Here is a 72,089-nt window from a genome sequence, read left to right as displayed (position 1 = left end):
TCATAAGTTTCACCAAAGTTTGACCTATAACCTATGATTCTGAATACAAACTAAGGTATTTTCAGTTCATATTCTTAAAATTTGACTCGATCCAAGGAAGTGGCAAGTTAAACCAACAAAAACGGAGTGGTAATGAAGAAACTACGACTAAAACAAGATTGGGTATCCGAAGCTAGTTTAGCTACGAAAATATTTGGAGAAAAAGTAAATTAATCATATCTTTTCTAATTAATATGATATTTTATATATATAATTACTTATGATTTGATTTTATATATTTCAGGACCACCCGTAAACAACACGAGAAGATTAATCATAAGACCTCATGATTGTACGCAACACGTCATTTGACAACACGATACTTTATGTACGCAACACGTCATTTGACAACATGGTACCATGGGTCGAGATTAATTCTGATCAATACGAATACGATGGGGTCTTTATTTATTTTATTTAAACAACTAATTGTGGACCACTAACATCGGACTGCTAACTACGGACTAAGAAAATATTAAAATTATTAAAAGTATATATATATATGTAACGATTACTTAAAAAAAAATATGTTGATATATTATATATATGGTTAGGTTCGTGATATCTATCGGAGACCAAGTCGAATTAAATACCTTCAAGGCAAAAGTGAGTTTCATTTGCTCCATTTTTAATTGCTTTTGCAATATATATTTTTGGGCTGAGAATACATGCGCTACTTTTATAAATGTTTACGAAATAGACACAAGTACTTAAAAATATATTCTACGTTGAGTTGTACCACTGGCATACTTCTCTGTAGCTTGGTAACTACTATTTACATGGGTATTGTAAACGCGAATCCTGTTGATAGATCTATCGGGCCTGACAACCCCAACCGGACTGGACGACCAGTATTCAACGGTTGCACAGTACTTCGTTTCGGTGACTACACTTGGTACAGTGTAGTGAGATTTCATAATAAAGGGAATATGCGACGTTGATTAAATGTTAAGTATGGTTACCAAGTGCTCAACCACTTAGAATACTTTACATACACTTGCGAGTGTATTATGTTTATGATTATGAAATCTTGTGGTCTATTAACATATTGAAATGATTGTTATGATAAACCTATGAACTCACCAACCTTTTGGTTGACACTTTAAAGCATGTTTATTCTCAGGTACGAATTAAGTCTTTCGCTGTGCATTTGCTCAATATAAGGACATTACTTGGAGTCGATCATCGCAATGGGACCAAATGTTGATGACTTCGTCCAGGTGGATTAGGACGGGTCCTTTCAAATAATGGGCAAGGCCGTGAACGAGTCTTCAACATTAATTCCGCAGAAGCGCAGGAAGACCCGGTGCTTGTTACGGGCACGTATCTTATTGATGATAAATCTGCTTATGTTTTATTTGATTCGGGTGCGGATAGAAGCTATATGAGTAGAGATTTTTGTGTCAAATTAAATTGTCCATTAATGCCTTTGGATAATAAATTTTTACTCGAATTAGCAAACGGTAAACTAATTACAGCAGATAAAGTATGTCGGGATAGAGAAATTAAATTAGTTGAAGAAACATTTAAAATTGATTTAATACCAGTCGAGTTAGGGAGTTTTGATGTAATAATTGGCATGGACTGGTTGAAAAAGGTGAGAGCAGAAGCCGTTTGTTACAAAAATGCGATTCGCATTGTGCGTGAAAAAGGAAAACCTTTAATGGTGTACGGAGAAAAGAATAACGCGAAATTAAATCTTATTAGTAGTATGAAGGCGAAAAAACTAATAAGAAAAGGTTGTTACGACATTCTAGCACACATTGAGGAAGTTAAACCTGAAGAAAAGAACATCAGTGATGTTCCCGTCGCAAAAGAATTTCTCGATGTATTTCCGAAAGAATTACCGGGATCACCCCCACATCGATCCGTTGAATTTTAAATAGACCTTGTAACAGGAGCTGCACCAATAGCTCGTGCTCTATACAGACTCGCACCCAGCGAAATGAAAGAATTACAAAGTCAGTTACAGGAACTTTTAGAGTGTGGTTTCATTCGACCAAGCACATCACCATGGGGAGCTCCTGTTTTGTTTGTCAAGAAGAAGGATGGTACATTTAGGTTGTGTATCGACTACCGAGAGTTGAACAAACTTACCATCAAGAACCGCTACCCACTACCGAGAATCGACGACTTATTTGATCAACTACAAGGCTCGTCGGTTTATTCGAAGATTGATTTATGTTCTGGGTATCATCAAATGCGGGTGAAGGAGGATGATATTCCAAAGACTGCTTTTAGGATGCGTTACGGTCATTACGAGTTTATGGTTATGTCGTTTGGGTTGACTAACACACCAGCTGTGTTCATGGACCTCATGAACCGAGTGTGTGGACCATACCTTGACAAGTTTGTCATTGTTTTCATCGATGACATACTTATTTACTCAAAGAATGACCAAGAGCACGAAGAACATTTGAGAAAAGTGCTAGAGTTGTTAAGGAAAGAAAAACTGTACGCTAAGTTTTCAAAGTGTGGATTTTGGTTGGAAGAAGTTCAATTCCTCAGTCACATAGTGAACAAAGAAGGTATTCAGGTGGATCCAGCAAAGATTGAAACCGTTGAAAAGTGGGAACCCCGAAAACTCCGAAGCATATACGCCAATTTTTAGGACTAGCTGGTTACTACAGAAGGTTCATCCAAGACTTTTCCAGAATAGCAAAACCCTTGACTGCATTAACGCATAAAGGGAGGAAATTTGAATGGAAGGATGAACAAGATAAAGCGTTTCAATTGTTAAAGAAAAAGTTAACTACTACACCTATATTGTCATTACCTGAAGGGAATGATGATTTTGTGATATATTGTGATGCCTCAAAGTAAGGTCTCGGTTGTGTATTAATGCAACGAACGAAGGTAATTGCTTATGCGTCTAGACAATTGAAGATTCACGAGCAGAATTATACGACGCATGATTTGGAATTACGCGCGGTTGTTTTTGCATTAAAGACTTGGAGGCACTACTTATATGGGGTCAAAAGTATTATATATACCGACCACAAAAGTCTTCAACACATATTTAATCAGAAACAACTGAACATGAGGCAGCGCAGGTGGATTGAATTGTTGAATGATTACGACTTTGAGATTCGTTACCACCCGGGGAAGGCAAGGGTGGTAGCCGACGCCTTGAGCAGAAAGGACAGAGAACCCATTCGAGTAAAAGCTATGAATATAATGATTCGCACTAACCTTACTACTCAAATAAAGGAGGCGCAACAAGGAGTTTTAAAAGAGGGAAATTTAAAGGATGAAATACCCAAAGGATCGGAGAAGCATCTTAATATTCGGGAAGACGGAGCCCATTATAGGGCTGAAAGGATTTGTGTACCAAAATTTGGAGATATGAGAGAAATGGTACTTAGATAAGCTCATAAAACCGGATACTCAATACATCCTGGAACGGGGAAGATGTACAAGGATCTCAAGAAACATTTTTGGTGGCCGGGTATGAAAGCCGATGTTGCTAAATACGTAGGAGAATGTTTGACGTATTCTAAGGTCAAAGCGGAGCATCAGAAACCATCAGGTCTACTTCAACAACCCGAAATCCCGGAATGGAAATGGGAAAACATTACTATGGATTTCATCACTAAATTGCCAAGGACTACAAGTGGTTTTGATACTATTTGGGTAATAGTTGATCGTCTCACCAAATCAGCACACTTCCTGCCAATAAGAGAAGATGACAAGATGGAGAAGTTAGCACGACTGTATTTGAAGGAAGTCGTCTCCAGACATGGAATACCAATCTCTATTATCTCTGATAGGGATGGCAGATTTATTTCAAGATTCTGGCAGACATTACAGCAAGCATTAGGAACTCGTCTAGACATGAGTACTGCTTATCATCCAAAAACTGATGGGCAGAGCGAAAGGATGATACAAACGCTAGAAGACATGCTACGAGCATGTGTTATTGATTTCGAAAACAGTTGGGATCGACACCTTCCGTTAGCAGAATTTTTCTACAACAACAGCTACCATTCAAGCATTGAGATGGCGCCGTTTGAAGCACTTTATGGTAGAAAGTGCTGGTCTCCGATTTGTTGGAGTGAAGTGTGTAGTGACCCGAACTTTTCTGAACCTTTCTATGATTATATGTTTAATGAAAACTATATTTACATGATTAAATGTTTCCAACATGTTAAGCAATCAAACTTGTTAAGACTTGGTTAATTGAAACGGAAATTTTGTAAACGTCTGATTACCCAGTTTGACCAATGATTCACGAATGCTATAAGTTGTATATGACATGATGATACATAAATAAATAAATATATATATGTTTAACATGATATAATGATCATCAAGTATATCATTAAAAATAGTAACAATAAGTTATATACTTAAAAAGGAGACTATTGACGTATGAAACTCGAAACGATACATATAACGATTATCGTTATAACCACGTCTTACTAAATATATATGAAGCATATTAATACATTGTTATATTATATATAACATGATAATATGATAATTAAATATATCATTAAGTGTATTAACAATGAACTACATAAGTAAAAACAAGACTACTAACTTAAGGATTTCGAAACGAGACATATATGTAACGATTATCGTTGTAACGACATTTAACTGTATATATATCATAATAAGATATATTATATATCATAATATCATGATAATATAACAATTTAACATCTCATTTGTTATAATAAACAATGGGTTAACAACATTCAACAAGATCGTTAACCTAAAGGTTTCAAAACAACATTTACATGTAATGACTAACGATGACTTAACGACTCAGTTAAAATGTATATACATGTAGTGTTTTAATATGTATTCATACACTTTTGAAAGACTTCAAGACACTTATCAAAATACTTCTACTTAACAAAAATGCTTGCAGTTACATCCTCGTTCAGTTTCATCAACAATTCTACTCGTATGCACCCGTATTCGTACTCGTACAATACACAGCTTTTAGATGTATGTACTATTGGTATATACACTCCAATGATCAGCTCTTAGCAGCCCATGTGAGTCACCTAACACATGTGGGAACCATCATTTGGCAACTAGCATGAAATATCTCATAAAATTACAAAAATATGAGTAATCATTCATGACTTATTTACATGAAAACAAAATTACATATCCTTTATATCTAATCCATACACCAACGACCAAAAACACCTACAAACACTTTAATTCTTCAATTTTCTTCATCTAATTGATCTCTCTCAAGTTCTATCTTCAAGTTCTAAGTGTTCTTCATAAATTCCAAAAGTTCTAGTTTCATAAAATCAAGAATACTTCCAAGATTGCAAGTTTACTTCCAAGTTTTCTAAATCCATTCCAAGTAATCATCCAAGATCAAGAAACCTTTGTTACTTACAGTAGGTTATCTTTCTAATACAAGGTAATAATCATATTCAAACTTTAATTCAATTTCTATAACTATAACAATCTTATTTCGAGTGGAAATCTTACTTGAAATTGTTTTCGTGTCATGATTCTGCTTCAAGAACTTTCAAGCCATCCAAGGATCCTTTGAAGCTAGATCTATTTTTCTCATTTCCATTAGGTTTATCCAAGGAACTTGAGGTAGTAATGATATTCATAACATCATTCGATTCATATATATAAAGCTATCTTATTCGAAGGTTTAAACTTGTAATCACTAGAACATAGTTTAGTTAATTCTAAACTTGTTCGCAAATAAAAGTTAATCCTTCTAACTTGACTTTTAAAATTAACTAAACACATGTTCTATATCTATATGATATGCTAACTTAATGATTTAAAACCTGGAAACACGAAAAATACCGTAAAACCGGATTTACGCCGTCGTAGTAACACCGCGGGCTGTTTTGGGTTAGTTAATTAAAAACTATGATAAACTTTGATTTAAAAGTTGTTATTCTGGGAAAATGATTTTTATTATGAACATGAAACTATATCCAAAAATTATGGTTAAACTCAAAGTGGAAGTATGTTTTCTAAAATGGTCATCTAGACGTCGTTCTTTCAACTGAAATGACTACCTTTACAAAAACGACTTGTAACTTATTTTTCCGACTATAAACCTATACTTTTTCTGTTTAGATTCATAAAATAGAGTTCAATATGAAACCATAGCAATTTGATTCACTCAAAACGGATTTAAAATGAAGAAGTTATGGGTAAAAAAAGATTGGATAATTTTTCTCATTTTAGCTACGTGAAAATTGGTAACAAATCTATTCCAACCATGACTTAATCAACTTGTATTGTATATTATGTAATCTTGAGATACCATAGACACGTATACAATGTTTCGACCTATCATGTCGACACATCTATATATATTTCGGAACAACCATAGACACTCTATATGTGAATGTTGGAGTTAGCTATACAGGGTTGAGGTTGATTCCAAAATATATATAGTTTGAGTTGTGATCAATACTGAGATACGTATACACTGGGTCGTGGATTGATTCAAGATAATATTTATCGATTTATTTCTGTACATCTAACTGTGGACAACTAGTTGTAGGTTACTAACGAGGACAGCTGACTTAATAAACTTAAAACATCAAAATATATTAAAAGTGTTGTAAATATATTTTGAACATACTTTGATATATATGTATATATTGTTATAGGTTCGTGAATCAACCAGTGGCCAAGTCTTACTTCCCGACGAAGTAAAAATCTGTGAAAGTGAGTTATAGTCCTACTTTTAAAATCTAATATTTTTGGGATGAGAATACATGCAGGTTTTATAAATGATTTAAAAAATAGACACAAGTACGTGAAACTACATTCTATGGTTGAATTATCAAAATCTAATATGCCCCTTTTTATTAAGTCTGGTAATCTAAGAATTAGGGAACAGACACCCTAATTGGCGCGAATCCTAAAGATAGATCTATTGGGCCTAACAAACCCCATTCAAAGTACCGGATGCTTTAGTACTTCGAAATTTATATCATATCCGAAGGGTGTCCCGGAATGATAGGGATATTCTTATATATATGCATCTTGTTAATGTCGGTTACCAGGTGTTCACCATATGAATGATTTTTATCTCTATGTATGGGATGTGTATTGAAATATGAAATCTTGTGGTCTATTGTTACGATTTGATATATATAGGTTAAACCTATAACTCACCAACATTTTTGTTGACGTTTAAAGCATGTTTATTCTCAGGTGAATACTAAGAGCTTCCGCTATTGCATACTAAAATAAGGACAATATTTGGAGTCCATGTTTGTATGATATTGTGTAAAAACTGCATTCAAGAAACTGATTTCGATGTAACATATTTGTATTGTAAACCATTATGTAATGGTCGTGTGTAAACAGGATATTTTAGATTATCATTATTTGATAATCTACGTAAAGCTTTTTAACCCTTTATTTATGAAATAAAGGTTATGGTTTGTTTTAAAAATGAATGCAGTCGTTGAAAAACGTCTCATATAGAGGTCAAAACCTCGCAACGAAATCAATTAATATGGAACGTTTTTAATCAATAAGAACGGGACATTTCAGTTGGTATCCGAGCGTTGGTCTTAGAGAACCAGAATTTTGCATTAGTGTGTCTTATCGAGTTTGTTAGGATGCATTAGTGAGTCTGGACTTCGACCGTGTTTACTTGAAAAATGATTGCTTAACAAATTTTGTTGGAAACTATATATTTTTAACATGTGAATATTATGTGATATATTAATCTCTTAACGTGTTTGATATTATGTGATAGATGTCTACCTCTAGAACAAGTCCCATTGACTCACCTAATAATAATGAAGAGTCAAATGTAAATTGGAATGATTCATGGACTGATTCACAAGTTCCCGAAGAGGAACCGGAAGAAGAGTCGGAACCGGAAGAAGAATCGGAACCGGAAGAAGAATCGGAACCGGAAGAAGAAATAGAACCAGTGGGAGAAATAATAAAACGGTTAAGTAGAAGAAAATCCTCAACCAACCGACCAAAGTTAATTATGGTCAATGGTGTTTCCGCCAAGGAAGCAAAGTATTGGGAGGATTACCAATTCTCCGATGAATCGGATCCCGACAAGGATTCCGATGATGTTATAGAAATTACCCCAACACAATTTAATAAGGCAAAAGAGAACAATAAGAGAAAGGGCATAAAAATAGAGAAATTTGATTCCAAACCCGATGAACTTTATATGTATCGTCAACACCCGTATTTCTTAAGTTGTGACAATAACCCGGGAACCTCTAAACCACCAGGTTTTTCTAAACCAATGTGGAAAACGACGGCTCGTATTAGGGGAACATCATATATCCCTAGAAACTTGGCAAAACGAACCAAAACCGAAGAAGAAGAAACGAGCGAGTCGGAATAAGATAGTTGTATTCGTGTGGTGTAATATATGTAATATAGTGTGCTTATGCTTTATGATATATGTAAAAATTGCTTGTATTAATAAGTAATTTTTTTTATGAATCTAACTCTTGTCTATTTTACAGTTTAAAAACACAAAATGGATAGACAACCCAGTATTTTAAGAGACCTACCCGGAGACATGATTGATGAAATCTTGTCTAGAGTCGGTCAGAATTCCTCGGCACAACTATTTAAGGAGAAATCAGTTTGTAAGACATTCGAAGAACGTTCCAAGAATGTCTTGGTTTATAAGAGACTTTCGTTTGAAAGATGGGGGATATCACATTGGGAAACCCATAAGTTACGTTGTGTTTACTTTGACGCATATATTGCGGGGAACCCAAATGCTATTTTACGCAACGGGTTAAGAAATTATTTTGACTCAATGTATCCGAATATAGGACTTCATGATTTAGAAAAAGTGGCTAACATGCAACATAAAGAAGCATGCTATGCTTACGGGTTAATAATGTTCGCTTCTCACCAAAGTGAGAAAAAGAACATCGGGCTACAACTATTAAACAAAACGTTCCCACAAGTAACGGAGCCGGTAATTGGGGTAAGAAATGAGGTTTTTAGGTTATTACGAGACTGTTGGTCATTACGTAACCCTCGTCCCTTTGACGACGTTACAACACGCTGTCTTATCAACGGTCATAACGGTTATGTTCCACAAGACCAAGGATGGGAAGTAGTCCTAGTAAAACCAGAATGCATGACTTGTTTCTGGACGTATGAATTACGTGTCTTTATTGCCTTTGCTGAATGACTTGTGTACTAGCTAGAATTATCTTCATAACTATCTTGTATCAAAGTTATTGTGTGCTATATTTCATGCTTTATGTAAAATAAGCGGTATTGTAAGTTTGTAAAATATTGTATAAAAGTTTGAACGCGAAATATTATTATAATCAGTTTTTCATATAGAATTGTAGTAGTTGAATTGTATATTAGCTACTAAGTATGAACTTAACGGGTAGGTACTACCCGAATTTAAACTTATAAAACGCTAATATGAAGAAAAAGCTTTTATAAATGAGTTCATATTATGCTACGAAATACTATTAACTACTCTTAATATTCTGTATGATTAACTTGTTCCATTTGACTATTTTGAAGGAAATGGCACCGACTACTCGACACACCGTGAATATGAATGAAGAGGAATTCCGTACTTTTCTAGCTTCAAACATAGCCGCAGTACAGGTTGCGCTACATACCAACAATAACCTTAGATCTAACAGTACAGGAAATCTTGTAGGATGCACCTACAAAGAATTCACTACCTGCAAACCTTTGGAATTTGATGGAACCGAAGGACCGATCGGATTGAAACGGTGGACTGAGAAGGTCGAATCGGAGTTTGCCATAAGTAAGTGTACTGAAGAGGACAAAGTGAAGTACGCTACGCATACCTTCACAGGTTCTGCGTTAACATGGTGGAATACCTATCTAGAGCAAGTGGGACAAGATGATGCGTACGCACTACCGTGGTCAGCATTCAAGCACTTGATGAACGAGAAGTACCGTCCCAGAACCGAGGTCAATAAGCTCAAGATAGAACTTAGAGGGTTACGAACCCAAGGATTTGATATTACCACGTACGAAAGACGATTCACAGAATTGTGCCTATTGTGTCCGGGAGCGTTCGAAGATGAGGAAGAGAAGATCGACGTGTTTGTGAAAGGATTACTGGAAAGAATCCAAGAAGATATAAGTTCACACGAGCCCACCTCCATACAACAGGCATGTAGAATGGCTCACAAACTAGTGAACCAGATTGAGGAAAGAATTAAAGAACAGACGGCTGAAGAGGCCAATGTGAAGCAAGTCAAAAGAAAGTGGGAGGAAAACGGTGATAAGAATCACCAATACAACAACAACAGCAATTACAATAATAATCGCAACAATTATCCCAACAATCGCAACATCAATCGCAACTACAACAAACGGCCCAACAACAACAACAACAACAACAACAACAGCAACTACAACAATCATCCCAACAACAATAACAACCGCAACAACAACAACAATCAGAAGCAGCTATGCCAAAGGTGTGAAAAGTATCACTCGGGGTTCTGCACCAAATTTTGCAACAAGTGTAAAAGAAATGGTCATATCGCGGCGAAGTGTGAGGTCTACGGACCAGGGGTTAACAGAACGAAAGGAACAAATGGTGTCGGAACGAGTAATGGCGGAGCAAGTAGTGTCGGAGCAAGTTATGCCAATGTAGTTTGTTATAAATGTGGAAAACCGGGCGACATTATTAGAAATTGCCCGAACCAGGAGAACACGAATGGACAAGGCCGCGGAAGAGTTTTCAATATTAATGCGGCAGAGGCACAGGAAGACCCGGAGCTTGTTACGGGTACGTTTCTTATTGACAATAAATCTGCTTACGTTTTATTTGATTCGGGTGCGGATAGAAGCTATATGAGTAGAGATTTTTGTGCTAAATTAAGTTGTCCATTGACGCCGTTGGATAGTAAATTTTTACTCGAATTAGCAAACGGTAAATTAATTTCAGCAGATAATATATGCCGGAATCGAGAAATTAAACTGGGTAGCGAAATATTTAAGATTGATTTGATACCAGTAGAGTTAGGGAGTTTTGATGTAATAGTTGGCATGGACTGGCTGAAGAAGGTGAAAGCAGAGATCGTATGTTATAAAAATGCAATTCGCATTGTACGAGAAGAAGGAGAACCCTTAATGGTGAACGGAGAAAAGAGCAACGCAAAGTTAAATCTTATTAGTAACCTGAAAGCACAAAAACTAATAAGAAAAGGTTGCTATGCTGTTCTAGCACACGTCGAGAAAGTACAAACTGAAGAAAAGAGTATCAATGATGTTCCCGTCGCAAAAGAATTTCCCGATGTATTTCCGAAAGAATTACCGGGATTACCCCCACATCGATCCGTTGAATATCAAATAGATTTTGTACCAGGAGCTGCACCAATAGCTCGTGCTCCTTACAGACTAGCACCCAGCGAGATGAAAGAACTGCAAAGCCAATTACAAGAACTTTTAGAGCGTGGTTTCATTCGACCAAGCACATCACCGTGGGGAGCTCCTGTTTTGTTTGTCAAGAAGAAGGATGGTACATTTAGGTTGTGTATTGACTACAGAGAGTTAAACAAACTTACCATCAAAAACCGTTATCCACTGTCGAGAATTGACGACTTATTTGATCAACTACAAGGCTTGTCGGTTTATTCGAAGATCGATTTACGTTCTGGATATCATCAAATGCGAGTAAAGGAGGATGATATTCCAAAAACTGCTTTTAGGACGCGTTATGGTCATTACGAGTTTATGGTTATGCCGTTTGGATTGACTAACGCACCAGCTGTGTTCATGGACCTTATGAACCGAGTGTGTGGGCCATATCTTGACAAAGTTTGTTATTGTTTTCATCGATGACATACTTATTTACTCAAAGAATGATCAAGAGCACGAAGAACATTTGAGAAAAGTGCTAGAAGTATTGAGGAAAGAAAAACTGTACGCTAAGTTTTCAAAGTCTGCATTTTGGTTGGAAGAAGTTCAATTCCTCGGTCACATAGTGAACAAAGAAGGTATCCAGGTGGACCCGGCAAAGATCGAAACCGTTGAAAAGTGGGAAACCCCAAAAACTCCGAAGCATATACGTCAATTTTTAGGATTGGCTGGTTACTACAGAAGATTCATCCAAGATTTCTCCAAAATAGCAAAACCCTTGACTGCATTAACGCATAAAGGGAAGAAATTTGAATGGAAGGATGAACAAGAGAAGGCGTTTCAATTATTGAGGAAAAAGCTAACTACGGCACCTATATTGTCATTGCCAGAAGGGAATGATGATTTTGTGATTTATTGTGACGCATCAACGCAAGGTCTCGGTTGTGTATTAATGCAACGGACGAAGGTGATTGCTTATGCGTCTAGACAATTGAAGATTCACGAGCAAAATTATACGATGCATGATTTGGAATTAGGCGCTGTTGTTTTTGCATTAAAGACTTGGAGGCACTACTTATATGGGGTCAAAAGTATTATATATACCGACCACAAAAGTCTTCAACACATATTTAATCAAAAACAACTGAATATGAGGCAGCGTAGGTGGATTGAATTGTTGAATGATTACGACTTTGAGATTCGTTACCACCCGGGGAAGGCAAATGTGGTAGCTGACGCCTTGAGCAGGAAGGACAGAGAACCCATTCGAGTAAAATCTATGAATATAATGATTCACAATAACCTTACTACTCAAATAAAGGAGGAGCAACAAGGAGTTTTAAAAGAGGGAAATTTAAAGGATGAAATACCCAAAGGATCGGAGAAGCATCTTAATATTTGGGAAGACGGAACCCGGTATAGGGCTGAAAGGATTTGGGTACCAAAATTTGGAGATATGAGAGAAATGGTACTTAGAGAAGCTCATAAAACCAGATACTCAATACATCCTGGAACGGGGAAGATGTACAAGGATCTCAAGAGACATTTTTGGTGGCCGGGTATGAAAGCCGATGTTGCTAAATACGTAGGAGAATGTTTAACGTGTTCTAAGGTCAAAGCTGAGCATCAGAAACCATCAAGTCTACTTCAACAACCCAAAATTCCGGAATGGAAATGGGAAAACATTACCATGGATTTCATCACTAAATTGCCAAGGACTGCAAGTGGTTTTGATACTATTTGGGTAATAGTTGATCGTCTCACCAAATCAGCACACTTCCTGCCAATAAGAGAAGATGACAAGATGGAGAAGTTAGCACGACTGTATTTGAAGGAAGTCATCTCCATACATGGAATACCAATCTCTATTATCTCTGATAGGGATGGCAGATTTATTTCAAGATTCTGGCAGACATTACAGCAAGCATTGGGAACTCGTCTAGACATGAGTACTGCCTATCATCCACAAACTGATGGGCAGAGCGAAAGGACGATACAAATGCTTGAAGACATGCTACGAGCTTGTGTTATTGATTTCGGAAACAGTTGGGATCGACATCTACCGTTAGCAGAATTTTCCTACAACAACAGCTACCATTCAAGCATTGAGATGGCGCCGTTTGAAGCACTTTATGGTAGAAAGTGCAGGTCTCCGATTTGTTGGAGTGAAGTGGGGGATAGACAGATTACGGGTCCGGAGATAATACAAGAAACTACCGAGAAAATCATCCAAATTCAACAAAGATTGAAAACCGCCCAGAGTCGACAAAAGAGCTACGCGAACAGTAAAAGAAAAGATATAGAGTTTGAAATTGGAGAAATGGTCATGCTTAAGGTTTCACCTTGGAAAGGCGTTGTTCGATTTGGTAAACGGGGGAAACTAAATCCAAGGTACATTGGACCATTCAAGATTATAGATCGTGTCGGAACAGTAGCTTACCAACTGGAGCTACCTCAACAACTCGCGGCAGTACATTACACTTTCCACGTCTCAAATTTGAAGAAATGTTTTGCTAAAGAAGATCTCACTGTTCCGTTGGACGAAATCCAAATCAATGAAAAACTTCAATTCATTGAAGAACCCGTCGAAATAATGGATCGTGAGGTTAAGAGACTTAAACAAAACAAGATACCGATTGTTAAGGTTCGATGGAATGCTCGTAGAGGACCCGAGTTCACCTGGGAACGAGAAGATCAGATGAAGAAGAAGTACCCGCACTTATTTCCAGAAGATGAGCCAACACCTCCAATCGCTTAAAATTTCGGGACGAAATTTATTTAACGGGTAGGTACTGTAGTGACCCGAACTTTTCCGAACCTTTCTATGATTATATGTTTAATGAAAACTATATTTACATGATTAAATGTTTCCAACATGTTAAGCAATCAAACTTTTTAAGACTTGATTAATTGAAACGGAAATTTTGTAAACGTCTGATTACCCAGTTTGACCAATGATTCACGAACGCTATAAGTTGTATATGACATGATGATACATAAATGAATAAATATATATGTTTAACATGATATAATGATCATCAAGTATCTCATTAAAAATAGTAACAATAAGTTATATACTTAAAAAGGAGACTATTGACGTATGAAACTCGAAACGATACATATAACGATTATCGTTATAACCACGTCTTACTAAATATATATGAAGCATATTAATACATTGTTATATTATATATAACATGATAATATGATAATTAAATATATCATTAAGTGTATTAACAATGAACTACATAAGTAAAAACAAGACTACTAACTTAAGGATTTCGAAACGAGACATATATGTAACGATTATCGTTGTAACGACATTTAACTGTATATATATCATACTAAGATACATTATATATCATAATATCATGATAATATAACAATTTAACATCTCATTTGTTATAATAAACAATGGGTTAACAACATTCAACAAGATCGTTAACCTAAAGGTTTCAAAACAACATTTACATGTAACGACTAACGATGACTTAACGACTCAGTTAAAATGTATATACATGTAGTGTTTTAATATGTATTCATACACTTTTGAAAGACTTCAAGACACTTATCAAAATACTTCTACTTAACAAAAATGCTTACAGTTACATCCTCGTTCAGTTTCATCAACAATTCTACTCGTATGCACCCGTATTCGTACTCGTACAATACACAGCTTTTAGATGTATGTACTATTGGTATATACACTCCAATGATCAGCTCTTAGTAGCCCATGTGAGTCACCTAACACATGTGGGAACCATCATTTGGCAACTAGCATGAAATATCTCATAAAATTACAAAAATATGAGTAATCATTCATGACTTATTTACATGAAAACAAAATTACATATCCTTTATATCTAATCCATACACCAACGACCAAAAACACCTACAAACACTTTAATTCTTCAATTTTATTCATCTAATTGATCTCTCTCAAGTTCTATCTTCAAGTTCTAAGTGTTCTTCATAAATTCCAAAAGTTCTAGTTTCATAAAATCAAGAATACTTCCAAGATTGCAAGTTTACTTCCAAGTTTTCTAAATCCATTCCAAGTAATCATCCAAGATCAAGAAACCTTTGTTACTTACAGTAGGTTATCTTTCTAATACAAGGTAATAATCATATTCAAACTTTAATTCAATTTCTATAACTATAACAATCTTATTTCGAGTGGAAATCTTACTTGAAATTGTTTTCGTGTCATGATTCTGCCTCAAGAACTTTCAAGCCATCCAAGGATCCTTTGAATCTAGATCTATTTTTCTCATTTTCAGTAGGTTTATCCAAGGAACTTGAGGTAGTAATGATATTCATAACATCATTCGATTCATACATATAAAGCTATCTTATTCGAAGGTTTAAACTTGTAATCACTAGAACATAGTTTAGTTAATTCTAAACTTGTTCGCAAATAAAAGTTAATCCTTCTAACTTGACTTTTAAAATTAACTAAACACATGTTCTATATCTATATGATATGCTAACTTAATGATTTAAAACCTGGAAACACGAAAAATACCGTAAAACCAGATTTACGCCGTCGTAGTAACACCGCGGGCTGTTTTGGGTTAGTTAATTAAAAACTATGATAAACTTTGATTTAAAAGTTGTTATTCTGGGAAAATGATTTTTATTATGAACATGAAACTATATCCAAAAATTATGGTTAAACTCAAAGTGGAAGTATGTTTTCTAAAATGGTCATCTAGACGTCGTTCTTTCGACTGAAATGACTACCTTTACAAAAACGACTTGTAACTTATTTTTCTAACTATAAACCTATAATTTTTCTGTTTAGATTCATAAAATAGAGTTCAATATGAAACCATAGCAATTTGATTCACTCAAAACGGATTTAAAATGAAGAAGTTATGGGTAAAACAAGATTGGATAATTTTTTTCATTTTAGCTACGTGAAAATTGGTAACAAATCTATTCCAACCATAACTTAATCAACTTGTATTGTATATTATGTAATCTTGAGATACCATAGACACGTATACAATGTTTCGACCTATCATGTCGACACATCTATATATATTTCGGAACAACCATAGACACTCTATATGTGAATGTTGGAGTTAGCTATACAGGGTTGAGGTTGATTCCAAAATATATATAGTTTGAGTTGTGATCAATACTGAGATACGTATACACTGGGTCGTGGATTGATTCAAGATAATATTTATCGATTTATTTCTGTACATCTAACTATGGATAACTAGTTGTAGGTTACTAACGAGGACAACTGACTTAATAAACTTAAAACATCAAAATATATTAAAAGTGTTGTAAATATATTTTGAACATACTTTGATATATATGTATATATTGTTATAGGTTCGTGAATCAACCAGTGGCCAAGTCTTACTTCCCGACGAAGTAAAAATCTGTGAAAGTGAGTTATAGTCCCACTTTTAAAATCTAATATTTTTGGGATGAGAATACATGCAGGTTTTATAAATGATTTACAAAATAGACACAAGTACGTGAAACTACATTCTATGGTTGAATTATCAAAATCGAATATGCCCTTTTTTATTAAGTCTGGTAATCTAAGAATTAGGGAACAGACACCCTAATTGACGCGAATCCTAAAGATAGATATATTGGGCCTAACAAACCCCATCCAAAGTACCGGATGCTTTAGTACTTCGAAATTTATATCATATCCGAAGGGTGTCCCGGAATGATAGGGATATTCTTATATATATGCATCTTGTTAATGTCGGTTACTAGGTGTTCACCATATGAATGATTTTTATCTCTATGTATGGGATGTGTATTGAAATATGAAATCTTGTGGTCTATTGTTACGATTTGATATATATAGGTTAAACCTATAACTCACCAACATTTTTGTTGACGTTTAAAGCATGTTTATTCTCAGGTGAATACTAAGAGCTTCCGCTGTTGCATACTAAAATAAGGACAAGATTTGGAGTCCATGTTTGTATGATATTGTGTAAAAACTGCATTCAAGAATCTGATTTCGATGTAACATATTTGTATTGTAAACCATTATGTAATGGTCGTGTGTAAACAGGATATTTTAGATTATCATTATTTGATAATCTACGTAAAGCTTTTTAAACCTTTATTTATGAAATAAAGGTTATGGTTTGTTTTAAAAATGAATGCAGTCTTTGAAAAACGTCTCATATAGAGGTCAAAACCTCGCAACGAAATTAATTAATATGGAACGTTTTTAATCAATAAGAACGGGACATTTCAAAGTGGGGGATAGACAGATTACGGGCCCGAAGATAATACAAGAAACTACCGAGAAGATCATCCAAATTCAACAACGGTTGAAAACCGCCCAAAGTCGACAAAAAAGCTACGCTGACATTAAAAGAAAAGATATAGAATTTGAAATTGAAATTGGAGAGACGGTCATGCTTAAAGTTGCACCTTGGAAAGGCGTTGTTCGATTTCGTAAACGAGGGAAATTAAATCCAAGATATATTGGACCATTCAAGATTATTGATCTTGTCGGACCAGTAGCTTACCGACTTGAGTTACCTTAACAACTCGTGGATGTACATAACACTTTCCACGTCTTGAATTTGAAGAAATGTTTTGCTAAAGAAGATCTCACTATTCCGTTAGACAAAATCCAAATCAACGAAAAACTTCAATTCATCGAAGAACCCGTCGAAATAATGGATCGTGAGGTTAAAAGACTTAAGCAAAACAAGATACCAATTATTAAGGTTCGATGGAATGCTCGTAGAGGACCTGAGTTCACCTGAGAACGAGAAGATCATATGAAGAAGAAATACCCGCACTTATTTCCAGAAGATACGTCAACACCTCCAACTGCTTAAAATTTCGGGACGAAATTTATTTAACGGGTAGGTACTGTAGTGACCCGAACTTTTCCATGTTTATATATATTAAATGAAATTGATATTTACATGATTAAGTGTTTCCAACATGTTAAGCAATCAAACTTGTTAAGACTTGATTAATTGAAATCGGTTTTATATAGACAATTGACCACCCAAGTTGACCGTTGATTCACGAACGTTAAAACTTGTAAAAACTATATGATGACATATATATAGTTATATATATAGTTAACATGATATTATGATACTTAAGTATCTCATTAGGTATTTTAACAATGAGTTATATTCATAAAAATGAGACTATTGAATTAAGAAACTCGAAAACGATATATATAACGATTATCGTTATAACAACGTCTTACTAATTACATATGAATCATTTTAAGATATTGTTAAACTATATATAAACATGATTAATGATAAGTAAACATGTCACTAAGTGTATTAATAATGAACTACATATGTAAAAAATAAGACTACTAACTTAATGATTTCGAAACGAGACATATATGTAACGATTATCGTTGTAACGACATTTAAATGTATATATATCATATTAAGATATATTAATACATCATAATATCATGATAATGTAATAATTTAACATCTCATTAGACATAATAAACAATGAGTTAACAACATTTAACAAGATCGTTAACTTAAGGGTTTCAAAACAACATTTACATGTAACGACTAACGATGACTTAACGACTCTGTTAAAATGTATTTACATGTAGTATATTTAAATGTATTTAAACACTTTTAAAAGACTTCAAGACACTTATCAAAGTACTTCTACTTAACAAAAATGCTTACAATTACATCCTCATTCATTTTCATCAATAATTCTACTCGTATGTACTCGTATTTGTACTCGTACAATACACAGCTTCTAAATGTATTTACTATTGGTATATACACTCCAATGATCAGCTCTTAGCAGCCCTTGTGAGTCACCTAACTATGTGGGAACCATCATTTAACATCTAGCATGAAATATCTCACAAAATTACAAACTAATGGAGCCTATATGGAAGCACCAAATTCACGTGAACTAGCATACTCACAAACACATTCACTTTGCAATTTTCTTGAATCAAATTACTCTCTCTCAAGTGTTCTTCCTTTGTTCTAAGTGTTCTTCATTATCTTCAACAAAATCTAGCTCAATCTAGTTCATAAATCCATACATAAACCAAGATACAAAACAACTACTCAAGAACACACCAACAACACTTCCAAGTTTGCTAGCTTACTTCCAATCTTGCAAATCCACTTTGAGTGATCATCCAACCTCAAGAAATCTTTCTTAGTTACAGTAAGATATCTCTCTAATACAAGGTAGTACTCATATTCAAACTTTTATTCAATTTCTATAACTATAACAATCTTATTTCGAGTGGAAATCTTACTTGAACTTGTTTTCGTGTCATGATTTTGCTTCAAGAACTTTCAAGCCATCCAAGGATCCTTTGAATCTAGATCTATTTTTCTCATTTTCAGTAGTTTTATCCATAAAACCTAAGGTAGTAATGATGTTCATAACATCATTCGATTCATATATATAAAACTACCTTATTCAAAGATTTAAACTTGTAATCACTAGAACATAGTTTAGTTAATTCTAAACTTGTTCGCAAACAAAAGTTAATCCTTCTAACTTGACTTTTAAAATCAATTAAACACATGTTTTATATCTATATGATATGCTAACTTAATGATTTACAACTAAAAACACGAAAAACACCGTAAAACCGGATATACGCCGTCGTAGCAACACCGCGGGCTGTTTTGGGTTAGTTAATTAAAAACTATGATAAACTTTGATTTAAAAGTTGTTCTTCTGGGAAAATTATTTTTCTTATGAACATGAAACTATATCCAAAAATCATGATTAAACTCAAAGTGGAAGTATGTTTTCCAAAATGGTCATCTAGACGTCGTTCTTTCGACTGAAATGACTACCTTTACAAAAATGACTTGTAACCTGTATTTCCGACTATAAACTTATACTTTTTCTGTTTAGATTCATTCACTTAAGTTAAATATGAAACCATAGCAACTTGAATCACTCAAAACGGATTTAAAACGAAGAAGTTATAAGTAAAACAAGATTGGATAATTTTGCTTGTTGTAGCTACGTGAAAATTGGTAACAAATCTATATTAATCATATCCTAGCTAACTCATATTGTATTATACATATATTCTAATATATTATGTAATCTTGGGATACCATAGACACGTATGCAAATGTTTTGACATATCATATCGACCCATGTATATATATTACTTGGAACAATCATAGACACTCTATATGCAATAATGTTTGAGTTAGCTATACAGGGTTGAGGTTGATTCCAAATATATATATACTTTGAGTTGTGATCTAGCCTGAGATGTGTATACACTGGGTCATGGATTGATTCAAGATAATATTTATCGATTTATTTCTGTACATCTAACTGTGGATAACTAGTTGTAGGTTACTAACGAGGACAGCTGACTTAATAAACTTAAAACAGTAAAACGTATTAAAAATGTTGTAAATATATTTTGAACATACTTTGATATATATGTACATATTTATTATAGGTACGTGAATCGACCCGTGGCCAAGTCTTATTTTTTGACGAAGTGAAAATCTATGAAAGTGAGTTATAGTCCCATTTTTACTATCTAATATTTTTGGGATGAGAATACATGCAGTTTTGAAAATGATTTACAAAATAGACACAAGTATTGACACTACATTCTTTGTTGAATCGTTATACCGGATATCGCCCTTGTTGAATGTGGTAGCCTAAGAATTGGTGTTTATTATAATTGCCACCAATTGACGAAAATTCTAAAGATAAATCTATGGGCTTTGACACGCCCCAGTCAGAGAATTTGAACTGCTTTAGTACTTCGATATTTATATATGGGGATATTCTAGATGCATTTGTTAATGTCGGTGATGTGTGCGAGGTGTACTAGGAAATAGTATTATTTTTACAACGAAATACTATTAAATACGATACAATTTTACACAAGATATTTATTTATTTATAGAATGGATATACCTAAACCTTGCTACAACACTTATAGGCAGTGTACGTAATCGTACAGTAGTGTAGTTTTTAGTAAATCCGGTTCGTTCCACAGGGAAAATTTTAAACAAGCTTAACGCTATATTAGTTTTAATTTATAAAAAAACAAATATATATATAAGTAATATTATTATTATAAAAAGGGGATTTTTACCGTTTAATGACCGGTTTGTCGATTTTAAAACTTTAGTCGCAGTTAAAACCTAATGTAAAATACTAAAAATAAATACAACTTAATTTAAAGCGTAAAGTAAATAATGATAATGAAATTGCGATAAATAAAAAATGTGATAAAATAAAATTGCGATAATTAAAGAGTACGATAATTAAAAGTGCAATTAAATACAATGACAATAAATAAAAGTGCGATAATTAAAAGTGCAATTAAGTATAAAATAAAGGAAATTAAATATGAAATAAAGGAATTATGCTTATTTAAACTTCCGTAAGCATGATGTTTGACGTGTTGATTTTAGTTTATTCCCATGGGTTAATTGTTCTTTGTCCTGGATTATTCGATATGTCCATACGGATTTGTCCATAATAGTCCATCAGTCATAAATATAAAGTGCGAAAGTCTTCGTCAAATTATTCTTATTCCCGAAGTCAAATATTCCAACTAATTGGGGATTCGAATTGTAACAAGGTTTTAATACTTTGTTTAATGAATACACCAGGTTATCGACTGCGTGTAAACCAAGGTTTTACTACTTTGTTAACAATTACACCAATTACCCTTGAATGTAATCCACCCCTGTTTTAACAAGTCTATTAACTATTAATCCAGTTCCGTGTCCGGTAAAATGAACAATTATTGGTATTTATAGATATCCCGTCCACCGTACCCAGTCAAGCGTATGTGGTTATATATAAATACGTCAAATTATAAGTCTATATATTAATTTAACGAGGTATCGTTTAGTTAATATAAAACCCATTAATAGCCCATAGTCTAATTTCCACAAGTGTTGTTCTTTTGTCCAAACCCCAATTATGGTACAAAGCCCAATTACCCAATCTTAATATTTTCAGCCTAACATCATGATTACTTCGTCTTAAATAAGCATAATAATAACTTAGCTACGAGACATTAATTTAAAAATAACATTAACCGTAACTTACAGTGATTAAAAATAGTGTAGCGTTACACGGACAGAATTTTGACTTACACCCTTACAACATTCGCTAACATACCCTTATTATTAGAAATTAAAATTAAAATTAAAATTAAAATATAATATATATATATATATATATATATATATATATATATATATATATCGTATGATAGAGAGAGAAAAAGATGTGTAAATTTCGTCCAAAACTCGCGAACTTTATAGGACCAGGCCTGGATTTCAGGGCCATGCGATCGCATGGTTTTTGTGCCTCCAGGCCATGCGATCGCATGGTGGTAGGTAACAGCTCACAATTCTTTGTTTTCTTGTTTGTCGACGTTTTATATATAATATAATATATATATTAATTTTAAGAATTAATTATATATTATATTATATTCATGTGCATAGTTGACTCATAATTTTTAGTCCGTTGCGTCGAGCGTTGAGAGTTGACTTTGGTCCCGGTTCCGGATTTTCGAACGTCCTTGCGTACAATTTAATATCTTGTATTTTGTGTTTCGCTTCTTGTACTCTTGTAATTTTGAGACGTTTCTTATCAATAATTGGAACCACTTTGATTGTATTTTGTACTTTTGAGCTTTTTGGTCGTTTGCGTCTTCAATTCGTCGAATCTGTCTTTTGTCTTCACCTTTTATTATTTAAACGAATATCACTTGTAAATAGAACAATTGCAACTAAAAGCTTGTCTTTCTTGAGGGATAATGCTATAAAATATATGTTCGTTTTTAGCATTATCAGTCGGTTACCAGGTGTTCAACCATATGAATGATTTTTATGCAGATTGCATGTTATTGAAAGATGAAATCTTGTGGTCTATTATTACAATTTGATATATAGGTTAAACCTATAACTCACCAACATTTTTTGTTGACGTTTAAAGCATGTTTATTCTCATGTGATTATTAAGAGCTTCCGCTGTTGCATGCTAATATATGGACAAGAGTTGGTGTCAGCATGCTTGTATAATATTGTTTAAAACTGCATTCGAGATTTATTTTGTTGTAACATATTAATATTGTAAACCAATATGTATTGGTAGTGTGTAAGTGTGATATTTTTAGATTATCATTTCTGGATAATCTAGGTGGTGTCTTTTTAACCTTGTCGATAAAATAAAGGTTATGGTTTGTTTTAAAAACGAATGCAGTCTTTGAAAAACGTCTCATATAGAGGTCAAAACCTCGCAACAAAATCAATTAATATGGAACGTTTATATCGATATGAACGGGACATTTCACTCATGTCTAAACGTGGTCCCGAGGCTTTTTGTAAGGCACCCCAAAAATCTAGAAGTGAAACGAGAATCTCGATTCGAGACGAGGTACATTCCTTTAAGATATATTTGAACAAGTTTTTGTTTCTCAAGAAATTCGCGTCGCGAAAGATTTATCGGTTTCTGAAAACGTTCGCTAGGACTATTCACCCTCACGGCGAATACTAGTATAACGTGAAGAGTCTCTCTCTCCATTGAGAATTTAGATAAAAGGTTTCCGTATACAGAAGTACGAGTGTAATGCGAGAGAAATTTCTGCCTCGATGTGAGCATATCAAGCATATTGTAGTTCGTCGATAAAACTGTGCGAAAACGAGATAGTATACACGTGTAACATATGTTTGAAGTTGAAAGAATTTGCCATTCATTCGGAAGCATAAATATGGTTCGACAATAATCGAAGGTGTGTCCTTGGTATGGTTGTCATCAATATTCTCGGAGTTTTTGGATGTCCAACAAAAAGAATGAAGTCATGTACATGGCACATGGTGGTGATTAGGTTGATCGAGTTCAATCACCATCACGAGTCATTAGAACTTTGGTATGACTTACTATAATATAACCACGTTGATCGAGTGTCGTTATATTACACTAACTCATACCTCCATTCCCACATCACTCCATAATATCAAGTTCGTGTAATCGTGAAGATTTAAAATGAACAAAGCGTGACGACATCTCTAACGTGACTCGTATCGAATCGAAAGAAGTAGTGCAACTCTGAAGATGCATTTCCCGAGGGAAGTGTATAAATGATTGTTCACGTCAATGCAGTTCAAGTCAAACAATAATGTCTTTAGGTACGAAAAGAGTAACGAATTATGATAACGAATAGTACGTAACCGTAGTGATAAATAGTGATGATGATACTTATCTAAAGTAGTGGTGGTAACTGTACAACACTTGTGGATAGTAAGATGAGACGGGGTGAATAACAACGTGGGAGACAGAGTTCCCGAACTAGTATCACTAATGAAGTCGTCGTCCTCCTTACGCGTATGAATCTTAAGTTTACGTGTGTTACCAGAAAATGGCAGAGTACGAGTACGTATGAATGAAAATTTGGTACCATTAAGGAGTTCACCTAAGAAAGATTCAAGTATGAATGCACAAGTAGTCAAGTAAGTGCTATCTATAGCAAATGCAAGTCAGAATGCAATGGTTAACTATCCAGTTGTAGTCTAGATTCACTAATGCGTCCTAACGACTCTGTCAGACACACTAATGCACATCCTAGTTCCCTACAACCAACGCTCTGATACCATCTGTAGCGACCCGACAAAATCGTCATTGACGGCGCCGTTAACTTAGGTCCCGTTACGTGGTCATAGTCCCTATATGAGACGCGTTTGACCAAAATTATGTCGCATTCATTTGAAACGTACAAGACTTGCAAAGTTTAGTTTACCAAACGGATCGACAACAAGTTTAAGTTTACAACATATGTAAAGTATAAATGAAATAATTTGCGACATAATTAGTTTAAAATCACGGTTGCTATAAATAGCGTAAGTATGTATGCTTTAAATTTGAATCCAAAAGTGCTATCGCTAGCGTATGCATGTATGTTTGACTCCAAGCAAGTAATCAAAGTGTATGCATGTATGCTTGACTCCAAGCAAGTATGAGTGTACGCGGAAGCATGTATCAAATAGCCAATCATGAACCTCGAGTGCACGAGTATGTACTTCACAAAGTAAACGTGTGCATGAAAGTTGCTTAGTCTTGACCTAAACAAATAAGTTGTATCAATTAATCGGTTACGACACATGGTCGGTCGAAATGTGTTCAATTAGTCCTATGGCTCGTTACGACTCGATTATGTAGCATGTGAATCACGTTGTCAAGTTTCATGCAAGAATCAAGTATAAAATAAGATTAGAACGATTGCATAAGTGTTTTGTTAAGTTTGACTAAAAGTCAAACTTGGTCAAAGTCAATGAAAAAGTCAACGGGGTCGGGTCGGGTATCCGACAATTTTTCTGAGGTTTTTAATCATATATAAGCATGTTGGCCAAGTTTCATGTTGATCGGGGGTGCGTAGCATAGTTAGAATTAAATGAAAATGCGTATTTTTGGACAGCCGGTGCCCGGAGCGGCGCTCCAGAACCCTGAGCGGGGCTCAGAATGGCTGTTCAGCAAGTCTGGCAGTTTTTGAACACTCAAGCACGAATCCAACTTCAAACAACCATAACTTATGAACCGTAAATATTCAAAACACGTATCTTATATCGTTGGAAAGGTAATTTAAAGAGGAATACAACTAAACACATTTCATCAATCAAATCCATCATTAACAACAATGAAAACCTCAATAAATGATCATTATTTAACGTTTCAAGCTCAAAAATGCAAACGGTGATTCGGGAATCCAATTTACGCATACGATACGCCGTTTTGAAGGTAATGAAACATACAATACAACTAAATACTTACTAACAACATTTCATAGCATTCAATGCGTCAAAAGTTCGTTTTAAAGTTCATCAAACCCTAACCAAGATCATGAATTCAACTATTTTGCAAATGAAACTTTTCTAAATCAACCAACACATCAAATTGAAGCTAATGATGCTAGTAACACATTTAATACATGAACTTTAACATTTAAACAACATTTAATCAACCAAAATCAAGGATTAAACTAACGCATTTCAAGTGTTCATGCTAGTTACTCCAAAACAACAAATCGAGCAAACAAATCACATATTCATGTTAGAATCGAGCCATGGACACTAACTAACACCATTTCAAGTCTATAAATCGAATTAGAGAAATCTAGAGTTTTAGAAATGTTACTCAAACGAGATGAAATTGGTACCAAAATGTAGAGGATGATGAGAGGATCACGAAAATGTAATTTGTTTTGATGTTTACTTGCTAGATGGGATTTAGATGATGATTCTTTACAAAAGAAGAAGATGGAGAAAATATGGAAGTAAGAAAAAGAGAGAAATGGTGGAAGATGGAAATGAGTGGTGGGTGGTGACTTTGACCATTTGACATAGTTACCACATTGGTCAATTGGCAAAGTTGGTCCCTCGAGTTTAAAAGTGGGTGCGGGAATTTACCGAATGAATATTTAAAAAAAATAATGCTAGAGTAAACGTGAGATGTTATAATTAAATAACGGGAATATTAGGAACGTTAGTTAACGAAAGGTACGAATTTAGATAACGGAAGATATTATCTGAAAAGAAAAGACGGTGTTAAAATAAATTTAACGGAAAAATGCGGGATGTTACATGAACTTTAATCGAATGTGAAGTTAATGACGACCATGACTTGTTGAATGACCAAATTACAAAGATGGAACCCAAGTTATATTTGGCATTCCTCAATCTAGTTAATAATGGGATACGAAACAACACCTCCTATCTTAATAAGAAAGAATAAAACAATAAATTAAAGTAGGTAATCAACTTCTGAGAGGTTGATTGGCTCTCCAATTATTCAATAATTCAAATTAGTTGTCAATATTCAGCATGACAAAGTTTAAATGATAAAACCGTATATATAGATAAACCTAACTTGCTCTTTTTCTTTTTCGAACAGCGATATTGGCATCACCAGAAAGGGGCTTGACCACCTTCGCGATCACACAAACGTTAGGAGGAATCCCAATTTGCGACAATGTTAACGGTACCATCGAACCAACATCAAAATCTCGTCCCTAGGGTTGAGTTTAGAATTTAGTCTGAAAACACGACGGAAAGCAAATTGATAAAGATGATCACACCAACCAATCAATTACATGAAACCAAAAAATTAGGTTTATTTAGGTTTACATGTGAGTGCAAGAACCAAACTGAATTCTTTTCCGCACATAAGAGATGAATGTTAACTCTATACATGACCAAAACCGAGTCCATGTTTTCATGCCTCAAATCGCGACGACCTCCCTTTTTCTTATTTGGAAACAATATTTCATCATGTGATCAACAAAAAGCCAGTATAACTCCGTGAAACAACACGCGAGTCCCTAAAAAGAAATTGATAACTGTAAAATTCAAAGAAAAGAAATTATATTTAAAGCAGCATTGTCTCTGGATTCTCGATGTAGCCTTTGAATGCTTTTAGCCATTCTGCACCAATAGCACCTAAAAATAACAAAATACGCGCATAGATATTGTTAGTATCCGATACTTGATTGTTAAATGAAGTGACTAATGTGCAGGAATCAATACTTTTTAGTTGTAACAATACGTACCATCAATCACACGGTGATCACAACTCAATGTGACAGACATGTATGATGCGAAATTGAATTCTCCAACGCCTGAACCAGGAATAACTCTCCTCTCGGCTGCATATAATATATATTTTAATACGGATCATCATTAGGTTGGGTATTTACCAATAATTTGACGTGGCCATTTTGACCCATTTACTTGTGACTGGGTCGATTTGATCTGTGTTCGTACTCAAGAAAGTCAATAATAACGAATATAGCTAACATAGGAGCACATCGACAGTAGCCTAAAGTCTAATTGTAATGAATACAACATATTAAAATTTGAGAATATTACTATTTTATTTGTAAAATCAACTGAAGCAATATTTTCCCAAAAAAATTCTGAGAATTAAATAGCGTTTGCAGGCCAAACTAACTTGCTTTAGGCTGTTAAAGTGGGTAATATAAACAACCTGTTCCAACCCAAACCCTCTTGGACCCGTTACCCAACCAGCCAATCTTGCCACCTGTAGCAAAAATGTTGCCGTAAACATGATGTTAGGATGAGCTATCAATCTACTCACCAGATCCAACTGCTAGAATACCGGCCTGCGGTGGATTTATGATGGCACAAAACTGCTTGATCCCAAACGGTCCCCCTAGATTTGAAACTGTGAATGTACCTCCCTACAAAAAAAGAGAGTATGAAATACTGAATCATGGTCTCATAAAAAGATGCAAACATAAATTCAGACCTCATAATCAGCTGGTTTTAAGCTGTTCTCTCTAGCTTTCTTTGCTAAATTCTTTACATCCTCTGAGATTGTTGACAAGCCTTTCTTATCAGCATTCTGCACAGATTCAAGTTGTAACAACAATAACAATCATAGTTGGTCAATGATATACACGCATACTAGAGAAGCCAACTTCATACTGTTACTTGTAAACGAGTCGATTTGGGTTCACTTTTCTTTGACAAATCAAACAGGAAAAATAATAAAAAAGGCGAAGCAACAATTAGCTTAACGAAAAACATGTCAAATAAGTCCAGCAAATGAATCGAACGGGCCAAAAGTTACTTACAGTGAACTTTTAACACAGCAAACCCATGGAAATTTGATTATACCATTTTCATGGCGTCTATTATTATTTTTATTTTAGTATTTTTTTTTTAAAAAAAACTTTTTCCTACTTAAAGGTCGGAGGTCCTCTCGGAAGCAATCTCTTTATCCGTCGAATAAAGAGAGGGATGACTTTCTCTACTCTTGAGAGTGTTTCACTCTGGGTGGAGAAATGACTTGTCTTTATTCTCGGATAGGGGAATGATTGTCTACATCTCACCTCCCCCATACACCACTCATGTGGTATTGGGTTTTGTTGTTGTTGTTGTTTTAACACACAATACCTCCTACGTCGTTTTACTAAAAAAACACTTGACTATCAAAAGAATCTATTTTTGCAATTATAATTGTCACAGTAACTAATTATGAACAAAGGTCTAGCCAAATGTGTGCCTGATCAATCAAACCCGAAATGACCTATACAAAAATTGCTCCTTTTGACCCATCAACCAACTTGCCCATTTTTCCACCTGTAAGGTATAGTAATGGCAACTAAAAGATAAAATGACTAACCCTTATGACTGGGACAAAGAGTCCATTATCAGTCTGCACAGCCACATTGATGTGCACTTCATGAAACCTATGATATCAACCATTGGACACATTATAATGATGACAAGTTACTGCGTAATTGTAATATCCAACAAGCAGAAAAATATAACATCCAACTTTCATACACTTACTGGCGAATATAATCATTAGTCCATGAACTATTACATTGGGGAACTTTACGAAGGGCCAATGCCGCAGCCTGAAAAGAAAATCAAAACATAGTCCGTTGATACCAAAAACTTATCATATGCTTTGTGGTATAAAAGGCTTCAACCAGAAATCGCAACGAAATGTACTAAATTAAATAATATTGCAAAATAGCAAGGAAACCAAGATATGGGATCTTAAAACACCAAGGACGCATATTTACGTCAGTAATTTTGTATATAATATAAGACATATATGTCTTACAGAAAGAAAGTACTAATTATAATTCATGCCACTAATATATCTAGTCAAAAAGTCATTGAAACACCATCTATATGAGCATCTGTTTCTGTTTGAGACTAAGAAAAAAAAAAAAAAAAAAAAAAAAAAGCAAAGTACAAATAGAAATGATACCTTGATCACAAGATCATTAATGGATATCTTCTTCCCACCTGAAGCTTCTTGTAGTAAATTGAGATCCGCACGCAATCTAAAGAAAACATCATTAGATCATCTTGAGAGGCTGATTAGTGTTGAACTCATATAAATGCAAGTTATATTCAACACTCACTTTGTAAGTTTGTCAACACATGTATCTACAGTTAGATAATAATGAGGAATGGTTTGCTTCGACAGCAACAAGCGTGAAGCTGTGACCTGTTACGGTTACACGATCAATTATTTCAAGATTTCCATCAATCCAAAAACTTAGCATATGTAGCATATAGCTTCTGATGCAAGATATCAAAGTTACCAAGTAATTTTATAAAGATGTAAGTACTATATTACAAAGGAACATTGATGAAGATGGTAACCTTTCTTATCTGAGAATTTGGAATATCAGTGTAATTTATAGCAGAAACTGTTGCTTGATCAGTCTTGGATGGTGCAGCTGAAAGTTCTTTCTTACCAGAAGCTACAAAAATAGGAGAAGGTGTGCAGGTGAGTTACAGCAAAACAACTAAGCAACCAAAAGAAACAGGATATACGTCATATTAAAGACGCGGATTTTTAGATTTTTTTAAAGGAAAGTTGGACTAAAGTGTTTCAGGTCAAATGGACCTGTGGTTACCAAATCTCTTCCGACCCGCTACCCCACCAAACCTGCCCGCATGCAACCCTGCCCATCTTGCTACCTAGAGTGACATGCTATATTGTACAGCACAAAGAGTTGAGTAACACTGAGAAATACCCAAGTATTCTTCAATGTCCGCCTTCACAATGCTTCCTTCAGGACCTGTACCTTTGATACTTGAAAGAGAGACCTAATTAAAGAAAACAGCCATAAAAAGAAGAGAGAATAAGAATTTCTTAAGCCCATTTAGTTAAAAATATGGATGCAATATAGTTGTACTAAAATATATTAGAATTAATACATTGTTATCTTCAGCCAACTTTCTTGCAAGAGGACTAGCAAAAACGCGATCTGTTGGTGGAGCTGTACTTGGCTTTGCAGCCTTTGGTTCTGGTGCGGTGCTTGGCTTCTCGACTACTTCTTCCTTGGCAGGAGTAGATGGTTGAGAATCTTGTGGGGTTGCACCATCTGATGACTGGGGTTTGTAATCTTTGAATTTTTCAATATCATCCTTCTCTTCAACAGTTATCGCAATCACCTGCCAAAATTAAATAATCCGTTCCTCTTACAGTTTGATCGTTTAAAAGACACTCGACATCAAAGAAAGTTATACCTTTAAAGAAATTAATTGGTAAGTTAACGGACATTGGTATAAGCTAGATGTGACCCAATACCTATAGATAGCATGGTTTTCCATCGACTCTAACAAGCCAACTAGGTTAAGAAAACATCTCTAATTATATACTAAAAACGGCCAACAGGTTCCAACAGGTTAAAAGTCACCTGAAGTGTTTTCAGAAGCATAAACTCCTTATTAGTTTTTCTAAGATGTTTATAATAATATTTTGCACAATATTGGCTAGTAAAAATTAGATCAGGAATTTCCCACTAAGCAGAAAGGGAGGTCAGGAGTTCTGATCCATGGAGCATCAAAAAATCCCTCATGGCCACGGAAGTTCATTGTGCACAACTTCGGACCTAGTGTCAACATATATAACATACCTCTAGAGTACTTACTTTGGTATATCAATCAACTGTGTGGTATTTAATTCACTTTTAAATGAAAGAAAATAGCACACACGTTGTATTCAACTTAGAAACCATATAACATATATGAGAAGCAATGATTACCTCGCCAACTTTGATTTCTTTCGCTCCATCGCCATGTATAATCTTAGCTAGATACCCTTCCTCCATACATTCCATTTCTACAGTGGCTTTATCCTGTAATTAAAGGACGCCTATGTTAGCAGTAAACCTGGCAGCAAATCCAAATGTAAAGACAATGGAAACTTACAGTCTCGACTTCACAAAGTACTTCACCAGGTGCAACTTGGTCTCCTTCTTTCTTTAACCAGCGCGCTATGTTTCCCTGGATAACAATCAAGCAAAAATAAAACAGGGAACCAAGTAATATAATATAGGAAACACATTGAACTATCATTGAGCTGATAACATGACTAACCTCGGTCATTGTAGGTGAAAGGGAAGGCATCCCTAACTCTTGGTGCGGGGGAAGACCTGCAATGTAAAATGTAGCGCACCAGTTATTATTTTTATTTAGGTAAGATTGTCCTGGATTGACTAGTATAAGTTAACTATTCAAGGCTCACCAACTTCACATAACGCAGTCACTTGAACGAAAAAATAATAATGATAATAATAAAATACAAAAAACAAAAAACAATGCCAGCAATGAGAGAACTTGGACATTAATGACTGACATATTACTAATTACAAGACACGTGATTAGTAGATATTAATGTTACATAAGATACCTGATGTTGAAAAGCTTCTCTTAAGTTGCACATCAGAGCTGTTAAACATAATCTTATAATCAGAAGATGAACACGGAACATTGGCTATTGCAATGCTGTTAAAGTATCATGAAAAATTACCAAGAAATTCCTCTACTAACCACCATTCCATTAAATGAGGTTACTTCCGCTTTAGCAAAACCATTTGATACCTTCGAACATAAGACAACAATGAGTATTTACAGATGAGCTTTATATTCAATCAGCTTATTAATTGAACAAGAAACCAAATCTATGGAGCTGGACATACCTTTGTTGGATTGACTGCCCTATAACCTCGAGTTAACATGGGAGTACTTGTCATGGATCCACTGCAAGACTTGCATCTACAAATATTCTCATTCTTAATCTGACGGAGCTTAGACATATCTGAAATCGTCATAAAGTATAAGCAATAGCAATGACAAAAATCATATATACAAGTTTCAACACAGTTTCATATGTAGATAGGTTTACTTCCATAAAGTGTAAATATCTGAATGACAACAGGTACAATCAAAAGTGGCGGTATAAAAGGTTAATAAGAATTGGTGCAGCCACTTACCGTCCCCTTTGCTAGAAATAGGGCGACTACTATGCGTAAACCACCGCACCAAAGTAGCATGATCCTGCCGAGGAACACTTCTCAACTGAAATACAACATTTAAGCAATCCAATTCCAATCAGTATCATATATACAAAGTTAGTAGCAAGTATACGTGCATCCAGCTCATCAGGTGTACTTATCGTCTTACAATAAGCTGTAAATCGCAAAATTTCATTTAACAAAGGAGGAAACACAATTCAATCATCATTTCATCATACAGTAATTTACTATTTCTGCAGCTATTTAAAGAAGCTAGGGCAAAACAGGATCTCATAACAATTTCAGCAGAATAACCTAACGCATCTAACATCAATACATTAACATTTACATCAATTATTCAATCTGTAATCATCAATCGTAGTTCAATACAGACAAAACACGCTATCTGACAATTTAAGTATATACATATACAGTAGTAGGAATAATATAATAATAATTGAGTGGATGAAAGGAAGGAAGGATGATTGGGACCTGTTTAGAGTGACGGAAGATGTGAGATGCAAAAGTCATGATTATTCGCCGGAGAAAATGGCGTACGGCAGTCGTGGATGCAAGGAATATATAATGGAGATTTGTATGTATATATTTGTATGGATTCTGTCTAGGGCTAACAATAAGAATAAAAGTCAAATCGGGAGGCTATTGATTATTGAAGGTCTGATCGGTGTTGCTGACTAAAACATGGGTCTGCTGTAAAATGTTAATATGTGAGCGACCCATTTCGTTAATTTCAGATTATTATACATTAATTCATAACTCATCTTTAATCTTTATCGGTAAATAAAATTGTACTACGTATACTGTTAATTATTTTTAAAATGTCAGACTATTTCAATATTTGCGTATAAAAAATGAAAAATAAATATATCTAAATCAAAATTAACATAAACATAAATATAAATATAAATATTAGTGTGAGTATTAATTAATTAATATTAATATTAATATTTCTATTTATTTTTCATCCAATTAAAACATCAATATCAGTAAAAAAAAAAATTAGCGAAGAAAAGGGATATCGATTAACTATTCTTCATCCATGAATGAAGATTTGAAAGTACATAGATCACTCACCACAGATTTACACTAATACAACTGTGTGAGTCGAAAAAAAATGATAGAAAGATAATATGAGAACAATTAACAAAGCAAACAATTATTAAAACAATGCAGCAGGAAATGATATTTGACCTCCATCCAGCTACCTTCTTGTTCTATTCAAACTCGCTACTCACATCCAGCTGCAACGAAAACATAACAGCGCCTGAACCCTACTGACCTTGAGATATTAGCGATGGTTGATTCGAACAAATGAAAAACTGAAACGATGAGCATTAGCTGTAACACGTTGCCCATTGAAACACCTCATTGCGGATGCGATCCATTGTATGCACTTAGTAAGCTGAGATAAGAAATCTACTCTCCCGAATTGATACCAAGCTGCGTAACCTACCAACGACTCCACTTGAATTACATCGAACGAAATATGTTTCCATACATCGTTTAAAAAACATGAAGTGCAACTTCTATCACCATGATTCTTGTAATGTGCTAAAAATTGGATGAATGGGTTAATTTCTCTCAATATTAATAATTAATAGATCGAAAAAAATTGGATGAATGGGTTAATTCCTCTCAATATTAATAATTAATAGATCGAATAAGATTGGGTGAATGGGTTATTCCTCATTAGTAATTTCAAATACTTGTTTTTTTTTAAAAATATAGATCGAACTAAATAAATATTTAACTGATTGGACATATATTACCATCCTAAAACACACATTTAATTATTGAAGTGTCATTAGCCATTCTTGAAGCAAACAACACGTAAATAAATGTTAGAACCTTGTTGATTCTCAATGATATTCCACCTCTCTCGATATAAATGTCTTATTTGTATGTTTTACACTCAAATTATAAAAGTACATAAAGTTTATTCTTTATTAATCAAATGTCACTTATACCCTTTAAGCGTAAACATTTTTGTGAAAAATTGTTAGTGATGGCAAAAAAAATAATAAAGCTAATCGTATATTTCCGAAAGTAAACGACTATTTTAAGACTACTTAAATAAGAAATGTAGACATTTGTTTTAGACGGATGGGGCATATTAATAATATTTATATAAATTTAGCCGAATTGGTAGGTCAAGAGCTTTAAGGGTGTGTTTGACGTAGCTAGTTAAAGATTATAGCTAAAGCTGATAGTTGAAATTTATAGTTAAAGCTGATAGTTGAAGCTTATAGCTGAAATTAAATAAGGAAGATGTAGCTTATTAAGTTTTAATAAGTGTTTAAAAATTCAGCTGAAGCTACAAGTTTATAATTATATGCTTACTAAAAGAACAATAAAAGATATGATAAGTTATTGCATTAAAAATAATTATGTATTTTCTCATTTTATATATTACTAGGTATTAAGCGAGTGCGTTGCACGACTATTAAAAAAAATTATAATATGTTAGTTGTTATTAAATGAAATAAGTAGTACTCCGTATCTTTTATTTATAAGCTACCAATAAACATTGAAATAAGAAAGTGTTGTGCCCATCCTGCATGGAAAACAAAGTAAAAAAATACTCCGTATTTACTATCCTGCTTTTTAGGTAATATATACTCGTCTATTTATTTATTTTAATAATTATCAGATTTATTAGGAAATGACACTTGAAATTTACACATAGCATAATATGCTATAATTAAGGTGCTAATGACAATTCACCAATTATAAACCCTCTTTTATATAGATATATATATAGATAGATAGATAGATAGATGAGCTTATTTTATACGCTAATTCACGTAACTTATATTTATAGAGCTTATAATTTCATAAACTCTATAAAAAAATTTACCTAAACATTTCTATTAACTCTAACTTATAAAAGAAATAAACTTAAACTTTCATAAACTTGTCATCTAAAGTCTAAACACGCTATAGATTTTTGAAAGCCACTGATATGATACAACTTTAAGTTGAATTCAAAAACCACCACTGCCTCATCACGCACCTTTGGCATACCAAAAAAGGCAAAAGCCACATTCTATTAACCAAATAAAAAAATCCCATCTCATGTAACCCAACCTTAAATATCCCATCCCAACTTTAAAAATAACCTATTTAGATTCTTTCACATTTTGTCATCCATCAAAGGTAGTATCATTGCAATTATATATTACTCCGTAGTATCATTTCGTCTTATTCATCTATTGATGAAAAGACTTGTTTTAATGTTATCGTTTTTTTTGCCAAAAAAAAAAAAAAAAAGTGGTAACAAATATTTGATCCTATTTCACTCTTACAAATAACTAGTTATACAAATAGATGGAAAATATAGATCTCAGTCGTGTCGTGAAGTTGGAACGATGGATATGAAGAACAACAATGGAGTGTTTCCAAACACTTATTAAAACTTAATAAGCTACAGCCCATGAAAATCATGAAATTTGATCGCTCAATCTTCAGTTTCTAAAGTGTTTTATATGAGTTCTATCTAAGAACTTGGATGTTTCTAAACTTACATAAATAAATAGGTTTATATATCTTCATATTGTTTAATTTATTAACCAGACAAAATCGTTATATGGGGAAGTGATAATCATAGAACCGTTATCGCCTGACAATTTTATGATCGATCAAGTTGCTATTTTATGAGGTTCAATTTGCACCAAGAAGGCAAGAACACACGAAGAACCACAAACAACACTTGTCCCATGACAAATCAATAAAAATCATACAATGGTTGAAAACCATATTACAAGGTAAATATCCACAACATAGCATCTTTTCAGTATCCACAAAACCACAGGTATCGAAAAACATATTTGGGGCTTTAAGAACGAAAATGGGCTGAAAAGGTTTGTAAATGATATCCGAGACTTATATCCAAGACCTCTTTTGTTATTGCATGGGCTGTAACAACACATTTTGTATCCAAAGTGCTTTGCTTTTGAAAATCAAATTTACATGGTGCAGGAGCCATGGGTGATGAGCAAATGAAGCAAACCTGTTTCGATCGATCCTGTTTAGAAATGCAGACCCTCGATACCCTTGAGAGTTGATTCAAAGTTCTTTATGTTAGTGGGGGACGCATTTTTACTAGTACGTTTCTGATCTGAGGATACAACGGGTGAGCTCCTTTGACCAGTACTTGTGACCCGGCGAAAGGCACTAGGACTTGCATCTGTGGTGCGCCTGTTTGAAGAATCGGGGTCACCACCTGTTAGCATTGGATCACGGCTGCTAGAGACAACAGGCCGTCTTGAAGATCCACTTGATTGCAAAATATGAGAACTAGACAACTGCATGTAAACAAATTAAAAATCGAAGGATAGTACTTACTGTAGTACTAAGTGCACTATTAATATATGTATGTATGTATGTATGTATATATATATATATATATATATATATATATATATATATATATATATATATATATATATGATTAAATCTATATATAGGGTCATAATCAGGAGGGAAGCACTTTTTTGGGGAAGGGGAAGAAATTTTTTTTTTTTTTTTTTTTCGTTTTTTGAAAAAACTTTGTTCACGAACATTATAGATTAGATGAAAATATGAACATTTAAAAAAGACACTTTGTGATGAATGTCACTATTTTGGCGGGAAAACGCTCGAAGAAAAAAATAAAAACACATTGAATGTTTTGCTGCTGAGTTTATTTGCATCGTTTTGTTTTCATCTTGTGTGAAGTGTTTTTTTCGAATTTAGCCCGATTTAGAGTTTAGGGTTTTGGGTTGAGGGTTTACGGAGTAAACCCAAAACCCAAAACCCGAACCCCGTAAACCCGAAACCGTTCGTGTTAAAATATTTTTATCTAAACCCTAATTTCTAAACCCTAAACCCTAATTTCTAAACCCTAATAGCTAAACCCTAATTTTTAACCCCCTAATTTCTAAACCCTTAAAAAAAACATTCAATGCATTGAATGTTTTCATTTTTTTTCTTCGAGCGTTTTACCGCCAAAATAATAACATTCATCACAAAGTGTCTTTTTTAAATGTTCATATTTTCATGTGATCTTGATGCCTGAAAAAAAAATCGAAAAAAAATTACTTCCCCCCACTTCCCCCAAAAAAGTGCTTCCCTTTTGATTAAATCTAGATATTATATTTATAATTATATAATACAGTATAATATATATATATATATATGTATATATATATATATATATATATGTATATATATATATATATGTATATATATATATATAGTGGTAGGATCAAGAGGGAAGTAACCATTCGGGGGAAGCGGAGGGAAGCAAAAACTTTTTTTTTTCGTTTTTTGAAAAAACTTTGTTCACGAACATTATAGATGAGATGAAAATATGAACATTTAGTAGAGACACTTTGTGATAAATGTTTTTATTTTGGCGGAAAAACGCTCGAAGAAGTAATATATAACAATTATCGTGTTTTTCGAGCGTATTTTGAGGTTTTAGCTATTGGGGTTTAGATATTGGGGTTTAGATATTAGGGTTTATAGGGTTTAGATATTAGGGTTTAGAAATTTAGGGTTTAGAAATTTAGATTTAGGGTTTAGATTTAGGATTTAGATTGAGTTTTTAACACGAACGGTTTAGAGTTTAGGGTTTAGGGTTTAGGGTTTGGTGTTTTGGGTTTATTCCATAAACCCAAAACACCAAACCCTAAACCCTAAACCCTAAACTCTAAATCGGGCTAAATTTTACTTCATAAAACATGAAAAAAAAATGTTCATATTCTTCACGAACAATATTATCTTGAATGTTATTTTTGTCGATCGTTTTCCCGCCTAAATAATAACATTCATCACGAAGTGTCTCTTCTAAATGTTCATATTTTCGTGTGATCTTGATGCCGGAAAAAAAAAAATTCAAAAAAAACGAAAAAAAAAAAAAATTTGCTTCCCCCGCTTCCCCCCGATTGGTTACCTTCCCATTGATCCTGCCCTTATATATATATATATATATATATATATATATATATATATATATATATATTATATTATATACTGTATTATATAATTATAAATATAATATCTAATTCTAATCTAAGAATAACGATGGTGCATACATTATGTATGATACATACCTCTCGACTCATGGACGGATCACTGGATGCGGGGTTTTTGTGTTTAGAAAGTGTCCCGGAATTGAACGGCATCGCATTCCTAGGGCGGGATGGATTTGCAGAGGACCAACCAGAAGGCCTGGCATCTTCACCACCTGGAGAATCACATTATTTGAACTCAGTATAACTAAACCCAGCTCCATGGCATTAATTCATCAAAAAAAGCGCCCAAAACACACACAAAACACAATGTGACATATAGGAAGCAAGTTACAGAATAGTCTTTTTATCCCGGATACAATACCCAATGTAAACACCATAATATAATATCTAATTATAAACCAAAGTTAAATTCACAATCTATCATATTCAGATTTTTCCAAATAACTAATTTGATCTTGATAGAAACACTTACAACCCTAATAATTGATCACATAATTTTGAACATCATAATTGATCATCTATTTACTGGTTTCTCTAATGAGCTATTAAGAAATCATCAAGGATTACATTTTTCAATTTCTCTAAAATCATATCTTGTCTCATATGAGAATTTCGGCACGGATCAAAAACTAAATGCACATGTCCTTTTTGATTATTGTTCATAGATTATGCATACTACGGAATGAGTGATAATTGGAAGTAAAATATTTGTATTATTTGTACTTATTAGGGTTGTAAGTACAAATCTTTTACATTCAATTGTCACTCATTACGTAATACCCAAAATCAATATAAATGATAATTAAAAAGGATAGAAGCATTTAGTTTTTGATCCACGCCGAAAAACTCATGTCAGACAAGATATGATTTCGAATAAAATGGAAAAAATGTAATCCTTGACGATCTTTTTAATGCTCATAGAAAAACTAGTAAGTAGATGATTGGAAACTTTAGTTCTTTTATTGCTAATTTTTTAAAATCTCATTTTGGTTCATGGAAAATTGCATTGTCAATGTAAGATCAGTTTTTTCGTATAACAAGTTGATTCATTCTTTTCATTCAGTTGATGTTATTTAATTAATCTTAAATTGCACGACTATAATTTTTTGATTATAATAGGTGCTGGTTTTTGCTTGGTTCAAATTCCATGTGCTATAATGTTGGAGTCAACTTAGTGAAACTTTGTGAGAATTTAAATTAGTGAGAATTTGATCAGGTAAATATGATAGGTTTAGAATTTAAACTGGGTATATATGATAATATGATGTTTAATTGGGTCAAATTGATATTATGGTCTTTATATTGGGTATGTATGAAATTTACACAATGGATCTCACTTTCTTAACTTATTACTGAAAAAAACATAACAAATAAAAGAAGTAACAACTTAAGGACTATTACAAAGTTATAAAAACATGATCAACATTGGGTGATAACTTGCCTGATAGCCTATTCAGATTGGCAGCCACAGGAGGAACACCAGAACTTGTACCAGCACCAGCACCCTGACAGAAAACATTACATTATTCAAAAATACCATGCTTCCAAATAGTAAAGGTCTTACTTTATTTATTTATTATTTAGTTTATGAATGGCTGCATAATGGTCTTATTAGTAGAGAAACTTACAAGACCGCGCGATGGAGGATTTGCAAGCTGTGATTGCTGATACTTGAGAATAGTCCAATCAAATATGTAGTCAAACTGAAAACCTGAACCAATCAATAATTGCAGATATACCATAAATTGTATAAGTGATCATATATTTCCTCCATGCCAAATGAAAGAATTTCATATTTGAATTGTCCCCCAATAAATGTAAAACTATAAGAAACATAATTAGAGGGTTAGAAAGAATAAACTGAACATGATTTCGAGAACTATTTTCAATATGATTCAGAATAAATACATAAACCTACATGTTTTGATAGCATTTACATTCTACCCAAATTGGACATGTTTACAAAAAAAAGTTAAACCCCCTCTAGTTTAAACACTTGTTTTTTTCCTAATAGAAACCGATACAGATTAGTGATAACACCTGGCAATTGGGTCGGGTCAGGTTTGGGTCGGGTCGAAATGATTTGGGTCCAAACGGGTCGGGTCTGAACAAGGTCAAAAATTTTAAGCGTGTCAAACGGGTCGGGTCGGAAGTGGATTGGGTCGGGTCGAGGCCCATTCTTTTCCGGGTTGGGTTGGGTCAGACCCATTTTCTTTAGACCCGGCGCTTTTTTGGGGGGTTTTCGGGGCGCGTTTTTGGGGGGCGTTTTCGGGGGGCGTTTTCGGGGGGCGTTTTTCGGGTGGCATTTCGAGGCGGCTTTTCGAGGGGCGTTTTCGAAGGGCGTTTTCGGGGGCGTTTTCGGGGGGCACTTTTCAGGGGCGTTTTTTGGGGGGCACTTTTTCCGTGGGGCGTTTTTTCGGGGGCATTTTTCGGGTGGCGTTTTTCAACTGGGGCACTTTTTCCGGGGGCACTTTTTTGGGAGCACTTTTTTCAAGGGGCACTTTTCTGGAGGCGTTTTTTCGGGGGATACTTTTTTGGGGGGACACTTTTCCGGGCGTGTTTTTTTCGGGGGGGCGCTTTATGGGGGGCCACTTTTTTGGAGGCACCTTTTTGGGGGCGTTTTTTTGGGGGGCACTTTTTCGTGGGGCGTGGGGGGGCGTTTTTCGGGGTCGTTTTTTCGAGGGGCGCTTTTTGGGGGGGGCACTTTTTCGGGGAACGTTTCGGCGCGCGTTTTAGGGGCCGTTTTCGGGGGCGTTTTTGGGGGGCGTTTTCGGGTAGGAAAAAACGCGTCGAATAATCGCGTCGACAAATCGCGTTAAAAACGCGCGTTGAAAAATCGTGTCGAAAACGCGCGCCGAAAACGTGCGGCGAAAATTCAAGTCGAAAAAACGCGTCGAAAAATCACGTCGATAAAGCGGGCATCGAAAACGTAGGACCCATTGGGACCCGAACATAGGACCCATTGGACCCGTCACATTTTCCTTGTGATATAAATGGTTCATTTTTGGAACCATTAGAATTTTTATCCTTTATAAATCAAGACCCTATTGGACCCTAAAATTAAGACCCAATAGACCCATTTTTAAGGTTGTGGGTTTGATTTGCCAGGCATAATAACATCAACTTTGTTCCAGAAGCTTGCTCTATCAATCTTTTTTGGAAGCTATTTCTAAATTTAATTTCAATAAGTGAACGCTCTTGCTAAACTGTTTGCTGATAGATGGAATATTAGATGAAGAAAGTTAACAATAAGTAGGGTAGTAACTGCACCTTCACGAATGAAAAGATCACGGAAGATCCTTTTCAGATATGCATAATCCGGCTTATCGTCAAATCTTAATGAACGGCAATAATGGAAATACGATGCAAACTCTGTAGGGTAGCCCCGGCATAAAGACTGGAAAATTACACAAACACACATTAACAAATCTATGTCCCAAAATCAATTTGGCAACAACAAATGTCGGGTAATACTAGAGATGGAAACATGGATGGGTCACATAACGGGTCATGTATCAAGAAAGAGAAACCAGACAGTTGGGTTGACGGAAAACATTTTTGGGCAACTTCCAAACCAGTAGAAGTGCTTCCTTTTCAGCTTATTTTCTTCAACCACTTGACCCGTTTGAGATAAAACAAACCCATGATCAATCTCATAGGTAAACGGAATAGAATGCCTTACCTCAATAGAGGTAGAAACTTTCTTCTCACTGATTTTTTCATACTTCTGTTTCTTGTTCCCTGCTTTCAGTCCCTGCCAGGGAAGACTGCAATGTACAAACCATGCAGTCAAAACTAACCATATATAATACATCTAATGGCTATAAGTAACAACATACATTAAGTTCACTTTTAATTTGATCAACACACTATGGGTATCAACACTATGACCACAGTTATTTTAGATAATTTGACCAAAAAACATATACTATGCGGACAGAATAATATACGTTTTACCAGTTAACAAAATTAAAATCATTTTTTAACAGTTTTCTAAAAAAAAAAAAAAAAAAAAAAAAAAAAAATCTATGAAGGTTTTGGATGGTTAATGACAAGATTGAAGATGAAGTAAGAATGAGTTGCTATATGTTGCTATTTGGCCAAACAAAAAAAAGAAAATAATACAGACTTCGTGACAAGTATTTACCTTCCTCGTAAGAAGTACATGAGAACATATCCAAGCGATTCCAAGTCATCTCTTCTGCTTTGCTCTAAGAAACAAAAGTACCGATGATAAGAACGATAATGTTATTCATATGCTTATAAAATTTTGAGTATGCTTACCAATTCCAAGGTGAGTGTTCATGCTAGCATATCTAGCTGTCCCCGTTAAGTTCTTGTTTTCTCTGCACTTAATATGACATGATAAGCAAAAATATTGATGATATCTAGTGCTCATAACAAACAAATGGCAATCACTAGAGGTGATTAAGTGAGCGGGTATGGTAAATGATCAGCAAGTTAATATACATGATTGATGCCTCGAATTTATTACAGAAAATATCAAAACGTGTGTATATATAAAGCGGTTTTGGGAAGTTTATGCCCCAAAGGTGGGCTTTCAATTTGTTCCTTTCATAGCTAAATTTTATATTTGATCCATTTGAGTAAGATATATAAACTCTAGTAGAACATAATTGCCCCATTGGAAAGTGTTTAAATCTAACATGATTCTATCATTACTTTTATACTTAATAGTCTATTTATCCTATTGTTTAATGTCTAAATAAATGAATGATTGCCCTAACTTGGTAAAATATTATTTCATTATAATTCTTAATTTATTGTTTGCTCCATTTTACTAAAACATCAATGATGAATATGCACTCGTGTGTATTCGTTGGAAATTAACTAAATTGTGAATCATTCGTGTGTATTTAAGCACATTTCGGTACAAGTTTCAACCCGCCCATTCATTATTTGCCAGGTTAATAAACTTCACATATTTAAACAAATAAGATTAAGATACAACATTATAACCCAAGCCAGTCTACTGTTAAAAGGGTCCATTTGCTAATGCCATAACTTCCACTTTACCTATAAGGAATGTGCTGATGAGTTGAAGAGTCCCTGTATTTCTTGGCTAGCCCAAAGTCAATAGCGTAGACCTGTGATTTGTTACATATAATTAATGGCAAATGTACAAAGAAAGGAATATTCTATAAAAGAAGAAAATACATTAAGCAGTGAGACCTGATTAGCACGCCTCCCTAAACCCATAAGAAAGTTGTCTGGCTTAATATCCCGATGTAAAAATGATTTACAGTGAATAAATTCAACACGGTTGATCTGCAATAAATTAAATACAAACACAATAACACATTGTATAAGAATATATATAGTTGTATGTAAAAGATGTATGTGCCATGAAGAAAACCATACCATCTGATCTGCAAGCATGAGAACAGTTTTCAAAGATAACTTCCTACTACAGAAATTAAACAAATCTTCCAGGCTCGGTCCCAATAAATCCATCACAAGAACATTGTAGTCTCCTTCAACGCCATACCATCTTACATTTGGTATTCCAGCTAATAAACATGGCAGACACAGGAGGCAGTAAGAACAACCAATACGTTATCAACAGGGTAACTGGTCAGCATGGATTTGTGTCAAAACAAGTTGTTTTTGTACAAACGGGGTGAATTAATTGCAGGATCAGAAAATTATTTTTGTCGATCCGGTAAAACTTGTAAATGTGCTATATATGATAACAAAAACTATTTATTGGGCTATAGGTATTAGAAATACATATTAGGTAACTTTAACTCATTAGACTTGTCACTTTTAGCTATTTCTGCTAGGAGCAAACCAAAACCTAACTTGTCACATTCATAACTGCATGAGTAAATATCGCCACCTCCAGGATTTTTAAAAAGAAAACGATATATTGAAGTGTTGCTTACTTCCTCCTTGTAGTATCTTGTACAGTTTTGATTCATATAACAACTGTGGATGTTTTGTTTTGATATTTTCCTGAAGATAGAAGAACGAAGAAAGTTGTGAGGTTAGAGAGAATTTAAAAACCTCAACAAGTTTGTAATAAAGCAAGCCCATAAATGATCCATCATATAATTACTTTAAGGCTTAAGCATCACCACAAATAGTTCACGTGGCACAATAACACATATCCGACTAATAGTCTCACAATTACTATACAACCACATCATATAAGTATTCGATTATCTTGCATAAATATGATTTCCATGGGTTATAAGTGAGGACAATTTATTCAATGGCCAAAACAGAAATTGCTTCCTGTTATTAAGCAATCTGCTATATTTCCCTTCTCTGCAACTCTTTACGATACTAAATTAATTACTTTGCTTCTTTACACTTTACAGAAGTTTATTTTAATGATTCCAATTCCTAGCATAAGAATTTTATAATGCTGCTGCCGTTAATTATTCTGTTATTACTATATAACTTTCAGATATCATCAGAATGTGCAGCTATGACAGATATCAGAAGAAATAACAAACTAATATGGTAAAAAACTAATAAGAACATATCAAATACATGAGATACCAAGCTACCCATACAGATATACTACACCTAATATATGTATACGTAGTTAGTAAATTTTGTTAAGAGCGCGATATCAAAGGTTGAAGATATACTCTACTCAAGTATCCACTATTCCACTTAGAGAAACACTAGGTGCCTTGGGTAGTTAGCTCCGGTCAATGATCTTTAGCTCGACTACAGAGACTGCTAATAGTTTGTAACCCTCATACGACCAGATATTGATTAATGTCCCTGATACAAAATTAAAGCTTTTCGGGATGTTTCATTTAACAGACAAAAGGTAGTTAGTAGCTAAATAAATCTATAGAACCTTCTAGTTCTTTTCTCTTCAAGTATTCCCACATTGCAATAGAAAAGTTCCGAACAGAGCTACTATATCTTTTACCAATGACATCTATTACAAATCACAATAAAGATTTTAATTTATTGCATTGCAAAAACAGCTGAAAACACTGACAGATCATAAGATGAGAAAGAAGGTTAAAACGGCGCTTCACATATTCCTAGTTTTCTACAAGTATTCAATAATCATTACTAAAAACTGAAATCATATCTACCCTCTACATTTCAGAATTCAGATACTCCAAAGAGCTGTTTCAAAAATAGTCATTTGAACACATTTCATCTTACCACTGAAAACTCCAATCCGTGTAATAGTATAAACCCAACAATCCCATCATTGTTGGATGTATTTATTCGTGAAAAACACTTAACAATAAACCTGATATCATGTTTCACAAGTTTTCTGCTTAATATGTTGTCAATCGTGACCAAGTATAGAAAACCTTTGAACCAACTATGTACAATGTAGAACGTACCTATCCTCATAACTACAACTTTTTTTGTTGACTATAGATCCCAACAGTTATGCACGTCTAAATAAGGATATGACTTGCAAGTTTCAAAATCACGTAATCAGCTGATTAACATTAGTCGGCCCAACCCAGAATCCAGCGACAGAAACAGTCGGGGAAACAGCACTTTGGCGATTCTCATAAGCAATATGTCCATCCGACCCTTTATACATATATATGACTATATCTTAATCACCAGTTCAACGTCACTCTTTGCTAAATGCTCAAACACTTACTACTACCTGTGTTTGTCTATATCTTATCACTATCACTTTACATACATTCAAACAGCCCTAAAAGTAGAGTTCTTGTAAACTGATCCTAAGCCCTAAAAGTAGAGTTCTTGTAAACTGATCCGAATTATAATATTAATTAATCAAATACGAGTATATCACAATTTAGTTTACAAAACATAACAAGATGCAATTTTTTTACTCACCAGTTTAATAGCAACTTCTTCATTCGACTGAATATTAGTACCTGCAAAACAGCCAAAATCACAACAACCATCAGATACAAACTCATTAAATCTATTAACACCATGATCATAACTAATAATTACAATGAGATAATATATCATTGACTCTAATTAATATACAAACCTAAGTAGATCTCTCCAAAAGAGCCACTGCCGATCTTACGCCCTAATCGAAACTTATTAGCCACACGAGGCTCCATTAGGTTTCACGAAATTATAAACCCTAATTCACAAAACCAACGAGAATGTAAACAATAGTACGGAATCCGATTATCGCCTCATTAGAGAACCAGTAAATCGAGACGAACCGGAAGTCCACGTCATCCACCACCGACCGCCATGAACAGTGAGCTTAAAATATTAGGTCAAGTAAAAAAAAAACATATATTTAACAGATTGAATAGATCAAATGGAAGGAATTTGATTGGGCAAAAGTAATTTATGTGATGAAAATAAGGTTAATTTGCGTATAATTGTAATGAAGGTTTTATTTTATTAGGTTGGAATAATAATGTGATTTGGGGAAAAAGAGAAGTAAAGAGGAGGCATCGTAAACTTGGACCTCCACATAAACACACGCTAAACACACACACTTAAACGTACATATAAAAATATAAATACGTATACGGTATACGGTATATGGTATACGGACACTCACTTTCACGTTTTTTATGAGGGAAATTGTTCAAAATACACTTTTTTTAAGGCTTCAAACAAAATACATTTTTTAAAAAAAAATTGTCTTTTTACACCATTCGGTAGACGGATTTTCGTCTACCACATTTATATGTCGTCTACTACCATTTTTACAAAGTAGTCGACGGTGAGATAAAGGTGGTAGACGAATTCCCGTCTACTGGCAGGGTTAGTAGACAGCGAGAACAAAGCAGTAGACAGACATTTACAAAGTAGTCGACCGTCTACTGCCTTGTTGTTGCTGTCTACTGCCTTGTTCTTGCTGTCTACTGCCTTGTTAGTGTCTTCCGTCTACCACCTTTATCTGTCGTCTACTACCATTTTTACAAAGTAGTCGACGGTGAGATAAAGGTGGTAGACGAATTCCCGTCTACTGGCAGGGTTAGTAGACAGCGAGAACAAAGCAGTAGACAGACATTTACAAAGTAGTCGACTGTCTACTGCCTTGTTGTTACTGTCTACTGCCTTGTTGTTGCTGTCTACTGCCTTGTTAGTGTCTGTCTACAGCAACAACAAGGCAGTAGACAGCAACAACAAGGCAGTAGACGGTCGACTACTTTGTAAATGTCTGTCTACTGCTTTGTTCTCGCTGTCTACCAACCCTGCCAGTAGACGGAAATTCGTCTACCACCTTTATCTCACCATCGACTACTTTGTAAAAATGGTAGTAGACGACAGATAAAGGTGGTAGACGGAAATCCGTCTACCGAATGGTGTAAAAAGACAATTTTTTTTAAAAAAATTTATTTTGTTTGAAGCCTTAAAAAAAAGTGTATTTTGAACAATTACCCTTTTTATGATTAAATCGAAGTTAGGGCTTTTGACCCAACCCCTGTTGGAGTGTTGGGTCACACAATGTTTATAACTTCAAGTTTGGGTGTGGATCTCCCCCTATATAGCTAAAACCAAGAAATAAATAAATAAATACTGGTATAAATGTTTTTTTTTTCCAGCAAAAAAATAGAAAAAACGTTATTAACCAATAGAAGGATCATTAGGAAAGAAACCTCCTAGAAATACTGGTAAAAATGTTACCCTTAGTCCCTCGCACCATTTCATTGTTGTGATAATGTGTAGTTGTATAAGGAAAATTGTGTGATAATGTGTAAGTTATACGAGAGAAATTTTGTGTTGATGTGGATAATATTGTGAGAAAATTTTTATTGTTAATGAAATGTTTTGGGAGTGATGTGAAAATATTTGTATAACGAAAAAAAAGTATGATCAGCAGTTGCAGTTGAGTGATATGAGGTAAAATAATAACAAATAATTTAATTAAAAATAAATAAAATATGATTGGTGAAAAGAATGTTATAAGTTCCACGGTGAGACATTACACACCCTCGAACTTTTCAACCCGCAACACCCTATAGGGACCGTTGTGAGTGTTGCAGCTTGCCAACTAAGATGTCCTCGTCCATTTTTTAAAAACGTTAAGTGTGACGATCGCTCCAAATCCATATGGACGAACACGTCATTCATCGATTTCATTGCGAGGTATTTGACCTCTATATGATACATTTTGTAAACATTGCATTCTTTTGAAAAGGCACACCATAAATGAATATTTAAATCAAAGGTTTTCGACATCTGATGATTTCTACATATAGACAATCACCGTAAATAATAGTTTACAATAGTACTTCCGTTGACAATGCAGTCAAAATAAGATACATGGTGATGATTTGGTGAATGCAACGTTTCCTTGAAAAATATGCCATGTAAGACTCCATGCACATAGCTTGTCTAACATATAAGCAAACAGCGGAAGACTTCTAGGGAACCTGAGAATAAACATGCTAACAAGTGTCAACACAAAGGTTGGTGAGTTCATAGTTTTAATGTTTTGCATAATCTGTACATAAAGGTGGATCACAAGATTTCAGTTGTTTCATCCAGAAACGTTTATCAAAATATTCTGCGAAATTGAGCACTCTGGTAACTAAACTTAACGTATATATAATTTGTACCATTTGTATAATCATCTTAAAAATACACGCAAACCAACGTGTACGCTTCTCAAATAGCATACGTCCGTTAAAAGGCTAGTGCTCTAGCTCGGACGGGGATATCAAGCCCTATGGATCCATATATAACTACTCGCGCCCACCAGTTCTTATAACCGGCAGTTACTAGTTACCAAAGCTAAGGGATTTTCGGTTCAAACTCGGTGTAGAATTTAGTATGTACTTGTGTCCATTGCGTTTAAAATAAAGTGCATGTATTCTCAGCCCAAAAATATATATTGCAAAAGCAATTAAAAAGGGATCAAATGAAACTCACCTTAGCAGCATATAAAGTCGTTCACCAAAATGTGACTGAAACTCGGATTACCAAATAACCGTATATCTCAACCTAGAGAACATATGTTGGTCAATAAATGTCTATCAAGCTAGGTCAGGTCATAGTGTATCACAATCCTAATGCTCGAGATCGACATATAATAGTTATCCAAAGTCGTTTCAAAAAGTCAATTTTGACAATAGTTCAACAAAACGAGACGTGCCTTATATAAGGATTCATTTACTCGGTTGGTAATATTTAAAAGTTCACTTTATTAGTCTCGTAAATAAGTTGTTTAAATCTTAATTGCAGATTCAAAAGCAATTTCAATTAACGTCAATCATAATTCAGTTGATCATATCTTTTAATCCGTTCATCGAAACTATTCGATATCTAAATGAAAAGTTATTGATTTTTCGCTAGCTTTCCAAAAACATGTATATCATATACCTTTTATCAGTAATATATATATTTAATTAGTGATTCATTATAAACTGTTTAACGATGAAATTTAGCATACAAGCATATATAAATATATATACTCAAGCACTAGACATGGATACACAATTAATATATAAAAGATAAGATATGAATGCTTACATATCAGTATTGAGATTCAATATTGTAGAGTATGTAGACGTAACGGAGATGATAAACACTAGGTATGATTCACAAATATACCCCCGAACATTACCCATAACCTCCTTGGCAATAACCCATAATTTCCTTAGCTCTATCTCGCTTGAAAACCATTTTGAAAGTGACACGCTCATAACCTCGTCGTAGTATTTTATGTATAATACTAATTAATAATATTAATAATAATAAGATTAATAATAATATTAATCTTAATAATAATAATAATAATAATAATAATAATAATAATAAATAAAATAAATACGGAGTAATGATTGAGGAAATAAACTGAACGAAATTGAGTTTTTATAGTATGTGGCCTGCTACAGTACCCCATGCGATCGCATGAGTTTTCAGTGTTTTTGCCATGCGATCGCATGACCGCCTTATCCGTTTTTGTTTGCTAGTTCGTCGACATCAAATAGTGTTTTACTGTAGCAAATAGTATTTATTGTAGCATATAGTGTTTACTGTAGCAATAGTGTGTTACTGTAGCAAATCACTGTAGCAAAATACGGTTTCACTGTATCAAAGTCGTTTCCACTGTAGCAAAATACGGTTTCACTGTAGCAAATAGTGTTTTACTGTAGGAAAATCGTTTTTACTTGTACACATATATATATATACATACATATAATTGTTCATGAATCGTCGAGAGCAGTCAAATGTAATGAAACAGTTCTAAAATTTTGAGATTCAACTTCATAGACTTTGCTTATCGTGTCAGAAATGTTGATCATACAAAGATTAAGTTTAAATTTGATCAGAAATTACCGGGTCATCACAGTACCTACCCGTTAAAGAAATTTCGTCCGAAAATTTGAGTGAGGTCGTCATGGCTACCAATAAAAATGTTTTCATGACGTATATGAGTTGATAAATAGAGTTTTATCACCGTTGAATAATATGGATAAAGCAATCCAATTACTCGAAGCGTATGAGAGAAGTTATCGTAATCGAGTGAAATGGAGAATAGAGATGCGTCTTATCTCTTGACGTAGTAACGATTGATTTCCGGAATTTAAGGAATAGAAAATCTTCATAATAAGATTTGATTCTTCGGATTTTAAGGAAATTAAGATTTCCTTTGATTAAATGCGTAATCTGCCTCGATTGCTATGTCTGATATTTTGCTATAAATTAACCACTTCCGTTTCATTATTTCTTACCACTCCTATAATCTTCTTTCTTATTTCATACTTACAAAAGATTTGTGAAAATGCTTCATCCAGTTCTGATTCTTGATATTTTCTTGGCTATCATATCATTCATTCTTCTTTTTCATCTGCCACCAGAGAAAGTTATTTTCTTCTACCATTACCTTGGGGTTATAGTGTTTTTCATTCTCCCGTGTCTTTATATTGCTATACGCATTGATATACACGGTTTGTAAATTTCGGGGTTGTTATCGGGCTTATATTCTCCTTTATATTTCGGAGCTTCATGCTTTCATTTTCTCTTCCCGACTTTAAGTCAAGCGAATAATGGTTCAGAATTCGTAGGTATGAAATTTTGGATAAACAATACTAACGTTCTAAGAAAGAAATTGTAATGGCATGATCTTGATTTGTCAAATTACCAGAATATCAGGAAAAGACCGAATCATCAAGAAAAATATTTTCTTGATATGTTTAGAGATTAGAATGTAAGAGTCGTGTAACATGGCACATGATGAGGGTGGAATCTGTGAACCCTTATCACGTTCCATTAGAAACTCAGCATGACTTACTGTAATATAATCAAGTTGATCAAGTGTCATTTTATTATACTAATTCATGCTTCAGTTCCCAACACTACTTCAAAACATTAATTTTTTTTCTAATTTTCCAGATGTTAGAAACTAAAATAGTTTCTTTTATGTTATAACACAGATAGCGCAAAGAGATGAATGATTTCAAATAAGAATGGTTATGAAAATATCTTCAGAAATATCGAGGATATTTATAATGAAAGATATGATGATATCTTAGAATATTTAAGATAATGATGATGATGAAGAATATTGTCCGCAAAGGTTTTAGAGTAAAGAGAATCATTTGGATTCTTTGAAGGCAGGTTCAGTCTTTGTGGTTTATCCACAGCCTCCTTCATAATTTGCTCAATCCGTTTTCCAGTTCCAAACCTTCTCTTTTTCTCAGCTTTACCACCATACTATTCTTTATCATTAAACTTTTGACTGTTAAGGTCGTTTACAGTTTTTGCTGCTTCATCAGCATTGTTCCAATTTCAGAGAACTAGTTCATAGTTTGGGATGTTTTTCAGAAACTTCACATTCGAAGTATGTAAGTCTAGAAGATAGACATTATATGTATATATATAACTGTTGACGTAGAATTGCTGCGATATTCGAAATACTGATTGCTAATTCCCGGTAGTTGATATGGCAATTATTGTTACAAGATGTGGATGAGTACATGATAGGGTTTCAATGAATATTATGATTTTTCGGAAGGTCAAAGATCAATGGAGTTGTTGGTAAATTTACTGCTAATGTGGTGGAACATGAAAGGTTTCCCAGTAACAAGAACGTATATATCAAAGTCACAATAAGGCTAATATGAAAAGTCGAAGTTGGTTGGAAGTGTGATAAAACTGGATACTTTGAAAAGGATTGCAAGATTATTTTCGGTAAAAACAACGCTAAAGGATCTTGCACAGTTTTGAAGTCAAAATATAGCTTTGAAAGATGTCGAGATCTAAGAATGATGTCACCGGTTCAGAGTTATGACTTGGATTCTGATCCGTCAATATGTAATCGAATTTGTATGAAAATGATTGTATATCGTTGTGAGCATTGTTAATAATTTTTGAATCAAAGTTGAAGAATGTACAGTATAACATATTAATTGTGAACTTATATATATTTCCCGAGTATTACCTACCCGTTAAAGATTTCACAATTAATACTTTGTACAAAAGAAATTTTATTACCGTTTTTATGAAAATATATGTATGTATATTTTCTTCAGATGTAATACAGATTTAATGAGTTAATATCATATTAAGCTCATTTGATTTTCGTCTTGAATTAGAAATGAATAATCTCTAAAATATTAAAGATTACATAATCTTTGCGGAGTATTTCGCTAATGAAATCAATACTTCATTATTTATTCTTATTGATATTCCTTGGTGAAGGGTGTTGATATTCGTGGAATTCTTGCAAACTTCGCAAGGTGCAAATGATGTTTTCTAGAAAGTTTCGAGTGCATCGAAGATGAAAGTGTAAAATCAACCATATTATTGAATAATACACTTGGTTTATTATGAAACGGAATTCTTTGGATTGAAACAGAGATTGTAGTTAACGAAGGTTAAGTTGTTAATGAAGGATGTACATCATAGCGTATTAGTAATATGAATTTAACCGAGCAGTATTTACCCTTTTTCAATTCATACTTAATAGCTTAGTACGAAAATATTTATGATGGTTTTAAAATATATATAAGATATACATATAAATTCTTCAGAGGGAATGAGTTAATATTTCATAACTCGTTGATACAAATATACGCGTTGTTGACTTGTAATAATATCCACGGTGCTTTCTTGAACTGGCGGAGCTTGTGATGTTAGAGGTGCTGATGATTCTAATGATGTTGACAGCACTAACTGTGCTAGTGAGGCTAAGGGTACTATTGATGCTGTTAGTAAAACAAGTCTAGCTTGTACCTTACGCATCATTCTTGTCAGGGTTTCTATTCTTCCTTCTATTTATCTGATTTACGGTTAGAACTGGGATAAATAATCTCTAAGATTTTAGAGATTACATAATCACCGTAGAATATTTCTTCGATGAAGTTATGAATCAGTACTTCATCATTTATTGTTGTTGGCACTCCTTGGTATCTACGGTGCGTATGATGTTGATACAGTTTTTAGATGTGATATTGAGGTGTGGGATGCGGATGTGGTTGTTGGTGGTGGTAATGGTACTATTGTTGTTGATGATGGTGGTACTGGTTATGCTGCTGGTGCTGCTGCTGGTGTTTGTAACCTTCGCACCATACTCTCCAAAGCCACTACCCAAGCGCGAAGCTCGTTGACTTCTTCTATTATACCGGGATGATCGGTAGTTCGGACGAGCGGACGAATAAGATTTAGAATGTGAGATAGTATATAATCATGACTAGATACTCTGGAAATGAGAGAGAAAATGGTATTACGAACAGGTTCGCTGGTAAGTGCTTCAGGTTCTTCGCCAAGAGGGCAATTTGGTGGATGGAAGGGATCGCCTTCTTCCTGTCTCCAATGACTAAGTAAGCTACGAACCCATCTAATGTGAAAGCTAAGGGGTATAAAATACTATTAAATTTTACAAGGAAATACTATTAAATACGATACAATTTTACACAAGATATTTATTTATTTATTGAATGGATATACCTAAACCTTGCTACAACACTATAGGCAGTGTACCTAATCGTAGAGTAGTATAGTTTTTAGTAAGTCCGGTTCGTTCCACAGGGAGCGGGCTTATTGCACACTATATTTTTTAACAACTATATTTGTACAAAATATATATAATTATATATAATAATATATAAAAGGGGGTTTACCGTTTAATGACCGGTTTGTCGATTTATATTTTAAGCGAAGCGTATAGTAAATGACGATATTTAACTAACAATATAAAATAAATAACAATAATTAAAATGACAATAAATAAAAGTACGAGGAAAAATGAAATAAAATATATTATGCTTATTTAAACTTCCGTAACCATGATGTTTGACGTTTTGATTTTAATTTATTGTCCTGGGTTAATTATCCTTTGTCCTGGATGTATTTGAAACCTATCTGGTTTTTGTCCATAATAGTTCATCGGTCATAATTATAAACTGCTCGGCAAATTTAACCTTATACCCGAAGTCAAATATTCCAACTAACTGGGGATTCGAACTGTAACAAGGTCTTAATACTTTGCTTAATGAATACACCAGGTTATCGACTGTGTGTAAACCAAGGTTTTAATACTTTGTTAACAATTACACCAATTACCCTTGAATGTAATCCACCCCTGTTTTAATGAGTCCATTGACTATTAATCCATCCCCGTGTTCGGTCAAATGAACAATAATTCGTACTTATAAATATCCTGCCCATCGTGTCCGATTAAGCGTATGTGGTTATATATAGATATGTCAAATCATAAACTTTATATTAAATTAATGAGGTATCGTTAATTTAATATAAAGCCCATTAATAGCCCATAGTCTAATTTCCACAAGTGGCCCAATTACCCCGTCTTTAATATTTAGTCCAACATCATGATTACTTTGGCTCAAATAAGCATAATAATAACTTAAGTACGAGACATTAATTTAAAAAGGAGAACATAACTTACATTGAGTATTTATCGCGTAGTGTTACACGGACAGAATTTTGACTTTAAAAACCCGTAAAAATAACTTTTACATAACCCAAACTAATCTAATATAACACTAATCTATACTATATATATATATATAACTATATATATATATTATATATTTATTTATATTATACTACGGAGTATTATTATTATTATGTTATTTTACTCGGCCAAATGCTCGAGCCTTTTATAGGCATTTCTGAAATATTGTGCTCCGCGAGTCGCGGCACTTTGTGCCTGAGAACTCCGCGAGTCGCGGGGAAATGGGATACAGCTCACACCCTTTTGGATTTTCTTTGCCGACGTTTTATATATATAAATATAAAATATAAATAATTTATATAATTATTTATATATTATATTATATTCTTGTGCATAGTAGACTTGTAATTTTTAGTCCGTTGCGTCGGGCGTTGATAGTTGACTCATGTCCCGGTTCCGAATTTTCGAACGTCCTTGCGTACAATTTAATATCTTGTACTTTGCGTTTTGTAACTTGTACTCTTGTCATTTTTAGACGTTCTTCATCAATAATTTGAACCTTTTTAATTGTATTTTGTACTTTTGAGCTTTTTGGACCTTTGTGTCTTCAAATCTTCGTTTTCACCTTCTGTCTTTGCACTTATTTATTTAAACAATTACAATGAAAATATAATATAATTACAAATGAAAACCTATTATTTAGGAGGGATATTGTTATGAAATATATGTTCCTTTTTAGCCTTATCAAATATCCCCACACTTAAACGTTGCTTGTCCTCAAGCAATACATAACTTAAAATCACACTTCACTCGAATCACTTTTTTATTCTCACACTTTGTACATAAGTGATTTTGATATAGCGGTATAAACAATGATAGTAACGATGGTTAAAGGTGGGTGTGTCATCCACAGTTGCCTCGGGTTTAGGTCAACGACACTTGCAATCAAATAGCCGATTTACTTTCGGTTTCCAAAGCAAAGTGCACATTTGAAAGGCGGTTTACAGTCCCACATGACTATGAAAATGTAGATCCTTAAGGAAATTGGATCTTTATGAAAACATTTGATCTTTTGAAAATTCAATCTAGCTTTTACCCTAGACAAGTTTTCCAGAATAACCCTTCACCGGTGTTTGCAAATTATTTTTGTGGGTTGTGTGGGTTTTAGATTTGAAAATTTTAGCTCAACACTTGTGGTTTTGTGTTACCCACTTGCTAACCTTGTATTGGGAAAGTAACACGTCCAGTATACTTGCTCCGTATATTACCTTTCGGTAAACTACCGTCCGGTTGTAAAGGAAAGCGATGAACAAGAAACTGTTAAGGCAATGTCCCGTGACTTGCTTTTGATTATGGTCTATAAACGTGTCGGATGCTATTACTATCCTTTGTAGGAGCAATAGTAAAGATCATCCTATGATTTTTCGGTCTGGCACAAGGTCCTGTCTCCGACCATGCTATGCAACCACCGTTCTTACGGTCGACACCCGATTTGGTTCAGGTGACCTAATGAATTCCAGGTGAATTCCTAGGATTTTACGTTCAAAGGTAATGAACGCATTGAAAATGGGTTTTCAGAAAACAAATCGGTTTTATTTTTGATCAAAATATTTTCTCGTTCAAGCTCGAGTTTAGATATCATTGAATTCCATGAGTTTGTAATTCTCAATCTTTAAGGTCAATCTCAAGGATTGAGTAATATCAGGCTTAAAAGCTTATTTTTGATCTTTAAGGAGATTATCCTTTCTGGGGATCTGATTCATTAGTCTTATCAAGCTAATTTGCACGGTGCCCCCCATTGTACGAGATAAATCCTTCTCATGGTTAGGATAAATCTGACCACTTGGCGACCCTGTTTGATGCTGAGGTCCGTGGATTTCCTGCTGATTTTAGAGATGACTTTTCTAGATTTTTCGTCAACCTATAGCTGGTCTGGACGACAACTTCATGACCTAAATCAAGAAGCGCGTGTCTTTTTCGGAAGACTTTACTTCCTTTTAATGATGGAATTGATTCATCGTGTAGATCCATCTTTTCTTTCAAATATATTACAGTAAATCGGGTAAAATAGTTAATTTAGTCCAAAACAAAAGCACCTGCAATAACTTTACAGAAACATGTGATATATAGTTTTTAATTGAATAACTTGGTACATTCTCCCCACACTTAGTTTCTTTCTTTGCCTTTTTATTCTCCTTTATTCCATTTTAAATGAATTCAATCGTTTTAGGGTGTTTCTCAATTTATGTCCTTTCCGAGGTAACGATAATTTCGGTATTAACACCTAGTTTTCATCGTTCATAAATATGTATAAACATGATTTTGACTTCATTTAGTTGAATCAAATTTTCGCAAAATTTGGCAAATAAACCAAGTGTAAACCCGAGAGAATTTATAACCCTTCCCCACACTTGAGATCATGCAATGCCCTCATTTGCATGAAATCAGACTCTAAGTATAAATTTATGAGGGTGATTAGTGTAGAAAAGTGATTGAAAATACCCAGTTTGTAATTACAAAGTTCGTCGAATGATAGATGGTGCGTCTCATCGTTTATTCTTTCTTGTTTTATCACACATGTTTTTCTTCAAAAAGGGCTGCTTTTATGAACTGTTTGCTAATCTTTGAAAATGCGTTTTTTACCCTAACTTATCATGCATTTTTGTTAACGAGTTATGCACTAACCTGAACCCCTAATTTAACGTTAAGTGGGGTTAGACTTCTCCACACTTAGCTGACGACATGTGAAGTCAGTAGAATAAGTTCCACGAATTAAAATAGTGAGCCAGTTATTTATATCTCGGGTGGTGTATGATATATCAATGGGTTTAAAGTTTAGACTCACCCGATCGTCACTACTTAATTCTTTTTTAAGTGTAGCTTTTAGTAAATGGATATGTCTCTTTTCTGGTTCTTGGTCAAATGGATCGATATACACCGACATACATATTATAGGGTGGACAATTCCTAACATTTCCTTCCTTTTATTCTTGGGATTAAAGGTTTCACCTCTATTACCCAATTGGGTGAAATCTGAGGTGTCATTATCTATTACAGCTCGTAGTTCATCTTCGATAGATGACTCATCTATTGAGAAGATTGGGTTGGAAGTTTGTGGAATGGTGAATTTCGGGATTGAAGTAGATTCTTCTTCATTAACGGTACTTATCGGTCCCACCACTTTGGTCTCGGGGGTAAAATTTTCAACGTTATCGTTTTCCCAAGAGTACCAATTTGTCACCCTTACTTCTTCTTCTTCATCCATTGATGGATCATTGATTTTATCGGTAGAGGCTAATGTGTCGATATGTTGTGAAATTGGTAAGACTGAATAAAAAGTATCATCGGGATAGTTGGTGATTTCGGAGCTCTCGAATTCATCAAAATTCGATGATATGAGATTTTCTTGCACAATACTCCTCAGATCAACAGGTGTGTAGTCTGATAGAGTTTCAGCTTGCCGGTTTACAAACTCTCTCATTTGTTCATTTTGAGCATTGAGTTCTTCGAGTTTGATTTTCATATTGTCTAATAAATTTTCAGACACGTAATTTTCCTCGTCTACTGGTTGTTGAGTTTGGAAATATTCTTGGGAATAATCCCAATTTGAATTGTATTCTTCATAATCATTCCATTCAGGTTCCGTGGGTGCGTAATTTTCCATAGGAACGTAATAATAACATTCCCATGTTGAGTGATAATCTCCACAGATTTCACAACCAGTTATTGTTTCGTTATTCGTGATCCAAGATTGACCGAACGAATTGTCATCAACACCCGTTTGAGAGTATTGATTTAATTGATTTTGGATATCAAAAAGAGTTTCCATAGCCTTGTTTTCAAAATTTTCCATTTTATTGCGATGGCCAAATTTTAGCTACAATGTGGTGCATTTACTAATTATCCTATTAGTTATAAAAATAGAAAAACTTATATAAGTTGTCCAATTAATAGACTTTTCTGCTTTTGCCCACGTTTTGAATAGCCAAAAGATGCAGCAGGGAGCCAGAACCCTTTAAATCGGAAGCTCACAACTCAGCCACTAACAAATCCAACTATTACTACGAAGCAGAAAATTGTCAACGCCCATTAATTTAACCACTTAAATAATTTTTCTTTCCGTTTGAGATATTAGATAAGAAATAGAGAAAATTTCTAAGTCCTAAAAACTAAAGCGTCGAGAAATAAGAAAGAAAAAGAATACGCGTCGAAAAACGTCGAAAAATAAAAAGGTCGAAAAATAGGCGTCGAAAAATAATAATAAGAAAGTAGCTCGAAACACGGCGTCGTAAAATTCTAAAGCACCTAAATCTTAGTCTAAGGAATAAGCACTTAAGGGATTTTACGGCAAATCCTAAAAATCTAGAAATAAAAATATAACTATGGCAAAAACTAAGTTTAAAACTAAAAATTAGCGAAAAATACAAATATTACGCTAAAATAATTAAAAAGGGACAAAATATAAAAATATACAAAAAGTTGTAAAAAGTACAATTTTTATAAAAATATTATTTTTATATTATTTATTTTATAAAACTATTAATTTTTATAAATAATAAAACTAATTAAAATTTAAAATACAATTTAATTTAAAAACTTAAACTAATTATAATAATAACTAAGTAATTAGGGTTTATTAATAATAATAATAATTATTCGTAATAAATGCTGATTAGGGTTTCTGTCGGTGTCAGGGTGGCTCCGCGAGTCGCGGTGACCCAGTTCAAAACCTCCGCGAGTCGCGAAGGGTTCAATTCCAGTTCAAAAACAGGTCAAGTTTCGACAGGTCAGTTTTATTATATATATATTTTTTTTATTTTTCTGTTTTATATTTTCTATTTTAATAGTTAAATAAAATATATAAATTAAATAAAAACTTATTTTTTTTTTAAGATTTTATATTGTTTTTCTAAAAATAATATATATTTATACAAAAATGAATTAAAAATATAGTGTTTCGCCGAGTCCCCGGCAGCGGCGCCAAAAACTTAATGTGAAAGCTAAGGGGTATAAAATACTATTAAATTTTACAAGGAAATACTATTAAATACGATACAATTTTACACAAGATATTTATTTATTTATTGAATGGATATACCTAAACCTTGCTACAACACTATAGGCAGTGTACCTAATCGTAGAGTAGTATAGTTTTTAGTAAGTCCGGTTAGTTCCACAGGGAGCTGGCTTATTGCACACTATATTTTTTAACAACTATATTTGTACAAAATATATATAATTATATATAATAATATATAAAAGGGGGTTTACCGTTTAATGACCGGTTTGTCGATTTATATTTTAAGCGAAGTGTATAGTAAATGACGATATTTAACTAACAATATAAAATAAATAACAATAATTAAAATGACAATAAATAAAAGTACGAGAAAAAATGAAATAAAATATATTATGCTTATTTAAACTTCCGTAACCATGATGTTTGACGTTTTGATTTTAATTTATTGTCCTGGGTTAATTGTCCTTTGTCTTGGATGTATTTGAAACCTATCTGGTTTTTGTCCATAATAGTTCATCGGTCATAATTATAAACTGCTCGGCAAATTTAACCTTATACCCGAAGTCAAATATTCTAACTAACTGGGGATTCGAACTGTAACAAGGTCTTAATACTTTGCTTAATGAATACACCAGGTTATCGACTGTGTGTAAACCAAGGTTTTAATACTTTGTTAACAATTACACCAATTACCCTTGAATGTAATCCACCCCTGTTTTAATGAGTCCATTGACTATTAATCCATCCCCGTGTCCGGTCAAATGAATAATAATTCATACTTATAAATATCCTGTCCATCGTGTCCGATTAAGCGTATGTGGTTATATATAGATATGTCAAATCATAACCTTTATATTAAATTAATGAGGTATCGTTAATTTAATATAAAGCCCATTAATAGCTCATAGTCTAATTTCCACAAGTGTCGTTCTTTTGTACAAACCCCAATTATGGTACAAAGCCCAATTACCCCGTCTTTAATATTTAGTCCAACATCATGATTACTTTGACTCAAATAAGCATAATAATAACTTAAGTACGAGACATTAATTTAAAAAGGATAACATAACTTACATTGAGTATTTATCGCGTAGTGTTACACGGACAGAATTTAGACTTTAAAAACCCGTAAAAATAACTTTTACATAACCCAAACTAATCTAATATAACACTAATCTATACTATATATATATATATATAACTATATATATATATATATATATATATATATATATATATATATATATATATATATATATATATTATATATTTATTTATATTATACTACGGAGTATTATTATTATTATGTTATTTTACTCGGCCAAATGCTCGAGCCTTTTATAGGCATTTCTGAAATCTTGTGCTCCACGAGTCGCGGCACTTTGTGCCTGAGAACTCCGCGAGTCGCGGGGAAATGGGATACAGCTCACACCCTTTTGGATTTTCTTTGCCGACGTTTTATATATATAAATATAAAATATAAATAATTAATATAATTATTTATATATTATATTATATTCTTGTGCATAGTAGACTTGTAATTTTTAGTCCGTTGCATCGGGCGTTGATAGTTGACTCATGTCCCGGTTCCGAATTTTCGAACGTCCTTGCGTACAATTTAATATCTTGTACTTTGCGTTTTGTAACTTGTACTCTTGTCATTTTTAGACGTTCTTCATCAATAATTTGAACCTTTTTAATTGTATTTTGTACTTTTGAGCTTTTTGGACCTTTGTGTCTTCAAATCTTCATTTTCACCTTTTGTCTTTGCACTTATTTATTTAAACAATTACAATGAAAATATAATATAATTACAAATGAAAACCTATTATTTAGGAGGGATATTGCTATGAAATATATGTTCCTTTTTAGCCTTATCACCATCCCCAATTCATTCAGAATAGATGATGGCTAATTGGTTAATCCATTCCGGTTACACTGTCTTCGGAGTTCATGTGAATATCCATATCGGAATAGCTGTCGGAATTTAAGGAATTTGAACTAGATACGTGATCCATCTTGTATAATCAGGGAATTGATTTTTGATATAAGATAGATTATAGAATTTAGATTGGTACTCCTCAATACATAATTTACATATGTATATATAATACCAAAATCCCGTAAATTACGGAGAAATTTTCGGAAGATGTCAGGAAAAGTTTACAGTAACAGATATCCTAAGATATGAATTTTGTCGGTACACTATCTATGCAGAAAATGCAGTAAGACGTGTCTAGACTTAGGAATGATAAGCAAGTAATTTCCGACGATAAACGGTAAGCAAAACTTGGTAAAAACATATACGGTCATAGTCCAGACTCACTAATGCATCCTAACAATAACCAGTTAGACACACTCATGCAAGACCTGGTTCACTATGACCAACGCTCTGATACCAACTGTGACGATCGCTCCAAATCCATATGGACGAACACGGCATTCATCGATTTCATTGAGAGGTATTTGACCTCTATATGATACGTTTTGTAAACATTGCATTCTTTTGAAAAGGCACACCATAAATGAATATTTAAATAAAAGGTTTTTGACATTTGATGATTTCTACATATAGACAATCACCGTAAATAATAGTTTACAATAGTACTTCCGTTGACAATGCAGTCAAAATAAGATTCATGGTGATGATTTGGTGAATGCAACGTTTCCTTGAAAAATATGCCATGTAAGACTCCATGCACATAGCTTGTCTAACATATAAGCAAACATCGAAAGACTTCTAGGGAACTTGAGAATAAACATGCTAACAAGTGTCAACACAAAGGTTGGTGAGTTCATAGTTTTAATGTTTTGCATAATCTGTACATAAAGGTGGATCACAAGATTTCAGTTGTTTCATCCAGAAACGTTTATCAAAATATTCTACGAAATTGAGCACCCTGGTAACTAAACTTAACGTATATATAATTTGTACCCTTTGTATAATCATCTTAAAAATACACGCAAACCAACGTGTACGCTTCTCAAATAGCATACATCCGTTAAAAGGCTAGTGCTCTAGCTCGAACGGGGATATCAAGCCCTATGGATCCATATATAACTACTCGCACCCACCAGTTCTTTTAACCGGCAGTTACTAGTTACCAAAGCTAAGGGATTTTCGGTTCAAACTCGGTGTAGAATTTAGTATGTACTTGTGTCCATTGCGTTTAAAATAAAGTGCATGTATTCTCAGCCCAAAAATATATATTGCAAAAGCAATTAAAAAGGGATCAAATGAAACTCACCTTAGCAGCATATAAAGTCGTTCACCAAAATGTGACTGAAACTCGGATTACCAAATAACCGTATATCTCAACCTAGAGAACATATGTTGGTCAATAAATGTCTATCAAGCTAGGTCAGGTCATAGTGTATCACAATCCTAATGCTCGAGATCGACATATAATAATTATCCAAAGTCGTTTAAAAAAGTCAATTTTGACAATAGTTCAACAAAACGAGACGTGCCTTATATAAGGATTCATTTACTCGGTTGGTAATATTTAAAAGTTCACTTTATCAGTCTCGTAAACAAGTTGTTTAAATCTTAATTGCAGATTCAAAAGCAATTTCAATTAACGTCAATCATAATTCAGTTGATCATATCTTTTAATCAGTTCATCGAAACTATTCAATATCTAAATGAAAAGTTATTGATTTTTCGCCAGCTTTCCAAAAACATGTATATCATATACCTTTTATCAGTAATATATGTATTTAATTAGTGATTCATTATAAACTGTTTAACGACGAAATTTAGCATACAAGCATATATAAATATATATACTCAAGCACTAGACATGGATACACAATTAATATATAAAAGATAAGATATGAATGCTTACATATCAGTATTGAGATTCAATATTGTAGAGTACGTAGACGTAACGGAGATGATAAACACTAGGTATGATTCACAAATATACCCCCGAACATTACCCATAACCTCCTTGGCAATAACCCATAATTTCCTTAGCTCTATCTCGCTTGAAAACCATTTTGAAAGTGACACGCTCATAACCTCGTAGTAGTATTTTATGTATAATACTAATTAATAATATTAATAATAATAAGATTAATAATAATATTAATCTTAATAATAATAATAATAATAATAATAATAATAATAATATAATAATAATAATAATAATAATAATAATAATAAATAAATAAAATAAATACGGAGTAATGATTGAGGAAATAAACTGAACGAAATCGAGTTTTTATAGTATGTGGCCTGAGTTTCATTTGATCCCTTTTTAATTGTTTTTGCAATATATATTTTTTGGTTGAGAATACATGCACTTGATTTAAATACAATGGACACAAGTACATACAAAATTCTACACCGAGTTTGAACCGAAAATCCCTTAGCTTTGGTAACTAGTAACTGTCGGTTATAAGAACTGGTGGGCGCGAGTAGTTGTATATGGATCCATAGGGCTTGACATCCCAGTCCGAGCTAGAGCGCTAGCCTTTTAATGGACGTATGTTATTTGAGTTTAAGACACGTCGGTTTGCGTGTATTAAAACGAATGGGGTAATTATCACTATAGCGTTAAGTTTAGTTACCAGGGTGCTCTGTTACGTAGAATCTATTGATAAACTTTTAATGAAATCTTGTGGTCTATCTTTATATATGTTTATGACTCGAGCAATTAAACCTATGACTCACCAACATTCGTGTTGACTTTTTAGCATGTTTTATTCTCAGGTCCTTAGACTGCTTCCGCTGTGATGTGCTTGTTGCCTGCATGGAGTCTCTCATGCTTTGTACAAAGTTTATTGCATTCAAAATAAAACTGCGTTGTGTAATAAATAATTGGACTGTGATGTCAACCTGTAAATTAAAGACTTATGTATTTTGGGGTTTTGTTTATACCTAAGCACTCGCCCACATGTTTATAACTTTCTATGTTTAGAAAGTCACTTATTTTAATGAATGCAATATTTTATCAAAACGTATCATATAGAGGTCAAAACCTCACTGTGGAATCAATTATTAACGTGCCGCGTCAATAGCGATTTTGATGGGTCGTTACAGTTGGTATCAGAGCTGGTTTAAGCTGTGTCGTCAGCTTAATCGTAGAGGGGGTTCTCACAGTGTTACCTGTGACGAAGCATTGGCTCTTACTCCTCGCGGTCCGAATATGGTTGGTTTTGCCGAGAGGCAGGGCCGTAAAATCAGTGTCTGAGGTACACTCAGTGGTCACCAGGCGGTTAGCTGGGAAGGAACTGGGTGGGACGTGTGGTGTCCCCAATTGAGCTTCAGTTGGTATCCGAGCTTGAGGTCATAGGGAACCAGAAATTACATTAGTGTGTTTAACTGGTAATTGTTAGGATGCATTAGTGAGTCTGGACTATGACCATATCTGTTTTTACTGATTTTGCTTATCATTTGGTCAAAAACATTATATGTGATATATTGATATGCTAACGTAACTGTTGTTTCAATTATGTGATAGATGACTTCTTCTAATCCTATCATTTTGTACGACTCGGAATAGGACACTGAATCTATTATATCCACAACTGAAAAGGGCGTTCCAATACCTATTAAAGAAGAAATTGTGTTAGCCGGGGAATCTCAACTCCCGGTAAACCCAGAGGAGGTTCCAGCTCCACCCAGCTCTAGTTTTTCGGAGCCACGGTATCGTTGGCATGGACCCATGATCCCTGGAGTAAATGAGGATCATCCATTTCTAAACGAACATGGACATTGGGCCAGATACACCGCCGACGGACGGGTTGTGAATATATTGCCTGGCAGATTTCAGTTCATGACCACCGGTACATATTCTCGTACACATGATGCAGACAGTTCGTCATCATATTCTCCTACACATGACTCAGATAGTTCGTCATCAGAGGAGATCAGTGAGGAGGAGGATTTCGCTAATGAAATAAAAGAAGTCACTAAGGAGAAATTCCAACTTGCTATAGATAATAAAAACAACCACAAAAATAAAAAGTCCTTAATTATTAAAAATGAACAGGACCATTCGATCCGTAACCACCCTTATTGTATTAAACCTACTGTGGCAACGGGTACCTCAAAACCCCAACCAAAACTTAAATACACTGCCAGAATGTCTGTCGGACCATGTGCACACAAACAATTGGCAGAGAGAACCAAATGGGAAGAAGTTTCTGATAGTTCTGAATAAACGACCTCGCAACCATAAATCTTCCATGCGCTATTTTATTGCTTATGTGTGCTACTCTATCTTGTTATGTAAAATATCGGTATTGTATGGTATTGTATTATTTTGGTTTATTAATAATAAATGCATGGAATGATTATTTGTATTATTATTACATAATAACGTAGTAACTCGCTATAATTTTTCATAGTGTAATATTATTAGAATTTTAGTAGTTAATTCCTTGTACTAGCTATTATGTATGAACTTAACGGGTAGGTAATACCCTAGAAATGATTATAAAATGCTAATAAGAAGAAAAGGCTTTTATAATAATTGGTTCATATTATTAATACGCTACGATTAACTATTGACAACTCATTAACTATTGACAACTCATTTTACCTATAATATTCTATATGATTAAATTATCTATGTTGTATTTATTGAAGAAACATGTCTCAAATGTCGGATGCTGAGTTTGAGGAACTAGTCGAGAAACGTGTGAATGAAAGAATTGCTGCAGCTGAGGCAGCAAAAGCAACAACCGAAGCAGTAGCCAAAGCAGCAGCCGTAAACAAAAACTCACGAAACAGATGCTCATACAAAACTTTTCAAGGATGCAAACCACAGACGTTTAGTGGGACCGAGGGACCAGTCGGTCTAACCCGATGGTTTGAAAAAATGGAGTCTGTTTTCAAAATCAGTAATTGTGCAAATGGAGACAAGTCAAAGTATGCTTCGTGCACGTTGCAAGACGGTGCACTTACTTGGTGGAACAATTATGCTAAAGTAGAAGGAATAGATACGGCATATGATATCTCTTGGGAAGAACTGAAAAAGATGCTAATCGAGGAGTACTGTCCTCGAAACGAGATCAGAAAAATGGAATCTGAGTTACGTAATCTGAAGGTTTTCAGCGCGAATCTCAATAACTATGAAAAGCGTTTCATGGAACTAGCCTTGTTGTGTCCCGAATTAGTGCCAAACGAGAAACGAAAGATAGAAATGTATATTGACGGGTTATCGATCAATATCAAAGGAAATGTTACATCGTCCAAACCGAATACGATGCAGGAAGCCATGACAATGGCACACCAACTCATAGACCAGATCACAGAGAGTTCGATTAAGGCACCAATTACCAAAGTCAAGACAACTGAAGGAAAGAGGAAATGGGAAGACTATAAGGGCAAAAGTACTCACCTGAAGAAACAAGAAACTTTTAAAGGTAAACAAGATGGGGCAACTGCAAGTCCAAACTATAAGGGACCCCATCCGTTCTGCAAAATATGTTACACACATCATGCAGGTTATTGCCAAGTGGTCTGTGATAAGTGCAATAAGAAAGGACATATGGCGAAAGATTGTTATGCCACCGTTTCTGAAGTAAAGACAAAACCGACCGATGTCAAGAAATGTTTTGGATGCGGGAAGTCTGGTCACTTTATAAATCAATGACCTGATAAGGAGAAGAGCAAAGAACCCGCACGTGGGAGGGCATTTAATGTTAGTACCAGTGAAGCACGTGAGGATCCTAATCTTGTCACGGGTACGTTTACCATTAATAATCAACTAGCTTCTATTATGTTTGATACGGGTGCTGATAGAAGTTATATGTGTAAAGACTTTAGTTCTAAACTAAAATGTGCATCATTGCCTCTAGACGATAAATATACTATTGAATTAGCTAATGGTAAACTGATAAAAGCCGATAAAATTTGCCATGGTTGCGAAATAAATCTCGTTGGTGAAACCTTCAAAATCGATTTGATACCCGTAGAATTAGGAAGTTTTGATGTAATCGTTGGCATGGACTGGATGTCCAAAACAAGAGCGGAAGTTGTTTGCGCTGAAAAAGCAATCCGCATCCCTCGTAAGGATGAAACGTCATTAATGATTTATGGGGAGAAGAGCAACTCGAAGCTGAACCTTATCAGCTGTATGAAGGCTCAGAAACTTATAAGAAAAGGTTGTTATGCTATTCTGGCACACGTAAAGAAGATCGATACTGAAGAAAGAAGCATTGATGACATGCCGGTTGTAAGAGAATATCCCGGAGTATTTCCAAAAGAATTACCGGGGCTACCTCCACATAGATGTGTAGAATTCCAGATTGATCTCATACCATGAGCTGCACCTGTAGCCCGATCTCCATATAGACTTGCACCTTCAGAAATGCAAGAATTACAAGATCAGTTGCAAGAATTATCAGACCGTGGATTTATTCGTCCCAATTTTTCACTTTGGGGTGCTCCTATTCTGTTCGTCAAGAAGAAGGATGGATCTATGAGAATGTGCATAGATTACTGAGAATTAAACAAATTAACGATCAAGAATCGGTACCCATTACCGAGGATTGATGATTTGTTTGATCAATTGCAAGGATCAAGTATTTATTCTAAGATTGATCTACGCTCCGGATATCATCAGCTGAGAGTGAAGGAAGAAGATGTTCCTAAAACCGCGTTTAGAACCCGTTACGGTCACTATGAATTTTTAGTCATGCCTTTTGGATTGACTAATGCTCTAGCAGTATTCATGGATCTAATGAATCGCATCTGTAGACCGTATTTAGACAAATTTGTCATTATTTTTATCAACGACATATTGATTTACTCGAAGAACAAGGAAGAACATGAGCAACACTTAAGACTGGTACTAGAGATACTCAAGAAAGAAGAATTGTACGCAAAATTTTCGAAGTGTGATTTATGGTTACAAGAAGTACAATTTTTGGGCCACGTTGTCAGTAAACATGGAATTAAAGTTGACCCCGCCAAGATCGAAGCCATTAGTAAATGGGAAACACCAAAGACTCCAACACAAATCCGCCAATTCTTAGGTCTTGCTGGTTACTACCGAAGATTCATTCAAGATTTCTCTAGAATCGCCAAACCCTTAACTACATTGACTCAAAAGGGAAAGAAGTATGATTGGTCCACGGAACAGGAATCCTCATTCCAGTTATTAAAGAAGAAGTTAACGTCTGCACCCATTTTGTCATTACCGGAAGGAAATGATGATTTCATGATCTATTGTGATGCTTCGCGCCAAGGTTTAGGATGTGTATTAATGCAACGCACAAAATTTATCGCATATGCCTCACGACAACTAAAAATTCATGAAAAGAACTATACGGCGCACGATTTGGAACTTGGAGCAGTAGTTTTTGCACTCAAAATATGGAGACACTATCTATATGGCACCAAGTGTACAGTGTACACCGACCATAAGAGTCTTCAACATATTTTTGATCAAAAACAACTCAATACTAGGAAACGTCGCTGGGTAGAGTTGTTAAACGATTACGATTGTGAAATCCGTTACCACCCCGGAAAGGCTAATGTTGTAGCTGATGCCCTAAGTCGGAAAGAAAGAGTAAAACCTCTTAGGGTCCGAGCTTTGAATATTAAAATTCGTACTGATCTCACAAAGCAAATACAAGCAGCACAGTTAGAGGCTTTAAAAGAAGAAAATGAAAAAGGCGAAATGAGCAGAGGGTTAGAAAAACAGCTTGAAGTAAAAGCCGATAGAACCCTGTATTTTGCTGGTAGGATATGGGTACCGAGACATGGTAACCTAAGGCAACTAGTACTGGATGAAGCACACAAAACGAGGTACTCAATTCACCCAGGAAATGGGAAAATGTACCACGATCTCAAGAAGTTCTATTGGTGGCCTAATATGAAGACAGAAATTGCTACTTATGTAAGCAAATGTTTGACGTGTGCAAAGGTCAAAGCTGAGCACCAAAAGCCATCAGGATTACTGCAACAACCAGAAATTCCGCAGTGGAAATGGGAAAGAATAACCATGGATTTCATTACGAAATTGCCAAGGACTGCAAGTAGTCATGATACTATTTGGGTGATAGTTGATCGTCTAACTAAATCAGCTCACTTTCTACCAATAAAGGAGACAGACAGTATGGAGAAATTAGCACGCCTATATTTGAAGGAAGTAGTTTCCAGGCATGGTGTACCTATCTCCATCATATCTGATCGCGACACCCGATTCACATCACGTTTTTGGCAGTCATTACAAAAATCATTGGGAACTCGATTAGATATGAACACCGCTTATCACCCACAGACAGATGGTCAAAGTGAAAGAACAATACAAACCTTGGAAGACATGTTACGGGCATGCGTGATTGACTTTGGAACAAGTTGGGATCGACACTTACCGTTGCAGAATTTTCATATAATAACAGCTATCATACGAGCCTCAACGCAGCGCCATTTGAAGCACTTTACCGTAGAAAGTGCAGATCTCCTATCTGTTGGAGTGAAGTAGGAGAAAGACAACTTACTGGACCAGAAATTATTCATGAAACCACCGACAAGATCATTCAAATACAACAACGATTGAAAACGGCCATGAGTCGCCAAAAGAGTTATGCTAATGTAAGAAGAAAACCGTTAGAATTTCAAGTGGACGACAAAGTCATGTTGAAAGAGTCACCCTGAAAGCTAAGTCCTAGGTACGTAGGACCCTTTGAAATCACCGAAAGAATTGGAGCAGTTGCTTATCGATTATAGCTACCGCAAGAACTTAGTAGTGTTCATGACACATTTCACGTGTCAAATTTAAAGAAATGTTTAGCTGAAGAGGATGTCGTAATTCCTCTTGACGAAATACGAATCAATGATAAACTCCATTTTATCGAAGAACCTGTTGAAATCATGGACTGTGAGGTCAAACAATTAAAACAAAACAAAATACCGATAGTTAGGGTTCGTTGGAACGCTAGACGAGGACCCGAGTTTACTTGGGAACGTGAAGATCAAATGAAGTAAAAGTATCCACATTTGTTTACTGATATCGCTCATGAAACAGGTACTACTCAAAATTTCGGGACGAAATTTTCTTTAACAGG

General features: G+C 34.3%; 2 protein-coding genes across 3 annotated transcripts; both read right to left on the bottom strand.

Moving 5' to 3' along the window:
* Window positions 1-27,165: 27,165 nt before the first annotated feature.
* Window positions 27,166-33,815, bottom strand: LOC139903919 (dihydrolipoyllysine-residue acetyltransferase component 2 of pyruvate dehydrogenase complex, mitochondrial-like). 2 transcript variants are annotated; one of them, XR_011778595.1, is made up of 20 exons: window positions 33,665-33,815; window positions 33,152-33,236; window positions 32,858-32,976; window positions 32,689-32,759; window positions 32,569-32,606; window positions 32,256-32,311; window positions 32,088-32,162; window positions 31,922-32,014; window positions 31,092-31,328; window positions 30,908-30,980; window positions 30,531-30,631; window positions 30,287-30,372; window positions 30,130-30,205; window positions 29,700-29,767; window positions 29,530-29,596; window positions 28,651-28,746; window positions 28,480-28,582; window positions 27,932-28,027; window positions 27,510-27,821; window positions 27,166-27,418 (listed from the first exon to the last, which is right to left on the bottom strand). XR_011778595.1 is itself a non-coding variant. In XM_071885842.1 (19 exons), exons 1-19 carry the CDS (start codon window positions 33,701-33,703, stop codon window positions 27,751-27,753), a joined length of 1,650 nt encoding a protein of 549 aa, XP_071741943.1. In that variant the 5' UTR covers window positions 33,704-33,815; the 3' UTR covers window positions 27,448-27,750. The 2 variants fall into 2 exon arrangements, 1 of the variants encoding a protein (XP_071741943.1); XM_071885842.1 differs by lacking the exon at window positions 27,166-27,418 and having other exon boundaries at window positions 27,448-27,821.
* Window positions 33,816-36,887: 3,072 nt separating this feature from the next.
* Window positions 36,888-47,442, bottom strand: LOC139903918 (casein kinase 1-like protein 2). Its single transcript, XM_071885841.1, has 14 exons — window positions 47,195-47,442; window positions 47,032-47,072; window positions 45,117-45,186; window positions 44,593-44,741; window positions 44,404-44,499; window positions 44,248-44,318; window positions 43,495-43,556; window positions 43,358-43,421; window positions 42,893-42,977; window positions 42,481-42,607; window positions 40,839-40,921; window positions 40,652-40,715; window positions 39,289-39,422; window positions 36,888-37,497 (listed from the first exon to the last, which is right to left on the bottom strand). The coding sequence occupies exons 1-14, from the start codon at window positions 47,268-47,270 to the stop codon at window positions 37,222-37,224; spliced, it is 1,398 nt and encodes a 465-aa protein (XP_071741942.1). The 5' UTR covers window positions 47,271-47,442; the 3' UTR covers window positions 36,888-37,221.
* Window positions 47,443-72,089: the final 24,647 nt, after the last annotated feature.

This window comes from Rutidosis leptorrhynchoides, chromosome 4 (assembly GCF_046630445.1).
Source record: "Rutidosis leptorrhynchoides isolate AG116_Rl617_1_P2 chromosome 4, CSIRO_AGI_Rlap_v1, whole genome shotgun sequence".
In the NCBI taxonomy this organism is placed as follows: domain Eukaryota; kingdom Viridiplantae; phylum Streptophyta; class Magnoliopsida; order Asterales; family Asteraceae; genus Rutidosis; species Rutidosis leptorrhynchoides.
This window is presented reverse-complemented; position numbering and strand designations above follow the sequence as displayed.

Coding starts and splice junctions, on each gene's coding strand:
- LOC139903919 (XM_071885842.1), bottom strand. CDS start 33,703: ATGACTTTTGCATCTCACATCTTCCGTCACTCTAAACAG. Junction 32,977..33,151: donor TATTTCTAGCAAAGGGGACG/GTAAGTGGCTGC, acceptor TGACGATTTCAG/ATATGTCTAAGCTCCGTCAG. Junction 28,028..28,479: donor TATTCTAGCAGTTGGATCTG/GTGAGTAGATTG, acceptor TATTATATGCAG/CCGAGAGGAGAGTTATTCCT.
- LOC139903918 (XM_071885841.1), bottom strand. CDS start 47,270: ATGGAGCCTCGTGTGGCTAATAAGTTTCGATTAGGGCGTAAGATCGGC. Junction 44,500..44,592: donor TCATGCTTGCAGATCAGATG/GTATGGTTTTCT, acceptor AATTTATTGCAG/ATCAACCGTGTTGAATTTAT. Junction 37,498..39,288: donor ATCCGTCCATGAGTCGAGAG/GTATGTATCATA, acceptor GTTTACATGCAG/TTGTCTAGTTCTCATATTTT.